This window comes from Procambarus clarkii, chromosome 12 (genome assembly GCF_040958095.1).
Source record: "Procambarus clarkii isolate CNS0578487 chromosome 12, FALCON_Pclarkii_2.0, whole genome shotgun sequence".
NCBI classification, from domain to species: domain Eukaryota; kingdom Metazoa; phylum Arthropoda; class Malacostraca; order Decapoda; family Cambaridae; genus Procambarus; species Procambarus clarkii.
In genome coordinates, this window is record NC_091161.1 from 18,312,714 (window position 1) to 18,384,802 (window position 72,089).

A 72,089-nucleotide genomic window follows, 5' to 3' on the forward strand; every position below is an offset into this window, starting at 1 on the left:
GATGGTCAAGTGGATTAAGGCGTCTTGTACATACCAGATGCGTTGCTTCTGGGAGTATGGGTTCGAGTCACTTCTGGGGTGTGAGTTTTCAGTTGCATATGTCCTGGGGACCATTCAGGCTTGTTCGCATTTGTGTTCCTCACGTGTTGCCCCAAAGAATGAGGTGATTTGGTAAAATGCTATGCCCAAGATAACTATCCGAGTGCCGGCGGTGGGGTGGTTCAAATAGCCTCGGCTATCACCTCATTATGTCCGGTCGTGATGGTCAAGTGGATTAAGGCGTCTTGTACATACCAGATGCGTTGCTTCTGGGAGTATGGGTTCGAGTCACTTCTAGGGTGTGAGTTTTCAGTTATATATATATATATATATTATGACCGAAAAAGTAAGATTAATAATTCTAACACGAATTTTCTCAATCTTTCGTACATTTCTTTTCACTGTTGGAGGTAATTCAAAAATCAATTCTCCAAAATTCATTTTTATTTCTAGTCTGACGCGACACTTGAGCGCATTTCGTAAAACTTATTACATTTTCAAAGACTTTACACATACACAACTGAATAGAACTTACATATCTCCGATTAGTTTATATCTACATTTGAGTGAGGTGGACGGGGTGAGGTGGTATTTAATAGGGTATTAATTTCATCAACACAAGACAGAACAAGAAACAATGGGTATTGAAATGGAAGTGATTGTAGAAAGCCTATTGGTCCATATTTCTTGATGCTTCTATATTGGAGTGGAGTCTTGAGGTGGGTAGAATATAGTTGTGCATTAATTGGCTGTTGATTGCTGGTGTTGACTTCTTAATGTGCAGTGCCTCGCAAACGTCAAGCCGTCTGCTATCGCTGTATCTATCGATGATTTCTGTGTTGTTTACTAGGATTTCTCTGGCGATGGTTTGGTCAAATTCATAAAAATGAATTTTGGAGAATTGATTTTTGAATTACCTCCAACAGTGAAAAGAAATGTACGAAAGATTGAGAAAATTCGTGTTAGAATTATTAATCTTACTTTTTCGGTCATATTTAATAATATATGTCTACAGGAAAGACTGCTACCAAAATATACTAATATATATATATATATATATATATATATATATATATATATATATATATATATATATATATATATATATATATATATATATATATATATATATATATATATATATTTATAGTCGTACCTAGTAGCCAGAACGCACTTCTCGGCCTACTATGATCTCCAGTCTTCTCTCTCCCACTCTGGAAGATCTCAGCTTTATCCCAAAATGGTCGGGTATTGACTGTAACTGTGCCTTGGTGCACTCCTCCAGCACCTGCTCATCTCTAGTGTCAATGAACCTCGTTACTTTATCATCCTCCATCTTGTGCTATAATTGATAACCTGTACCTGGTACCTAATACCACTGCAAAGTACCACAACTGCAACCTTTATCTTGATCGTAATCCTGGCAAGGTCGCCAATGTCGGGGTTACTCGGCGAGCAACAGTATACTCAAGGTCACTCACCGTAGCCCTGCGGGTCTTCACTCTATCCTCGCGGCGCCACTGTATGCCAGGAGAGTATCCCAGTCAATCCCAACCGGCCTCTGATCGAGAAGGAGTGGGAACACAACTTGTTCACTTAACTGTTGTATGCCCGCCCCAACATAGGGCTCTACTACTAACCACATGGTCGCCAACTGGTGTTTTCGGTGTCCAGTAACACGTCAGTGGTTTTGTTGAATTGTGGTAACAGTGGCAAGAGCACACTCAATATGACTGATATCAGGCAGGTATTTACTTCTATCGCTCTCTGCTTTCAGGTATTATATAGCCACAAGAAATATGGAGGGGATGATATAAACACCAATGTACATTGTATTTTACTTAAAACTCATTCAAAGACATCACAAGATTATATCAATAAGCAAACAGCTGTTTCAGGCGGGAGTCGCTCGTTCCCACACATATAATATGAACTCACCAAGCCGGCAACGCTCCCCCTCACGTCAGTCAAAATCAGCTGGGCGACTACCCCCTGCGCGAATGTTACTTTATCTGTTTGTGGCGTGACGCGCCAGTTTCTTTAAGTTCTCAAAGATCACTAGAAGTTCGAACACACAATATTTGCGACAATAGCAGGTAAATACTTCGCTACACTGATCTTGGGCTCAATCAAACATCTCTATATTAATAGACACAATACCTCACTATCATAGTATAACATACTGCCCTTCATTTAATGATCACGTATGCAAGTATATATCACTGGAGTTCTCAGTAATTCCTTCCGTGGGCGATAACACAATTAATCACCGCACACATGAATGATTATTCAATACACAAGCATAGACATATATATATGTGGATGAGTCATAGACATCAATAATGGTAATGACATAGTTATTGGGCACATAGCCTAACTCCAAATACTGGCATAGTTATATATATATTCTCTCACTAAATGATCATATTAAAGTCTCATTAAAGACATTATCAACACAGTAAATTCATCAATTACTCCGGGTGCCTGCACACACCAATAATAATCATAAATATCGTGAGTACTCTTTATAGTCCCACTGCACACTTGTGCCTTACTGTGACATAGGTGAGCCTTGCTCACGACATACAAAATACTCTGGCTAAATAATATAGCTGACTAAAGGGGAATTGGGTGGGAAACTAGAATCACCTACTTCCACCTATCCTCCAATGAGAGTTGAGTTGTAGCTCCTGGTCCTGGCTCCTGCCTCGTGTAGGGAACGCCCCCACACACACACTGTCGTGTCCTCCAGGAACTCAATCAACGTCCCACCGTAAGCGCGTCGTCTCCGTGCCTTTTCACTGCAGGTCCGTGCTCCTCCTCGACTTCTGGTAGGGTTGGAGTCGGTCTCCCGGCCGTCGACTTCTCCTCCCAGCTACGGCTGCCTGCCTACGTCTCGGCTGCAGTCGTTCGGATTCCCGAATAGTTTTCTTCTTCCACTGCTTCCCGGTGGCTCGGTCCAGCCACTACGCCGTCACAAACGGGTGAACTGCCTCAGACGTCGTATACGTCACTGCACAGACTTCACTTCTTCTTGCACAGTACCTGTCCTGGAGCACTTGTTGCTCAATATCCCATCGATTCCCTCTCTGGTCCAACACATGACCGAAGGAAGACCTCACAGAGTACTGGCAGACTTCGGGTGACGCGTAAAATCCACGGGAGCGGGAAACAACTGTCAAACTGACAGGACCAATCTTCGCACGTCCAACCACCTTGACATGTCGTGTCAGACTGATTCCCTCCGGAGGATTAGCTCAGCAACTACGTCATCACTGTGGAGCTATCAGCCGTCGCATACGTCTCTGCCTAGACTCCACTCTTGCACAACACCTGTTCCTGGAGCACTTGTGGCTCAATATTCTGTCAATTCCTTCTCTGGTCCAACACATGAACGAAGGAAGACCCCACAGGTGATGGCAGACCACGGGTGATGCGTAAGTCCTCCGGAGACGGGGTAAACTGTCCAACTGACAGGACCCCCCAGCGCACGTCCAACCTCATTGACGTGCTGTCTTAGACTGCTGGCGCCAGCGCGGCGCGATGACCGGACCCCCCTTCCTTCGTGACGTCATATTCACCACGGGAGGTTTTCATTGGCACCCTGTGCCACGTTGCTGTCGGTGACCAATCTGGTGTCACTGACGTCACACAGTTTTGGCGGGAAAACAGAAGAGCCAGCGCCATATTGGCTTCCTAAAGGGCCTAAACCACAGGCCAAAATACTCTTCTTTTATGAATTTCTCGGCACTTCGAGAACACTACATTCTCCTACACATATCAACCTTATGTCTGCGACGTAGAGAACGCTCGGGTAAAGTGGACATGACTCTTACTGCAGGCGTGGGAGAAATATAAGGGGGGGGGGGAACACCGTCACAATATATATATATATATGTCGTACCTAGTAGCCAGAACGCACTTCTCTGCCTACTATGCAAGGCCCGATTTGCCTAATAAGCCAAGTTTTCACGAATTAATTGTTTTTCGACTACCTAACCTACCTAACCTAACCTAACTTAACTTTTTCGGCTACCTAACCTAACCTAACCTATAAAGATAGGTTAGGTTTGGTTAGGTCGGGTTGGTTAGGTTCGGTCATATATCTACGTTAATTTTAACTCCAATAAAAAAAAATTGACCTCATACATAATGAAATGGGTGGCTTTATCATTTCATAAGAAAAAAATTAGAGAAAGTATATTAATTAAAAAAAAAACTTGGCTTATTCGGCAAACCGGGCCTTGCATAGTAGGCTGAGAAGTGCTTTCTGGCTACTAGGTACGACATATATATATATATATATATATATATATATATATATATGTCGTACCTAGTAGCCAGAACTCACTTCTCAGCCTACTATGCATGGCCCGATTTGCCTAATAAGCCAAGTTTTCATGAATTAATATATTTTCTCTAAATTTTTTCTTTTAAAATGATAAAGCTACCCATTTCATTATGTATGAGGTCAATTTTTTTTCATTGGAGCTAAAATTAACGTAGATATATGACCGAACCTAACCAACCCTACCTAACCTAACCTACCCTATCTCTATAGGTTAGGTTGGGTTATGTAGCCGAAAAACTTAGGTTAGGTTAGGTTAGGTAGGTTAGGTAGTCGAAAAACAATTAATTCATGAAAACTTGGCTTATTAGGCAAATTGGGCCTTGTATAGTAGGCTGAGAAGTGAGTTCTGGCTACTAGGTACGACATATATATATATATATATATATATGCAAACAAGCCTGAATGGTCCCCAGGACTATATACAACTGAAAACTCACACCCCAGAAGTGACTCGAACCCATACTCCTACAACTGGTATGTACAGAGACGCCTTAATCCGCTTGACCATCACGACCGGACAAAAGGAAGTGATAGCCGAGGCTATATGAACCACTTCCCCGCCGGCACTCGGATGGTAATCTTGGGCATAGCATTTTATCAAATCACCTCATTCTTTGGGGCACACGTGAGGAACACAAATGCAAACAAGCCTGAATGGTCCCCAGGACTATATACAACTGAAAACTCACACCCCAGAAGTGACTCGAACCCATACTCCTACAACTGGTATGTACAGGGACGCCTTAATCCGCTTGACCATCACGACCGGACAAAAGGAAGTGATAGCCGAGGCTATATGAACCACTTCCCCGCCGGCACTCGGATGGTAATCTTGGGCATAGCATTTTATCAAATCACCTCATTCTTTGGGGCACACGTGAGGAACACAAATGCAAACAAGCCTGAATGGTCCCCAGGACTATATACAACTGAAAACTCACACCCCAGAAGTGACTCGAACCCATACTCCTACAACTGGTATGTACAGGGACGCCTTAATCCGCTTGACCATCACGACCGGACAAAAGGAAGTGATAGCCGAGGCTATATGAACCACTTCCCCGCCGGCACTCGGATGGTAATCTTGGGCATAGCATTTTATCAAATCACCTCATTCCGGTCCGGTCGTGATGGTCAAGCGGATTAAGGCGTCCCTGTACATACCAGTTGTAGGAGTATGGGTTCGAGTCACTTCTGGGGTGTGAGTTTTCAGTTATATATATATATATATATATATATATATATATATATATATATATATATATATATATATATATATATATATATATATATATATATATTAATAATAATAATAAAATATATTCTTGAATACATATGTATTAATGACTGGCCAACGTCTTGAAATTCCTCCCTTAACCCACCTCCCCTCTCCCCCTCTTGAGTACCGACTTGTGCCAGTGTTACCATGTCTTACCAATACGAATTCTTTGTGCACCTAATTTTATATGATGATAAAATATTTAATGTACTGAATTCTTGATATGTGTTATTATGTAAGGTTGTGCATTATAATATGAGCTTGGGATATTTGAATGATGAGTCAGTTGACTCATAGAGGTTGGATATAGTATTGCGCCTCGGCTAGCTTGTCTAAAGGCGGCACTACTCTCTGATCATCTCAGGCGAGCGCATCTGTGGCGTTACAGTCCGGGGATCGTGACATTTGTGTTATTTGACTGCTAGGATGTTAGTCATGTTGCTGTAATGCATTGTCGTGGATCTTTTCTACTGTTGTGCATCATTTATACCAGGTGGTAGGCTTTCTTATGTCTTAGTGAGGCGATTTATCCTGAGGAAACTTAAATTAAGTAATGCCAAGGTGCTGTATTTAATAGTTTCCTCATACCTCATGTGCTACTGGTTGTGACACCACAACCCTTTTTTGGTATCAGCAGCATAATAGGCACTAGTGTCCCACTGTGCCAGGATAGAGCCTGGTATCAGCTAGTGGTGATTGTATGCAGTTTCCAGACCGGTTGGTGATCATGCCAAGTTGTTGAGAAGCTGGATAAAGTAATTGCGAGAGTGTTAGTAGATGGTATTATTTTTTAATGTTATGTGGATTTATATTAATGCCCAGTAAACTGGATTTTTTTTTTTTTGCAAGCCCTTCACTCCCCTAAAACATTGATTGATATTTGGCCAGGCTAAGTCTTCCAGTTATGCTGAAGATTACCCTCTCTCATAACATTAAAATGAGGGGTCTTGTCAGTGGTCATGGCGAAGTACCGTGCAGGATGGGACAAGATTCGTATATCACGATATAATTATATATATCTATATAAATAAAAATAGCAATGTTCGTTTGTGCATAACCGCTAATCTCCGAAAGTTCTTCACCAATTGCTCTGAAATTTTCACACAACGTTCCATTCGCATCCGGCCAGGTTTTTATATACATCCTATATAGATATCACGTATGTGACGGTTAAAAAATATGCTTTTTCTGAAAATCTGTGTTTTTCATGTGAGAGAAATCTTCAAAACCTCTCTTGGGATGGCTTTGTAATTTTGACACAACGTTGCATTCGAACAGGTGCATCTTTTTATATATCTACTATATACATACCTCACATGTGACAGGAAAAAAAACATGCTTAAAAAAAAGAAAGAAACGGTGCCATCTGTTGTACGTAAGAGCAACACACGCTGTAATTTCCAAAAGTTCTTCACCAATTCCTTTGAAATTTTGACACAACATTTCTTTCGAATGGGCGCGTCTTTTTATATACCTACTATATAGATAGTAGGTATACCATGATTTTACCCTGTGACTGGTAAAAACATGCGTTTGGGAAAAACAGCGCCATCTGTTGCACATAATAGCAACACGCACGCTATTCTAAATGTCACGAATTCCATTTCAGTTTTCAGATTGCATTGATAAATTTTATTTTCATAGATTTCGATATATTTTATTTTTATTGAATTATTTTGTGTGACATTGTGTTGGAATTGAGCTGTGTTGTTTGCAGTACCATTCATTTCGTAAGTATAAGTATAGATGCCACACCTCTGACAGGTAAAATTATGCTTTTCTTGAAAAACAGCACCATCTGTGGCATGTATGAGCAACACACATGTTATACTAAATATGTTTTAATTCCATTTCAGTGTTTCTAATTGCATTGATAAATTGAATTTTCATAGATTTTGATTTATTTTCATTTTGAAATAATTATTTTGTGTGAATTGTGTTTGAAATGAGCTGTGATGTTTACCATACCGTTTATTTTGTGAGTATAGTTTATTTTTTTACTTTTTCATATCTTCATTGAATTTTTTAACTTCTTCTTATATTTCAGAGATGGGAACATCAGATCACTTGATGTTCCCAATTTTCTGATGGGAACATCAGACCATTTGGGAAGGCATCGGACGAGGGAGTGGGGAATGGTGGGGATGACGAGGGGACGGAAGTGAGAGATGGTGGGGAGAACGAGGGGACAAGGGAGGGGGTTAGTGGTGGGGAAGGATGAGGGGATGGGGGAGTTTGGGATGATAGGATGGGGGAATGGAGAATAGTGGGGAGGACAAAGGGAGAGGGGAAGGGGGGAGGGAATGGTGGGAAGGAAGAGGAGATGGTGGAGTGGAGAATGGTTGGGAAGCTGAGGAGACGGGTGAGGTGGGAATGGTGGGGAGGACTGGGGGACAAGGAAGGTTGCTGAGGCCGGGTACTGCTAGTGTGTGTGTGTGTGTGTGTGTGTGTGTGTGTGTGTGTGTGTGTGTGTGTGTGTGTGTGTGTGTGTGTGTGTGTGTGTGTGTGTGCGTTTGTATGTGTGTGTGCGTTTGTGTGTGTGTGTGTGTGTGTGTGTGTGTGTGTGTGTGTGTGTGTGTGTGTGTGTGTGTGTGTGTGTGTGTGTGTGCGTGCGTTTGTGTGTGCGTGCGTTTGTGTGTGTGTGTGTGTGTGTATGTGTGTGCGTGCGTTTGCGCGTGTGTGTGTGTGTGTGTGTGTGTGTGTGTGTGTGTGTGTGTGTGTGTGTGTGTGTACTCACCTAATTGTCCTTGCGGCTGTTAAGCTTTGGCTCTTTGGTCCCGCCTCTCGACTGTCAATCAACTGGTGTACAGATTCCTGAGCCTACTGGGCTCTATCATATCTACATATGAAACTGTGTATGGAGTCAGCCTCTACCACATCACTGCCTAGTGCATTCCATTTATTAACTACTCTGACACTGAAAAAATTCTTTCTAACGTCTCTGTGGCTCATCTGGGTACTAGGTTTCCACCTGTGTCCCCTTGTTCGTGTCCCACTCGTGCTGAAGAGTTTGTCTTTGTCCACCCTGTCAATTCCCCTGAGAATTTTGTAGGTGGTTATCATGTCTCTCCTTACTCTTCTGTTTTCCAGGGATGTGAGGTTCAGCTCCTTTAGCCATTCCTCGTAGCTCAATCCTCTCAGTTCCGGGACGAGCCCGGTGGCATACCACTGAATCTTCTCTAACTTTGTCTTGTGTTTAACTAGGTATGGACTCCAGGCTGGAGCTGCATACTCCAGGATTGGTCTTACATAAGTGGTATACAGGGTTCTGAAAGATTCCTTACACAAGTTTCTGAAGGCAGTTCTTATGTTGGCCAGTCTAGCATATGCCGCTGATGATATTCTTTTGATGTGGGCCTCTGGGGACAGGTTCGGTGAAATCAACCCCCAGATCCTTCTCTCTATTTGACTCTTGCAGGATTTCCCCTCCCAGATGATACCTTGTGTTCAGCCTCCTGCTCCCTTCGCCTAATTTCATCACCTTACACTTTCCTGAGTTGAACTTTAGCAGCCATTTTCTAGACCATTCCACCAGTTTATCCAGGTCATCCTGTAGTCTCTGTCTATCTTCATCCGTCTTGATTCTTCTCATAATTTTTGCATCATCAGGAAACATCGAGAGGAATGAGTCTATACCCTCTGGAAGATCGTTCACATATATTAGAAACAGGATGGGTCCAAATACTGAGCCCTGTGGGACTCCGCTGGTGACATCTCGCCACTCTGATGTCTCCCCCCTCACCGTTACTCGCTGTTTCCTGTTGCTTAAGTACTCCCTTATCCACTGGAGCACCTTCCCTTTTACTCCTGCCTGTTGCTCCAACTTTTTTAACAGGCTTTTATGGGGTACTGTGTCAAAGGCTTTTTGGCAATCCAGGAAAATGCAGTCGGCCCACCCCTCTCTTTCCTGCCTAATTTTCGTTCCCTGGTCATAAAATTCTATTAAACCTGTGAGGCACGATTTACCATCTCTGAACCCATGTTGGTGGTGCGTTACAAAGTTATTTCCCTCCAGATGCTCTACGAGCCTTTTCCTCATGATCTTCTCCATCACCTTGCATGGTATACAAGTTAAGGAAACTGGCCTGTAATTTAGTGCCTCTTGCCTGTCACCCTTTTTGTATATTGGGACCACGTTAGCTGTCTTCCAACTTTCTGGTAAGTCTCCTGTTTCCAGTGACCTGTTATTCACCATAGAGAGTGGCACACTTAGTGCTTCTGCACCTTCCTTTAGTATCCATGGTGAGATTCTATCAGGCCCAACAGCCTTTGTCACATCCAGCTCCAGCAGACACCTTTTGACCTCATCACTGGTGAGGTCAAATTCCTCTAAGGCTGCTTGGTTTGCCGCCTCCTCATTTAGTGCAGGGGCTTCTCCTTGTTCTATTGTGAAGACCTCCTGGAATCTCTTGTTGAGTTCTTCACACACCTCCTTGTCATTCTCTGTGTATCTGTTCTCCCCTTTCCGCAGCTTCATCACTTGTTCCTTCACTGCTGTTTTCCTCCTGATGTGGCTGTGGAGCAGCTTTGGTTGGGTCTTGGCTTTACTCGCGATGTCATTTTCAAACTGTCTCTCTGCTTCCCTCCTCACTCTGATGTACTCATTTCTGGCCCTCTGGTATCTCTCCCTGCTCTCTGGTGTTCTGTTATTTCTGTAGTTTCTCCATGTTCTTTTACTCAGTTGTTTCCCTACCTTACATTCCTGGTTGAACCATGGGTTTTTCTGTTGTTTTTCGTTTTTCTCCTTTTGGACGGGGATAAACCTGTCTGCAGCTTCCTGGCACTTTTGGGTGACAAAATCCATCATGACCTGCACATTCTTGTCTCTAAGTTCTGTTTCCCATGGTATTCCCCTGAGGAAGTTCCTCATCTCGTCATATTTTCCTCTTCGGTAATTCAGTCTTTTCCCCTCCGCTCCCATCCTTGGATAGGTTATCCCTACCTCCACTAAGTACTCAAAGGTCAGTACACTATGGTCACTCATTCCTATGGGGGCTTCAACTTTGACTTCCCTTATTTCTGACTCATTCAGGGTGAATATCAAGTCGAGTCTAGCTGGTTCATCATTGCCTCTCACTCTTGTGGGTTCCTTGACATGCTGGCTCAGAAAATTCCTTGTTGCCACTTCCAAGAGTTTAGCTCGCCACGTATCTGCACCACCATGTGGGTACCCATTCTCCCAGTCTATCTTTCCATGGTTGAAATCACCTATGATTAAGAGTCTTGAGCCATTCCTGCAGGCAACTGAAGCTGCTCTCTCTATTATATTAATTGTTATATTAATGTGTGTGGAAGGAGCTGTGCTCAGCGGGGAGGCTGTACAGTTATTTATGTATACAATAGTGCGGGTGGTGGTTGTTGCGGGATGATAGAGAGGTTGTCGGTGTTGTGGTCTGTATTGTGTAGGGGAGGAATGTGGTGTGGTGTTCATGGTATGTAGTTAACCTAAGTGAGTGTCTGTTGGCCATGTGCTTCCAGTTTATATGTTTATGGGCCGTGTGTTTACTATGAGGTGGAGGATCACATTCGTGACGAGGTCGTCCCATCGGGTGTTGTAGCCCACATCAGATCTTGGGTTTGAATTCGTTGGAGCTTTTTGTTTGTGTTGGCTGACCTCTTCCATTGTGTTAACTTGACGTGATGAGGGGGCTCACATACACTTCTCTGGGACCGGTGAGGGTTGCCCCGCCCCTTTCCTGTCCTTCTTTGGGAGTTTTACGTACGAATGAACACAAACGTAGGGGGTTTTGTGAGTCAACGGCCCACACGCTGAAGGGATCGCCCGTGAGTTACTGCCCTAAGTGGATGGCTGGGTGTCCAGGCTAGGGTGAAAGGGAGAATGAGGTCTTTGCATCAGTGTAGGATAATGGACGAAGCAATAGGACTCTACTGTTTAAAAGGGGGAGCACTCCTGGGGTCGAAGAACCCCTTCCTGCACTGGCCCGCGCTTGGCCTCCCTGGCTGTCCTGGTAGGTGGTATCCCATGGTTCCAGGCCCCAGATCTTTTACAATACATGATATATGGATACTGACACGACCTCTCTTACCCAGGCTCATGGGGTGGGTGACTAGGTCCCTGAGTCGGACTGTGATGGAAGATCGGGCTCTGTAGCCCCAGCTACATTGGGCCCAGACCGGACTACTCCCCACTCGCTCCCCTCCCTCCTCAGTGGTAGGGTCGATTTCCCAGCCCCCAGTGATTACCACCTCATCCCCTGTCACGGCTCAGTCTCTTATTCTGACTACTGCGCCTTTTAACCCCTCTCTGGGGGTGCTCAACGCCGTCCCTACCACGGCCGCACTCGCACGATACCTTCCCATACTAATATGTACCAAACCTTGTTTGATTCCGCTAACATGGGCTAAATACTTTGATCTCCACCATATGGTTTCCACTCCTCCTGACGAATTTTCCCTCCATAGGCACCTTGTTGATTAAGTAGATGTCTGTTACTTTCAACCCCACCATTTCGGTACACGTGTCATCGCTGCAGCTTCTAAGGATGCAGCTACCCACTTAGCCACAATGTACTGCATTGGGGAGACCCCTGTTCGGGTAAAAAAGAAATCGCTCAGTTAAATGTCAGTGTTGGCACTGTTCTCCTCTCACACCTTGTTGCAACTTTTTCTTATATTTCAGTGATAGGAACATCAGATCACTTGATGTTCCCAATTTTCTGATGGGAACATCAGACCAATTGGGAAGGAATCGGACGAGGGAGTGGGGAATGGTGGGGATGACGAGGGAATGGAAGTGAGAGATGACTACCAAATGAGGATATGCTAAAAATGACTGCCATGAGGATATTAAACATATCCCCGAAGCCCAAGGCCATTCTCTCCTCCAGTTGGACACGTTTACACTCTTCCCCCCCCCCCCATATGGTTGTCGCGGTCAGCCCCTTCGAGTTGTCAAAGTCACCTTTGATAGTAGGACCCTTCCACCCTCTAATTCTTGCTGGTGCCAGATGCTCCATTCGCAAGTACAGTCCCTCTCCTAGACATTGCAATAGGTGCAGGAAGTGTGCGCATGGTGTCCTCAAATGCACAAGTACTGTGTATCTATGCCCCATGTGTGGGGACGATGGTCACTCAAAAGTTAGAGTGAAATTCTCCAGGCTCGCTGCCTCAATTGGGGTGAGTTCCACCCTACATTCTCCCGCTCTTGTATACACTACAAACATGAGGAAGTCGTCCTCAACTTGAAACACCTGGATCGTCAAAGGAATATTCGTGGATTTTATGCCAACTTCCATGAACTCCAATTGCTGATAACACAGTTTTCACCACATTGTGTTTGTCTCCAGGAGACGATGCTTGGTGCTCGTTCTGGTCACTTTCGTGGTTATTACTTTCTTTCTCCCCCCCCCCAAGCTCTTGCTGGGGCCCATAACTCTACTGCTCTCTTGATTCGTACTGATATTCCCTTCGTCCTTCCTACTGTTTCCATCCCCTATCCATTGTTCTGCTGCCCATGTCTGTGATTAAATGGTATACAGTCTGTTCCATTCACTTCCCCCAAATGTCCCGCTTTCTCTTCCTGATCTTGAGCACCTCCTGGACTCTTTGCCACAGCCGGTGCTCCTGTTGGGTGATTTCAACTGTCGACATACCCTTCGGGGTGATGTTCTGACAAAGGCCTCCTTCTCGAACCGTTCGTCCTCTCTCTTTCCCTCTCTCTTCTGAATTCTTTTGAGCCGACCCATGAGGACTCTGGACCTCGCACCCTTTCCTGTCTTGATGTGTGTCTGCTCGTCGTCCCATTACTTAGATCTCACGTGGCGGGTTCTTGATGACCTCCATAACGGGGACCATTTCCCCATCCGTTTCCTTTTTCTATTTCCACCTTTCCCTCTCCTTCCCTAGGTGGCAGTTTGCCAAAGCCGACTGGAACCTATTCACCCTCCGTGCTACTCTCTCTGACCTCTCCTTGCGCCCTCCTCCTTGCGCCCTCCTCCTTGCGCCCTCCTCCTTGTGCCCTCCTCCTTGCATCCTCCTCCTTTTTTATGACACCGTCTTCGACGCTGCCCTCCGCTCTATTCCTCGCTCTTTCTCCTTGGGAAGTGAAGGCGGAAGTGCGTTCCCTGGTGGAATGCAGACTTTGCTCGGGCTGTCCGCTCTAAGAGTGCGGCATGGAAGAAACATCAACGCCGGCAGACGGTTGATTCTGTTATTTTGTTTCGGAAAGCAAATGCGGTGGCCCGTATGACCTTTCGTTCAGCTATGTGCAGGAGTTGGAAAGCTTATGTTTCCACCATTACGTCCGATACTCCTCTGCCGCAGAGCTGGAAGAAGATCCGTAAGATTGTGGTAAGTTCGTTCCAGACATCTCGCCGGTTCTTCAACTCTGTACTACTCTTGTGGCGGAACCAGTGCAGATCACAACCGAACTGGGTTACCACTTTTCTACTGTTAGCTTTGGTTCTCATCTTCCTTAATCGTTACTTCTTTGTAAGCCCGTTTTTGAATCTCATCCCTTAGATTTCCGCACTTATCTCCGCCTTCCCTATTACGATCCCTTCGCTTTTTCTGAACTTCAGTCTGCCCTGGCCCTCTGTGCTTGTACGGCAGCGGGCTCGAATGACATTCATTATGAGATGCTTCGCCATCGCCCTCCTAGCACGTGTCAGTATTTACTGAGTCTGTATAACCAGGTCTGGAAGTAGTCGTCAGTCCCTGAGATTACATTTTGAAATGTAATCATGAAATTACAACGGCTCGATGCCGTTGTAATTTCTCTTTGGTAATCGGGGGTTCTCGGGACATCCCCTAAGGACGTCCGTCCTATTGCCCTCACGATCTGTCTGCAAACTCTTTGAGCATTTGGTAAATGTTCGTCTGATGTGGTTCTTGGAACACCATCACCACCTCTCTCCATTTCAATTTGGTTTTCGTAAGTGCCGCAGCACAACTGATGTCCTGGTGAACTTGGAGGTCTATATTCGTACTGCTTTTGCTGCGAAGACCTCCGATGTTGCTGTCCTCTTTGACCTGGAAAAGGCTTATGACACAACCAGGAGATATTATATTCTGTCCCAACTTCGTTCTTTTGGCCTTCGTGTAATCTCCCTCTCTTCCTCCAAAGCTACCTCTCTCGTCGTTCCTTTAATCAGGCTTGGTACCACTCTCTCTGTCTCTTATCGACAATATGAAGGTGTACCCCAAGGTACTGTTCTGAGCACTACTCTTTCTGGTTGCTCTGAATGGTCTCCTTTCCTCCATTCCTTCTGGCATCTTCTCCGCTCTTTATGTCGGCGATCTTTCTCTTTGCTGTCGTGATGGTGATTCGCCTTTCCTTCAACGGCGGCTTCAACTTGCGATTGATGCCGTGTCATCTTTGGTCACCAATCATCTCGTAAGGGGTCTCTGCAACTAAGACTTGTGCTATGACTTATACTCGAAAGCATGTCGCCCTTCGTCCTTCTTTGTCGCGTTATGGTCTTCCCCTTGTGTACAAAGATTCTGAGAAGATTTTGGGGTTAATCTTTGACACTCGTTTGTCTTGGTCGCCCCATATCCCTTACCTTCGTGTTGAAGGCTCTAAGGTCCTTAACCTACTTAAGGTTCTGTCTCATAATTCTTACGGAGAGGATAGGCATCCGCTCCTCTCTTTGCATTCCTTTCTCATACTGTAAACTCGATTTTGGTTGTCCTGCTTACTCTTCTGCTTCTCCTTCTCTTCGCCGTCTTGAACTTTTGCACCATACAGGGCTGCGCCTCAGGTCTGGTGTCTTTCGTTCGACTCCTGCCCTGAGCTTATACGTTGACACTGGCTTCCTGTCTCTCCAGGACCGCCGAGATCGATACTGTTTTTGCTACCTTGCGCGGTCTTTACAACACCCTCACATTCGCCTGTGTCGTGCTCTGATGTTTTCCCCCTCTTGTTACCCTTCACCACCTCCCTCTTTCTGTTCGGTTTTCTCGCCTGCAAAATTCTCTTTAGATTAGTATCACTAATATTTCTCCATTTTGTTCATTCCTTGCCCCTGTGGTGGGTCCCCTTCCTCAATATTGCAAATCGCTGACTCACATCACTAAAGCTTTTACCCCTTCTACAGTTCTGAAACGTCTTTTCTTTGAAAACTTTTCTTGACATTACCGCTCAGTCTCTATCTTCGCCGATGGGTCTTAAGTCTGCAGACAGTGTAGGCTACTGTTTTTCCTGACCACATCTATATGTGTCGCCTGCCTCCGGAGACTAACATCTTCACGGCAGAACGTTATGCTATTCTCTCTGCTCTTCGTCTCCTGCTTTCTCGCTGTCAATCCTCCTTTGTGGCTGTAGATGACTCGCAGTGCTTGCATGGCTCTGGAGTCATTTAATCCAGTCCATCTGGTGGTCGTCGAGATTCAACATTGACTGTTTCTTATCTCCAGTAGATTTAAATCAATTCAGTTTTGCTGGGTTCCCAACCATATTGGTGGCTCTTTAAAATGAGCGTGCGGCTGCAGCCGCAAAGGAAGCTATTCGCACTTGTTCCATCTCTCATAAATGTATTCCTTATTCCGACTTTTACCCAGTTATTCATTCCTGCATCCTTGCCCGTTGGCAGGGTTGTTGGTCTTCTGTTACTGGTAACAAACTACGTACTCGTAGTGCGTCCCTGTGGCCTTCCTCATACCACTGTAACAGACGATGGGAAACAGCTCTGGCAAGGCTGCGTATTGGCCATACGTGCTTAACTCACGTACACTTAATGGAGCGCCGCCCTGCTCCTTATTGTCCAAACTGCATTGTCCCTCTTACAGTTGTGTATATCCTTGTTGAATGTCTTGACTTCCAGGACGAGCATGTGTCTTGCTCTCAGACCGTCCCCCGCGGTCACTTATCCCTCGATAGATTTCTTGGTGAATCGGATCCTTTTGATATCGCTCGCCTGATGCGTTTCTGTTTTCATATTGGCATCCTCAGTGATATTTAGCGCCCTCTGATTATTCCATACATTTGATGGTGTTACATAGCCTTCCTGACTTGGTGCCTTCTTTGATAATTACTTACTTGTGTTGGCTGAGAGCATTAGGGACATTGGGGTGTATGTTATGTGAGGACGAATTAGGGCTTTTGCCAAGTGTAGCTTTTTTGGTGCGTTGGTGTTCGTGTCTGCATAGTCGAAGAAGGGACTTTTTGCTTTGGCGTATTTTGGCCACCCGAGTCATTCAAACATCTGCCACTACCCTGGATCTCTTATGGACTAATATAACAGCTTCCCTTACATCTGGGATAATCTATGACAGAACAACTGACCACTATCCTCATAGCAAACATGGACACAGCACCACCAGAAAGCAGGAAACTCTCATTCAGGCTACACAGTGAATCAGCTTTAGGCAATCTTTCTAATGCACTTCACAATATTAACTGGGAATCTGAATTTAATAATACACAGGATATAAACTCATTAACTAACCTCTTTCTCTCCAAAACTCTAAGCCTCTACAACACTCACTGTCCCCTCCTTACCAAGCAAGTAACTGATAACAGAAAAAATAACCCATTACTCACAAGTAGCATAATGAAATCAATCAACAAAAAACATGAATATGAAAAGAAATTTAGGATTGGCCTAGTTACAAAGGAAGTAGTTAAGAGGTACTCATCAGTGCTTACTAGTATCATAAGAAAAACTAAATTTTCATATTATGAGACTGGATTCAAAGAAGCAAAAGGCAACATGAAAAGCACATGGAAAACCATCTCTAATATCCTAGGAACTAAACAACACTCCCACAACCAGATAACACTCTATAAGGATGGCCTTACACCGTCATCTGATTTAGAAATGGCGAATGAATTTAATAGCTTCTTTTCATCGGTTGGTGCTAACCTTGCCAGTAAAATCCCACAGATTCAGACACATATCAACACATATCTCTCAGGCAGCTATCCAAACTCTCTTCTCCTCTCACCAGTCAGCCCGACAGATGTTGTGTCCATCATACACTCACTAAAAACCAAAGCTGGGAACATCAGTGAAATCCCATCCATTGTATACAAGAGCGCCTTCCACGCCCTTGCGCCACCTATAGCTCTGCTGTTCAGCAAATCCCATGAGTGTCATACCTTCCCTGATATCCTTAAAAAAGCAAGAGTAACGCCAGTTCATAAAGGAGGTAATCTGGCAGACATAAACAATTATAGACCAATATGAAACCTACCCATACTATCAAAAATATTTGAAAAAATTATCTACAAATAGCTCTATTCCTACCTCGTAAAATTTGACATTCTTAGACCCTGTCAGTTTGGCTATCGCTCCTAAAAGAGTACCAACGATGCAATTATTAGTCTCCTTGATATAATTTACTCAGCCCTTGACAAAAATGAGTTTCCAATTGGACTCTTCATTGAGCTGAGAAAGGCCTTTGATACTGTTAATCACAATTACCTCTTACGTGAACTCCATCATTATGGAATTCGAGGCCATACAGTGGACTATATCCAATCCTATCTTAGTGATAGACACCAATGTGTAGCCATCAATAATATAACCTCTCCCACTCTACCAATAACCGTTGGAGTGCCACAGGGCAGCATTTTGGGACCTCTCTTATTTCTTATTTACATCAAGATCTGCCTAATGTCTCTAACATTCTGAAACCTATTTTGTTTGCTGATGATACTATCCTCATCTACTCTAACCCCAACCCACATACACTAAATAATGTTGTTAATAATGAACTAAAAAAAGTCCACTTATGGATGTCAACCAACAAACTAACACTTAACATAGAAAAGACCTACTACATCTTATTTGGAAGCAAATCTACAAATGCAATTCAGCTTCAGATAGACAATGTAAACATTAGCAATAAAAATGATGGAAAGTTTCTTGGCCTATTCCTAGACAAGAGACTCAACTTCAGTACCCACATACAACACATAACTAAGAAAGTCTCTAAAACAGTTGGTATACTCTCCAAAATCAGATATTATGTACCTAACTCTGCTCTCATCTCTCTATATTATGCACTAATCTATCCCTATCTTAATTATGGTATCTGTGCATGGGGTTCAACTACTGCAAACCACCTCAAGTCCATCATTACCCAGCAAAAACCTGCTATCAGAATAATAACAAATTCTGCTTTCAGACAACACTCAGCCCCCTTGTTTAACTCCCTAAACATGCTAAACATAATCTCACTCCACAAATTCTCTTGTGTCAACTACATTTACAAAACCCTGTTCTTAAATGCAAATCCTGTTCTGAAACTCTCCCTGGACAGATGAACTAGGACCCATTATCACCACACCAGAAATAAATATCTCTTTGATATCCCCTGAGTCAAACTTAATTTGTGTAAACACTATGCAAATAAAGGGACCCAGTCTATGGAACTCATTCCCTATTGAATTGTAAAGTTGTCCAACATTTGCATCATTCAAAAACAATACTAATAAGTACCTAATTTCATCTTCATAGTTTTTTACCTTTTGCTTTAAAACTGCACTGTATCTATTGCTACCCAATCTCCCAATGTTTATGTACCCAATCTGAACATCTTTATCATTACGATCATTGCTGTCTTCTTATATGTGCTGTCAATCTGCTGTATGGTGTCTATTAATCTTGTTTAAATTACCAATCAAGCTGTCAATGTAATCAATCAGAGCTTTAATATACCAATGTGCTTTAATATACTTACTAATCTCTCACATCTCATTTTTTTTTCTTGCAATGTATTTGTTATCATTTTATTAATTCTGATAGAATTTACCTACTTAAAATTATCTGTTAGATTAAGGACCTGCCCGAAACGCTGCGCGTACTAGTGGCTTTACAAGAGTGTAATTACTGTACCATGCTATGTATTCTCACAAACCCAATGTACCTTCTTGTATATAAATAAATAAATAAAAAATTAATAAATAAGTTTGCGTGCAGTGTATTTCAAAGTTATTGTCACGATTTAGGCCGAGTATTGTAGTGTTTTTGGTGACGGGAATATATGTTGGGGTTGGTGATTGCGAGTAGAGTTTGTCGAGTATTGTGTTAGCACGTTTCTTGTAGATGTATTATGTGATGGTGGATTTAATGTGGTTCGACTGTATTTACCAGTCGCGCTTTTATGTAAGTGCGACTGGTGGGAGCCTTGTGGGACCCCTGAGTGATGAGAGAAGTAGTGAGAGTGGAAGCTCAGAAAGCGAATCCTCATCTGTCGGTCGTCCAAGTAATTGCAGAGTAGTTTCTTAGTGTTCAGGGCAGGTCAGAGTTGTTAGACATTTTGTTAAAGTCCCTCGTGCCATACCCTGTCGAAGGCCTTTTTTTTTTTTTTTTTTTTTAAGATATATACAAGAGTTGTTACATTCTTGTACAGCCACTAGTACGCATACCGTTTCGGGCAGGTCCCTGGAATACGATCCCCTGCCGCGAAGAATCGTTTTTTCATCCAAGTACACATTTTACTGTTGCGTTAAACAGAGGCTACAGTTAAGGAATTGCGCCCAGTAAATCCTCCCCGGCCAGGATACGAACCCATGACATAGCGCTCGTGGAACGCCAGGCGAGTGTCTTACCACTACACCACGGAGACCGTTTACGTCTCGAAACAGACAGAAGACTCAGACTCGACTCAAAACAAAGACTCGACGTCTTTGGTCACTAGTGCTGTCTTGCGGCATTCTTTCTGGTTGATTAGTATGTAGTTAAGCACTATTATAGGAGCATCGTGCGTCGACCTGTGGGACAAGAATTCGAACTGTCTTTCATTTAGTAGGTCATTGTCATCAAGATGTTGTCTTAGTCTGAGGTTTACTGGATGCTCGAAAACCTTCCCAAGCGTTTCAAGTAGGTTGATTGGTCGGTAGTTTTTGGGGTCATTATGTGGTTTTCCTGGTATTGGGATGAGAATAGCAGTTGCTTTTTAAGAGTTGAGAAAATTATCTGGAACAAGGGAGGCATTATTGAGAGCAGTCAGGCTGTTGATAAGCGTCATAGGGAGGCGTCTAATGAGTTCATGGCCTATACCCGAGGCCTCCGGGGCTCTGTTGGGGGGGGGGGGGGGTGCGTAAGTAGCATTATCTTGACCTCTCCTGGTGTCAGCGGTTCTGAAGTGCAGTTGGCTGTGTAGGTGAAAGATTGTCTGCCCGTGTTGCCGGAAAACTTGTATGACCTCTGCCGAGTCAGTGATGTTTCTGTCGTTGGGAGTAAGTGATTTGTTTGAAAGTGGTGTAGTTGTTTACCCAGATTTTTTTAATGAATTTACAAAATTCTTAAGGGTTTGTATTTGTGCTGTGTATTTGTAAATTTTGTGTATTTTATAAATAACTAGCAGTACCCGGCCACGTGTTGCTGTGGCTCTGCATCACATGTGCGTTGCTGAGCCACAGCATCCTTCCCTGTCCCCCAGTCCTCCCCACCATTCCCCTCTCACCAGTCTCCTTGGCCTCCCAAACATTCCCAACTCCCCCATCCCCTCTTCCTTCCCACCATGCCCCACTTCCCTCCCACAATGCCCCACTCCCCTGTCCCTTTGTCCTCCCAACCATTCTCCATTCCCCCATCCCCTCGTCCCCACCATCCCAAACTTCCCTGTCCCCTCGTCCTTTCCCGCCATTACCCCCTCTCTTGTCCCCTCGTCCTCCCCACCATCTCTCACTTCCGTCCTCTCGTCATCACCACCATTCCCCCTCCCTCGTCCAATGCCTTCCCAAATGGTCTCATGTTCCCATCAGAAATTGGGAACATCAAGTGATCTGATGTTCCAATAACTGAAATATAAGAAAAAGTTAAAAAATGAAATGAAAATATGAAAAAATAAAAAAAATAAAACATACCCACTAAATGAACGGTATGGTAAAACAACACAGCTCAATTCCACTGCAATTCACACAAAATAATCAAATCAAAATGTATGAAAATTCAATTTATCAATGCAATCAGAAACATTGAAATGGAATTGTAACATATTTAGTATAGCATGTGTGTTGCTCTTACGTGCAACAGATGGCGCTGTTTTCCAAGAAAAACAGTTATACCTGCCATAGGTATGGCATCTCTACTTGTACTTACGAAATGAACCGTATGGCAAACAACACAGCTCAATTCCAACACAATGTCACACAAAATAATTCAAACAAAAATAAAAAAATCGAAATCTATGAAAATAAAATTTATCAATGCAATCGGAAACATTGAAATGGAATTACTGACATATTTAGTGTAGCGTGCATGTTGCTATTATGTGCAACAGATGGCGCCGTTTCTCAAAAACGCATGTTTTTACCTGTCACCGGGGTGGAATCTATATAGTAGGTATATAAAAAGATGCGCCTATTCGAATGCAGTATTGTCAAAATTTCAAAGCAATCGGTGAAGGACTTTCGGTTACATCGTGTGTGGCTCTTACGACCAACAGATGGCGCTGTTTTTCAAAAAAAGCATGTTTTTTCCTGTCACAGGTGAGCCATGTATATAGTAGATATATAAAACAGATGCGCCTATTGGAATGTAGTGTTGTCAAAATTTCAAAAGAATCGGTAAAGAGGTTTCGAAGATTTGCCTCACATGAAAAACACGTGTAAACCAGAATTTTTCTGAAAAAGCATTTTTTTGTACCGTCACAGACGTGACATCTATATAGTATGCATATAAAAATCTGCTCTGATGCGAATGGAACATTGTGTGAAAATTTCAAAGCAACCGGTAAAGAACTTTCTGAGATTAGCGGTTATGCACAAACAAACACTTCCACTTTTATTTATATAGATAAAAACTAGGCACATCATTGCTTGGCGTGAGCATTGACCAGACTATTGAGTAAACGGTATCAGAGTATAGTGAGGTCCAAGAGTACTTGGCCATGTCTGGGCTGGTTTTGTATGAATCTGTTTTGGTAGTGTGTGATAAGTCTCCTGGCTCGTATGGAAGAGGTAAACGAGTACCTTCTCCTGTGGGTGATGAGCAGTGTTGTTGCACCCGCTGCTTGTGACTGTATTGTATAAGGTGTAGTTGGGTGTCAATGTCCTCGGGTATTTTGTCATCATGTGTGAATGTTTGGTCTGGGCAGTATTTACAATATGCAAGAGACAGTTAGCTCTGTTGTATGCAAAACGTGGGAGACCCTGTATGAAGATGTACTCACCTAGTTGTGTTTGCGGGGGTTGAGCTCTGGCTCTTTGGTCCCATCAATCAACAGGTGTACAGATTCCTGAGCCTATCGGGCTCTGTCATATCTACACTTGAAACTGTGTATGGAGTCAGCCTCCACCACATCACTTCCTAATGCATTTCATTTGTCAACCACTCTGACACTAAAAAAGTTCTTTCTAATATCTCTGTGGCTCATTTGGGCACTCAGTTTCCACCTGTGTCCCCTTGTGCGTGTTCCCCTTGTGTTAAATAGACTGTCTTTATCTACCCTATCAATCCCCTTCAGAATCTTGAATATGGTGATCATGTCCCCCCTAACTCTTCTGTCTTCCAGCGAAGTGAGGTTTAATTCCCGTAGTCTCTCCTCATAGCTCATACCTCTCAGCTCGGGTACTAGTCTGGTGGCAAACCTTTGAACCTTTTCCAGTTTAGTCTTATCCTTGACTAGATATGGACTCCATGCTGGGGCTGCATACTCCAGGATTGGCCTGACATATGTGGTATACAAAGTTCTGACACACACACTGTGTGTGTGTGTGTGTGTGTGTGTGTGTGTGTGTGTGTGTGAGAGAGAGATATGGAGGGTGACAGGAATGTAATCCGAGCCTATGAAAGGGTAGGAAGTTGTGTGGTGTAGGTGGGTGTAGGTGTGGTGTAGTTGTGAATATGAAGTCAGGTCGCCCGAGGCCGTTGTTAGCATAGGACGTGCGGATGTCTGGTCCCAGGAACGTTAGTCGTTTTACAGGTATATTTAGTGGAGATTATGTCCGTGCTGGTTTGGAGTGTTGTGGTGAAAAGTGGAGTGCTTAGCGTTGAGGTTAGCCATCATGATGACGGGGACGTTGGTGTAGTTGAAGAGTCTATTCAAGTTATATTGTGGTATGTTGGTGTTAGGACGATTGTAGGTGGTACTAATAATGATTGATTCAGGGTGTGAGTAAAATATTATGGCCTGAAGTGTCAGAATTGCCATAATGGCTCAATAATTTTGTTGTGTTTGATGAGTATGACAATTCCATCGTGTGCCTCATCCGGTGACTGGTTTGTAGTGTATCCGTAGTGACGGATTATATGAGCGTTTGTGTCGCACCTGGTGTTTAATAGTTGCACGTCTGGTTGGTCAGTCTCAATGAAATCAGCCACTACGTATCGAATGTTCGATATTGTATGTTTGAACATACACCCCCGTATGTTCTGTCATTTAATTGTTATTTTATACATCTTCGTTACAGTGTTATGTGTAAGCTCGTACAGTGCCTGTGTGGTCCAAACGAATGTCGGCTGTCGTGACGATGGGTAAGGTGTCGGTAGAGAGGGCTCTTGGGCGATGCGCAACATTGCCCAGTTTGATGTGGGCTCTGAGAGGGGCCCAAGGTTGAGCATGTGACGGACCTCGGCGCTATCTACGATCCAGATGCCTAACTATAGCAGTTGACCCTCCCATTAATCGTAGTTTCCCATCTTGTAGTCGGCTAGGCTGGAAGGTGACGACCAATCAGGGCCCGACAATGGAAATCAGTGAAGCAGAGAGAATTTTGAAGACCTGAGGGTGGGCTAGTTGAGCGTTGTGGACTTTACTCCTGGAGGGATTAGCCAGTGAAGCTAGGTGAGCGCTGTGGACTTCACTATTGGCAGGTGCTAGCCTGTGGGGCTAGGTGAGCGCTTTGAACATTGCCGGATGAGCAATGCGAGTGTGCAAAGGAAAAGGGGGGGGGGGCATTTGAAGGACTGCTCCATACCGGCAGCTAGGGTAAGAGCTAGTGGTGCCCTAAAGACCTGTCAGAGGCATAGTATCAGTCATCCGTGAAGCAGGCTAGCGTGAGGGTTAGTAACGCCGCTCAGGATGACCTCACATATAGACTTGTACATATCATGGTGAAGGGTAAAATAACGGGTTATTTTAAGTGCTTTTATTTTTATTTACCTTAAACATTACACTATATTTCTACCAAGGTTAGTCCTCTGAATTTGAGTAGGATCATAGTTTAAAAGGAACCCGGTTACGGAGGGTTCGTAACAGGGCATCTCTCAGGACTTTTTCCTGTGGTGTGTAGTAGCCTATCGTGTTCGTGGGTCCCTTAAGGAAGGTTAGCCTCGGGTTCGTGGATGAAGTTGAGCGTCTCTCTTGGTGTGGCGGTGTATTGGCTGTCTGTGGTTGTGTGTTTTCCAACAAATCCGTCGGTGGTAGTAGGGAAGGGGGTGAGAAGGACCTCATTTGTGTCTGTGTGCCTACTGGACGGGTAGATCTTGGCGTGTCCGGTGATATTGGCATAACCTAGTGAGAAACGGACTTCGACGATGTCATCTGAGAGGCAAAGCTCAAGGCATCCAATACTGTGGGGTTGCAGCTTCCTCTGTGTTGTTGGACTGTCGCTGCTGTCAATGCACGTGCCTCGGCTCTATAACCTCCCTAGAGGCTATTCTGTAGACTCCTGCTTCACTGCTAGACTGTTGCTGCTGTCAATACTAGTCGCGCGCCTTGGGACCAGACACAAATTTGTTATGCATACCAAGAGGTAACTGAAGCATTCAGCAGGCCACTTGGCGTAATGATTAATTCCTTTATAAAAATGGGAGAACTTCCTGACTGAAGGAAAATGGCTAATGTGGTATCAATATACAAGAAATGGGGAAGACAGACTATTACACAGAATCACATTAGTAACAAGTACTGCCTGCAAGTTGCTAGACTGATAGTAAGAGAGGCTGGCGTAACAGGAAAAGTTCTAAGGTTGGTCAAAGAATCTCTCAAGAAGGAAGCAAAAGGACAGATACATCAGAGTGGAGAGAGGGTACAAGTGGAGCACCACAAGGTTCCGTTCTAGGTCCCATATTGTCTCTAATTTGTCAATCACCTAACAGGAAATTGGCTCCTTCATACCAGTATTTCAGATGACGCAAAGCTGAAGAGAAGAAAGGACAGTGATAGTTTGAGGTATTTAATTAATCAGATTTGGACATACCTCAGAAATGTCCTAAAAAAATGGCTGCCTAATTTTAACCCAGCCAAATGCAAAGTTACGAAAAATGTAACAAGCGTATTAACACCAGCAATATAGGAAAAATGAAAAAAAACAATTTCTTAAAACAGGAGAGTCCTGGGAGTTAACATAACCCCATTTGTAATGCAAGAAGTCCACATTAGCAGAATAACAGCTGCATAATGTCATACTGAACACCTTGCGTGCATCCTTCCGAAAATTTGAAAAGTGGTCTATTTTAGGCCTTATATACAGCGAAGGTGAGACCTGCACTTCGATAGGCATTCACAACGTAAAACTCTTGCCTAAAAAAAGGCCATAATAAACTAGAAAAGGTTCAAAAATATGTAAAGACACTTTCTTGAGTTGAAGGGCGTAAAATACGAGGAAAGATTGTGGGAACTCGACCTTACCACACTTGAGGAAAGGAGAGATAAGGGAATATGATAACAATATACAAGATTCTAAGAGAAATTGACAAGTTAGACGAAGCAGTATTTTTCAAAACTATGAACAGGAAAACAAGGGTTTGTAGATAAAAACTAGAGACCAATGAGTCACAAGGACGTCAGAGAGATCTTTTTCAATGTTAGAGCTGTCAATTTACTGGTGAGATGTTAAGGTCGTTGAAGCTTATTCAGTTAAATGTTTTATATATAGATATGATAAAGTTGTGAAAGGAGACGGTACAATAATCTAAGAATGTTTAGATCGCGAGGGTCTAGGAGCTTTGCTAGCAGCCTTCCCTAGGTAGGAGGTGTATATGTAGTTGATATGACAAAGAAAAAATAGTTCTTTAATCGTTAAATTAAACACCCGAAAATTAGAAAGGGGGAGTCCACGAGGTAAGAGTTCGACCTACAGCCACACAGTAAATACATATATATACATACAGAACGCTGAGCACCGTAACAGGTTGCTGTACCTGGCCCCTGGCCGAAATAGTTACAGAAGGCGTTATGGAGCTTCCAAGCTACTAGGTGGGTGTGGTAGTGGGTTTAATGTCCAGTAGTGAAGTATGTGCTTTTAATACATACTCACACTTGCTCATACTTCACTTTAATATAAATAAACTCTATTAATATTGAAGTGACTTAATTTGTAATTTACTTGTATGTGAGGCGGACTCATGTCAGGTGAGGTGAATGACGTCACGGGCAGTTGACCCATCAGGCCAAGCTAGCCAAGAGGCGCGGCGGGCAGTGTGGCGCGGGCCGGCGTGGGGAGAGGTGCTGCTCGGCGCCCGCCTCATTGGTTTTACTAAATTAGTTGCCTGGACAGTCCTGTGCATGAGGTCCACCTGCACCAGGTTTACAGGCAAGTTACTCTAGATGAGTAGTAGTTTTATCACATTGTGTTCTGTTGGTAGAACAGTCTATATTGGCTGACTGTCTAAATAAGAATAGTTAAGGCTTTATTTAAAATAATTTAATTAGCTCTGGGTTATTCATTTGTAAATATAATGATATTGAGAAATATACCTGTTTATTAGTAGAGTTTTATCTGGATTAGGACTTTCGATGATTATTAAAACAAAATTCTACTTTAAAACGATTGTTATGTAATAAACTGTTCCACAACAGCTGCTAGAGTGTCAACTTTATAGTGAAATTTACTGTTTGATAAAAAATAGGTGAAAAAAGTTTAAAAAATTAGTTAAATTCAAGCAGTTATGTTTCTTGTGAACTATCGGATTTCAATCCTTGAAATATGGACCAAAGACTTTTAATCTAGCAAGCGTCACATACCCCCCCCCCCCCCGGACCATCCTATGTGAATGAAACTAGCCATCCTGAGTCAGTGTCGTCCACGCTGCAGCCAACCCCAGAAACGCCATAATTAACATTAACGTCCTGTATAACAAAGTACTATATTGTGTCCAATATAAGTAAATATTAATGTATATTTAAATTGTGTATAGGTCTGATAGTTGTTGAAGGAAACAATAGCACGTGAGTGTATTACAAACTGTCTCCCTCCCCTAATAAATAATATATAATAGGTCACAAATCAAAAACTCTTAAGTACAGTGTTAAAATGTAAACTGTTGTGGGTCGGTGCAGGAACGAGCATAGACTGAGGACAAGTTAAATGTTCTCGCCTAGTTGTACTAGCCTAGTTGTGTTTGCAGGGGTTGAGCTCTGGCTCTTTGGTCCCGCCTCTCAACCGTCAATCAACTGATGTACAGATTCCTGAGCCTACCGGGCTCTTGTCATATCTACATTTGAAACTGTGTATGGAGTCAGCCTCCACCACATCACTACCTAGTGCATTCCATTTACTAACTACTGACGCTGAAAAAGTTCTTTCTAATGTGTCTATGGCTCATTTGGGTACTCAGTCTTCACGATCATAATGGGAGCCGGTCGGCCGAGCGGACAGGACGCTGGACTTGTGATCCTGTGGTCCTGGGTTCGATCTCAGGCGCCGGCGAGAAACAATAGGCAGAGTTTCTTTCACCCTTTACCCCTGTTACCTAGCAGTAAAATAGGTACCTGGGTGTTAGTCAGATCCCTGGAAACACAAACCGAAACTGTCGCTATTTTCCGCTTGTTACAACTTGTAATAAAGTTGTTACATCTTGGCTTAACGTGTTTATGACGTATTAGAACGTTGTTACAACTTGCTATATTGGTTGGTATAACTGGTTAGGAGGTGTTACAACTTGTTCGAACGTTGTATCAACGTTGTAGTGTCGGTGTGTGTTTGGCGGGATGTTACGGGCTGCTTCCTGTGGGAACTGACCTGTGAGATTTATATTTATTTAATTTATATGAATTTATATAGAATTTATATATACGTTAATTTATATACTTCGATAGCAATTTGTATGATGATAAGTGGACTGTATTTCTGCAATAATCTCATAATCTCACAAATCGATCCTCTACACATTAGGGGGGTTTATATTATTGAATTTATATATATGCAGCCAATCAAACTACAGTATTAACTACACATTGAAGAGGTTCCTTATCTTATTGTACAGCAGGCCTTAGTCCACCAGGTATAACCAGGATGTAGACACCACATTTTCCTTGTGTGAGGTAGCTTCCAACACCCTGGTAACTGATGCACAAAGCATGCTTCCTCGTCTTGACCTGTCAAAAGGGCGCTAGCTATAAAGCCAGAATCCTAATATATGACAGCTATATCAGAGAAAACACTGTACATGGAACCATATAGACCTGGGCTAATTACGTTTAGTATGAGGCGATCTCATGCTCTAACCGCCCACCCTATCCAATGACATTAATGGCCACTAATGATAGATAAGTGGGTTTCGGTAGAACACTTAACTTGAATTTGTTGACAGCATGTTGATGATGGTACACCTTTGGTTTCCATAACACTTCGTCCAAGTAAAATTAACAGGAGCCGAATTTGTTCCCGTGCCTCTGGTCTTAAACAATAACAATGGCTGACCACTCCCCACTCCCTGACGCCTGGCTTACATTGTCCAGATGACAGTAAGTGATAGAAGGGTCACATTTACTCTATTTTAATTCTGATAATTAAGCTAATTTATGAGATGTTTTTATGATGGTAAAGTCCAAAGACTAATGTATTTAAGAATAATTCCCACCATAATAGGTGGTGAATTTATAGTAGTATGTGGTAATGATATTCCGTTTTCTATAGACGGTAATTCCACTAGAAGTTACGTTTTCTATGGGTAACTTGTTTATACAATACAGCAGCAATATTATCTGTCTGTATGATATTATTAAATAGTGTCAGATTTTCCGACACTTCCTGGGGGTGGAGGCCTGGTCGAGGACCGGGCCGCGGGGACACTAAAAAGCCCCAAAATCGTCTCCAGATAACCAAGATAGATCATTTTTAGTTGCTGGGTCCCCCCTCCCTGTTCCGCTCTTTGTTGCCGTGAGGGGGGGCTTGGTGAGCGGCTGCCGAAGTGTGATGCTCCTTGGGACAGTCCTATGTCCTTCTGTGGCCTTGTGCTCCTGCTGCTGTCCTCTCTAATTGTGCTGAACGACTTTTCCTTTTCCTTCTTCGTTTTTCTCCCCCTTATTCTCTTATCTGCTTATCGTTTCCTACCGACCTTTTGCTTGTTTTGGTTATTCCTTTGCACTTCTTCTATTTTGACGTCCGGGAGCTTGAGGAGGCATACTCTTACACCCATAGAACTGTAGTACCCAACGTCTCGAGCGAGGGGAACCTTTTATTGTCAATCCCCTTTTTGTCACTAAATCCGATCTCGACGAACTGACGGTTCTTAAGGTGGCGTTTGTGGGGCGTATACTCACGACGCACCCCTAGGGGGAGGGGGCCGGCCGGCATGATCGGCGATAACTTCTAGTTGGGTGTCCTGCCTCTAATTGTGGCTCCATGGTGGGTATGGTGCACATTAGTCGATGAAATTATCTCTTCGTATTTGTCGTTGAATGTTTCTCTTGTACTCTTTCAGGCTCGTGAGGTGGGCGACCAAGCCCCTGAGTCGGACTGTATTGGAAGACCGAGCTCTGTAACCCCCACTGTGTTGGACCCCGACCTTGCTCCTCCTCTGACCTTCCTGACTGCTTCCCTCGGCTCCCCTCCCTCCTCTGTGGTTGTGTCTAGCCTCAAGCCCCCAGTGGTGACCACTTCGTCCCTTGGCGCAGCTAAGTCTCTTGTTGTGACTACTGCACCTTTTCACCCCTCTCTCTGGGGGTTCTCAACGCTGTCTGCGCCACGGACGCACTCGCTCAATCCCTTCCCGTACTGATGCATATCAGGCCTTGTTTGATCACGCTTCATGGGCTAAATTCCTTGATCTCCTCCCTCTTGATTCTGTGCCTCCTGACGACTTCTCCCTCCCACGGCAACTTGTTGATTCTGTGGCTGCCTCTGTTACCTTCAACTCCACTCGTCTCTGTACACGTGTCGTTGCTGCTCCTTCTCGGGATGCAGCTTCCCGCTTGGCTGCCCTATCCTGCCTTGGCGTGACCCCTGTTCGGGTCTCGAAGAACGCTCGGTTGAATGCCAGTGTTGGCACTGTTCTTCTCCTGCCCCATATTGCTACCGGTGTTTTTTAATCTGCAGAACTGCCACGATGATATTCGGCATATCCTCGATGCCCAAGGCTATTCTGTCCTCCAGGTTGACACATTTACTCGTCCCCTCGTGGTCGTCGCCGTCAACCCCTTCAGGTTTTGAAGATTACCTTTGATGGTAGGACCCTTCCACCCTTTGTCATTCTTGCTGGTGCCAGGTGCTCTGTCCAGAAGTACATTCCTTCTCCTAGGCTCTGTAGCAAGTGCTGGGGGTTTACACATGGTGCCTTCCACTGCTCTGGGGCGCTCTCTCCTTTGTGTGGGGGTGAAGGTCAATCTTAAGTCGGAGTGCACTTCTCCCCCAGGCTCGCAGCGTAAACTGCAGTGAGGCCCATCCTACCTTCTCCCGTGCGTGTATCCATTACAAGTTTGAGATAAGTAAGTAATTATCAAAAGAAGGCACCAAACCGGGAAGGCTATGTAGCACCATCAAATACGCAAAATAATCAGAGGGCGCTAAATATCACCAAGGATGCCAATACGAGAACAAAAACGCATATGGCGAACGATATCAAAAGTATCCGAGTCACCAAGAATTCTATCGAGGGACAGGTGACCGCGAGGGGCGGTCGGAAAGCAAGACACACGCTCGTCCTGGATGTCAGGACATTCAAGAAGGACATGCACGACCGTAAGAGGGACAATGCAACTAGGACAATAAGGAGCAGGGCAGCGCTCCATCAAGTGACTATGGGTTAAGCGAGTATGGCCAATACGCAACCTCGCCAGAGCTCTTTCCCACCGCCAGTTACGGTGGAAGGAGGACTGCCACGAGGAAACACAACATTTAAGAGTACGTAGCTTGTTACCAGTAACAGACAACCAAGAAGCCTGCCAACGGGTAAGGACTGAGGAATGGATAACCGGGTAAAAGTCGGAATACGGAATGTCCTTACGAGAGATGGGACAAGAGCGGACAGCTTCCTTGGCGGCAGCATCCGCACGCTCATTTAAAGACACACCAATATGGCTGGGAACCCAACAAAACTCAACCGACTTAAATTTACTGTGAACGAGAAACAGCCAATGCTGGATCTCGACAACCACTGGATGAACCGGATTAAAGGACCCGAGAGCCATGAGGGCACTACGAGAGTCAACAACAACTACAAAGGAAGACTGACAACGAGAAAGCAGGAGACGAAGAGCATAGAGAATAGCATAAAGTTCCGCTGTAAAGATACTAGTCTCCGGAGACAAGCGACACATATAAGTGCGATCAGGAAAAACAACAGAGTAGCCAACACCGTCCGCAGACTTAGACCCATTGGTGAAGACAGAAACGGAGCGTGAGTGAGAAGAAAAGTGCTCGAGGAAAAGGCGTTTTAGAACCGTAGGAGGGGTAAAAGCTTTAATGATACGGGTCAAGGATGTACAAAACCGCGGAAGAGGGACCCTCCACGGGGGCAAAGAAGGAACAACACGAGGAGAAACATCAGAAATACGAACGGAAAGAGAATCCTGCAGGCGAGATAACCGGACAGAAAGAGGGAGGTGGTGAAGAGGAACAGGAACTGCAGGAGGGGTAAAAGTTAAAGCACGACGGAGGCGAGAGGAAGGATGTTGCAAGGACCGCGCAAGATAGCGAAGACAGTAGCAATCACGGCGGTCCCGGAGAGACAGGAAGCCAGTGTCAACATACAAACTAAGGACGGGAGTCGAACGAAAGGCACCAGAACTGAGGCGCAACCCAGTATGGTGCAAAGCATCAAGACGGCGAAGAGTAGAAGGAGAAGCAGACGAGTAAGCAGGGTAACCATAATCGAGCTTAGACAGGACGAGAGAGGCATGTAAAGCAAGGAGAGTGCGCCTATCTGCCCCCCAAGAAGTATGGGACAAGACCCGAAGGAGGGTAAGGGCCTTAGAGCACTCAACACGGAGGTAAGAGATATGGGGAGACCAAGACAAACGAGTGTCAAGAAATAACCCCAAAAGCTTCGCGGAATCTTTGTATTCAAGGGGATGACCATAAAGTGACAGAGGGACGAAGAACAACCCGTTTCCGCGTAAAAGTCATGGCACAAGTCTTAGAAGTAGAGAACTTGAAGCCATGATCTGTGGCCCAAGACGACACGGCATCAATTGCAAGTTGAAGCCGGCGTTGAAGGAGAGGCGAATCATCACCCTGACAACAAAGGGTAAGATCATCGACATAGAGAGCGGAGAAGACACCAGAAGGAAGAGAGGAAAGAAGACCATTGAGGGCAACCAGAAAGAGTAGTGCTCAGGGGCCAGATTCAGGAAAGCACTTACGCAAGCAGTTACGAACGTGTACATCTTTCCTCAATCTTTGACGGCTTTGGTTACATTTATTAAACAGTTTACAAGCATGAAAACTTGCCAATCAACTGTTGTTATTGTTATAAACAGCCTCCTGGTGCTTCGCAGCTCATTAACTGTTTAATAATTGTAAACAAAGCCGCCAAAGATCGAGGAAAGATGTACAGATTCGTAAGTGCTTGCGTAAGTGCTTTCGTGAATCTGGGTCCAGAACACTACCCTGGGGCACACCGTATTGCTGAAAAGAGGGAGAGAGAGCGGTACCAAGGCGCACCCGAAAGGAACGACGAGAGAGGAAGCTGCGGAGAAAGAGAGGGAGATGACCACGAAGGCCAAAAGAATGAAGTTGAGATAGGATATGATAACGCCAATTGGTGTCGTAAGCCTTTTCAAGGTCAAAAAGGACGGCAACAACGGAGGTCTTCGCAGCAAAAGCAGTACGAATATCTTGTACGCAGCACAAGTCTTAGAAGTAGAGAACTTGAAGCCATGATCTGTGGCCCAAGACGACACGGCATCAATTGCAAGTTGAAGCCGGCGTTGAAGGAGAGGCGAATCATCACCCTGACAACAAAGGGTAAGATCATCGACATAGAGAGCGGAGAAGACACCAGAAGGAAGAGAGGAAAGAAGACCATTGAGGGCAACCAGAAAGAGTAGTGCTCAGGGGCCAGATTCAGGAAAGCACTTACGCAAGCAGTTACGAACGTGTACATCTTTCCTCAATCTTTGACGGCTTTGGTTACATTTATTAAACAGTTTACAAGCATGAAAACTTGCCAATCAACTGTTGTTATTGTTATAAACAGCCTCCTGGTGCTTCGCAGCTCATTAACTGTTTAATAATTGCAAACAAAGCCGCCAAAGATTGAGGAAAGATGTACAGATTCGTAAGTGCTTGCGTAAGTGCTTTCGTGAATCTGGGTCCAGAACACTACCCTGGGGCACACCGTATTGCTGAAAAGAGGGAGAGAGAGCGGTACCAAGGCGCACCCGAAAGGAACGACGAGAGAGGAAGCTGCGGAGAAAGAGAGGGAGATGACCACGAAGGCCAAAAGAATGAAGTTGAGATAGGATATGATAACGCCAAGTGGTGTCGTAAGCCTTTTCAAGGTCAAAAAGGACGGCAACAACGGAGGTCTTCGCAGCAAAAGCAGTACGAATATAGACCTCCAAGTTCACCAGGACATCTGTCGTGCTGCGGCACTTGCGGAAACCAAATTGAGAAGGGGAGAGGAGGTGATGGTGTTCCAGGAACCACATCAGACGAACGTTAACCATACGTTCAAAGAGTTTGCAGACACAACTTGTGAGAGCAACAGGGCGAAAGTCCTTAGGGGAAGTACCCAGAGACCCCGGTTTGCGAACAGAGAGGACAACGGCATCGAACCAGTCCTCAGGGACTGACGACGACTCCCAGATCCGATTATACAGACTCAGTAAATACTGAGACGTGCTCGGAGGGAGATGGCGAAGCATCTCATAATGAATACCATCGGAGCCCGCCGCCGTAGAACCGCAGAGGGCAAGGGCAGAACGAAGTTCAGAGAGAGAGAAGGGATCATTATAGGGAAGCTGAATATGAGTGCAGAAATCTAATGGACGAGACTCAAGGACAGGTTTACGAAGAAGGAAAGATTGGGGGAAGATGAAGACCAGAGCTAACAGAAGAAAAGTGGGAACCCAGTTTGGAAGCGACCTGCAACGGGTCCGCCACAAGAGTATCATGGAGGTGAAGGACCGGTGAAACATCGGGAACGAACTTACCCGCTATCTTGCGGATACGCTTCCAGATCTGGGCCAGAGGGGTTTCGGACGTAATTGTTGAGACATAAGATGCCCAACATTCACGTTTAGCCATACGGATGGCCCTATGGGCCACCGCACTCGCTTTCCGAAAGAAAAGAAAAGAATCGGTCGTCTGCCTACGGCGGTGCCTCTTCCAGGCTGCACGCTTACAGCGGACAGCTCGAGCACAGTCCGCATTCCACCAGGGAACGCACTTCCGTGGACCCCGAGACGAAGAGCGAGGAATAGAGCAGAGGGCAGAGTTGAAGACAGTGTCATGAAAAAGGAGGAGAGCGCGAGAGAGAGGCAGAAGGGAGAGGTCAGAGAGAGCAGCACTGAGGGTAAATAGGGTCCCGTCTGCCTTAGCAAACTGCCACCTAGGGAAAGAGAGGGAAGGGCGAAAAGATAAAAAGGAAACAAGGATGGGGAAATGATCACTTCCATGGAGGTCATCAAGAACCTGCCACGTGAAATCTAAGTAAAGAGAAGAAGAGCAGAGAGAAAGATCAAGACAAGAAAGGGTGCGAGTCCGAGAGTCCAAATGAGTGGGCTCACCAGAATTCAGAAGAGACAGGGAAGAAGAGAGGAGAAACGGCTCAAGAAGGCGACCCCGGGTATTCGTCAGAACGTCACCCCAAAGAGAATGACGACAATTGAAGTCACCCAGCAGGAGCACAGGCTCCGGCAAGGAGTCTAGGAGGTGTTTCAAATCAGGAAGAGAGAGCGGGACACTCGGCGGGAGATAAATGGAACAAACTGTGTACCATTTCCCCACAAAGATACGAGCAGCAGAACAATGGAGAGGCGAAGGAAAAAGCAAAGGAACAAAGGGAACATCAGCACGAATCAAGAGAGCAGAAGAATAAGAAGCCCCAGCAATGGCTGGGGGGGGGGAGAGAAAGGAATAGCCACGAAAACGACCCGGACGAGCACCAAGCATTGGCTCCTGGAGACAGACACAAAGGGGCGAAAACCGCGAAATCAGAAGTTGGAGTTCGAGGAAATTGGCGTAATAACCTCGAACGTTCCATTGAAGAATGGACAACGACGAGAAGAGAAAGGACAAAAACAGAGAACAAGGAAGAAACAAAGGCGAAAGAGCAACAGAGCACGTTAAAGAATATCAGGGTCGGGATCAGGGTCAGCAAAGTCAGGGTTAGGGGGCATGGGTAAACTGAGCAAAGACGGAGGAAAGGAAACGGGAGAACAGATCAGAGGTGGGCGGGTGGGGTCCGGAGGAGGAGGAGGAGGAGGAGGAGGAAGAGGAGGAGACAACGGAGAGGAGCAGTCAAGGACAGCAGCAGGAAGAGGGGTAGTAGAAAGAGGGGAGCGCACCTCAGCAAGAGCAGCAACTGAAAGGGAAGCAGGGGCCAAAGAAACTTCCATAGCAGGAACAGGGGGCGCAATCACTGAAACGGGAGGGGAAGGAGCAACAGAGCTAGAAGTAGGAGCTGAGGAAGAAAGTGAAGCCTTCTTACCCGCCGGGGAAGAGGAAGGAGAGGAGCCAGGCTTTCGCTTCTAACTTAGAGACCGGCGTCCCAGCAACTACGTACCGGGCAACGGATTCCAGTGTCTCAACAGGAGAAGCCGAACGAGAGCACACACGACGGCCGTTAGGAGAGCGATGGACATCCGCCCTCACCGACAGGCAGTGGGGAGAGCCGATAGATGGAGGAAGAGGATGGGAAGGAGGATCGGAGGGGGACGAGGAAGATGACACAGGAGACACGACAGACCGGGTAGAAGGAAGGGGAACCCCAGACAGAGGACCAGGAGGAGGATCCTTCGGGAGAGAACCCAGAGGAACAAAGGAGGGGGCAGTGGGCGCATCAGGGTCCAAGGCCCGGAAACGGTTGTGAGTCTGAGGAAGGCGGGAAGGACGAGGAGAGGAAGAGCTCAACACGCGAGCATAAGAGATAGTAGCAAAAGGCGGGAGCCGGCGAACCTGGCGTCTCGCCTCAGGAAAAGATAAACGCTCCCGGTGCTTCAAGTTGAGGACGGCTGCCTCAAGCTTGTAATGGACACACACACGGGAGAAGGTAGGATGGGCCTCACCGCAGTTGAGGCAACGTGCCTGGGGAGAAGTGCACTCCGACTTAGAGTGACCTTCACTCCCACACAAGGACAGAGAGACAGTCCCAGAGCAGCGGAGGGCACCATGCCCAAACCTCCAGCACTTGTTACAAAATCGAGGAGAAGGAATATACTCCTGGACAGAGCACCAGCAAGAATGACAGAGGATGGAAGGGTCCTACCATCAAAGGTGATCTTCACAACGCGAAGAGGTTGACGGCGACGACCACGAGGGGGACGAGTAAACGAGTCAACCTGGAGGACAAAATGGCCTTGGGCATCAAGGATATGCCGAATATCATCGTGGCAATCCTGCAGATTCCGAACACCGGTTGCAACATGGGGTGGGAGGAGAATAGTGCCAACACTGGCATTCATCTGAACGTTCTTGGAGACCCGAACAGGGATCTCGCCAAGGCAAGATAAGGCAGCCAAGCGGGAAGCCGCATCCTGAGAAGGAGCAGCAACGACACGTGTACCGAGACGAGTGGGGTTGAAAGTAACAGACGCATCCACGGAATCTACAAGATGCCGATGGAGGGAGAAATCGTCAGGAGGCGCAGAATCAAGAGGGAGGAGATCAAAGTATTTGGCCCATGAAGCAGGACCAAACAAGGCCTGATACGCATCAGCACGGGAAGGAATCGAGCGAGTGCGGTTGGGGCGCGAACGGCGTTGAGAACCCCTAGAGAGAGAGGGGTCAAAAGGCGCAGTAGTCACAACGAAAGACTTAGCCACACCAGGGGACGAAGTGGTCACCACCGGGGGCTGGAGGCTCGACCCAACCACAGAGGAGGGAGGGGAGCTGGGGGAAGAAGTCAGGACGGTCAAAGGAGGAGCAAGGTCGGAGCCCAACGCAGCGGGAGCTACAGAGCCTGGTCTTCCAATACAGGCCGACTCGGGGGCTTGGTCGCCCACCCCACGAGCCTGAGAGGGTACAACGGAAACATTCAACGACATAGAGACGAAAAGTGACAAATTCATCCACGAATGTGCCCCCATACCCACCATGGAGCCACAATTAGAGGCAGGACACCCAACAGGAAGCTATCGCCGATCATGCCGGGGCCCCCTAGGGGTGCGTCGTGAGTATACGCCCCACAAACGCCACCTTAAGAACCGTCAGTCCGTCGAGATCGGGTTCAGCGACGAAAGGGGGATTGACAATAAAAGGTTCCCCTCGCTCGAGACGTTGGGTACTACAGTTCTACGGGTGCAAGAGGATGCCTCCTCAAGCACCCGGGCGTCAAAATAGAAGAAGTCCAAAGAAATAATCCAAAACAAGCAAAAGGTCGGCAGGAAACGACAAGCAGATAGAAGAGGGGGGAGAAAAACGAAACATAAGGAAAAGGAAAAGCGATCCGGCACAATTGGAGAAGACAGCAGCAGGAGTGCAAGGCCAGAAAAGGACAGAGGACTGCCCAACGGAGCATCACACTCCGGCAGCCGTCCACCAAGCCCCCTCATGACGCCAACGGGCCGGATGGGGAGGGGGAAGTTTGAGGTAGCTGTCCTCAACTTGAAGCACCGGGAGCATTTATCTTTTCCTGATGTGAGGCGCCATGTTTGCCGGCTCCTGCCTTATGCTCGCGTGTTGCGCTTTTCCTCTCCTCGTCCTTTCCACCTTCCTCAGACCCTCAACCGCTTCCGGGCCTTGGACCCTGATACAACCACTGCCCCCTCCTGTTCCCGGTTTGGTGCCTTCTTTTGATAATTACTTACTTGGTTGCCGGGTTGACGATCACTTGGACGTTGTGTTGAGAACGGGCTGTGGATGATTAAAGTCTGAGATTGCGTTTTACCATTCGGTGGTAAGTCAGCTTTTTAGATGAAATCTGACCTGAGTGATTGTCTTGCGGGATGTTTCTCAAACTTTACAAGATGTCCAATTTAGTATTTTTATGTATTTAATGTGACATTTCGGGTATGTATGAGGGTGCATCAATACAACGGCACTGCAGGTATGGTCAACCAGACCCCAAGAAATTGGTCGCTTACAATGCTACTGCAGATATGGAGGGATTAAAGTTACTTGGGAAAACTTCTCTTGAATCGCAGTTGGTCATTATGTAGTTGATACATATTCCCACGTACGTACAATAGGAGAAGGAACTAAGTTTAATAATTTTAATAGTTTACACACTATGCCTCGAAGTAGTGATCTTCTAATAGTTATAGTCTAAAGTACTCTATGCGTTAACCAGTTCAGAGTGATAAACCATTCTTCAGGCCCTTAATTTTAACACTTAGTTGTGGTTTATTATATACTTAATGTTAAGCTAACAATTTCGGTTACAATTCAATCCCATCCTCTCCGTCCATATTTGTTAGTCTGTCTTCTATCCCACCAGTCCAATCAAATATATATATATATAAATAAAAATACCCAAAAGGGTTATGCTTCAGTTGGGGTTAGGAGAGACTGGCAAGAGGAAAGTTTTAGCGTGAGGGGAAAGTACCGGGGCTAAACCTAGCAAGCTGAATATACCGTCGGACAGTTTCGGGAGGCTGAGCACTTGCAGCTACGTTGCCATCATCTGCATCGTGCACAAGGTATTGGTAGCCCTTGAATGCTTGTAGCAATTCTGCAAGTCGACAAATATTGTGATCAGGTGGCAGGACCTGTGAAGTGTTAAGGTGAACGTTTCTGGGTCTCCGGAACGGGGTAACGTTGTGTTCCTGATTTGTAAGTGCAAAGTATCTCTTGATTGGGAAGAAAATGTTATATAATTGGCGGAGCTTTCATGACCACAGATAACGGTCTTAAGAGCAGGACACTAATTACTTCCATTTTTTTCCCCAAGCTAACAAAGAAGGCTCCGAAGGAAGCAAGTTCTAGGTCGTAAGTTCGCCGATTGTTTCCTTCATCTAAGACTAGAGCTTGTTAACTTCCTTTCAGATGCTTCCTAAAGCTGTAGGAATATATAACATGGAACCATCCTCTAATGACTGGATGTTTGTTCCTGAACAATATTTTGTTGCTGGAGAGGAGCCAGTTTCTTGGCAGCTTCTCCTATGGTATATTCTGGGCAGCCTCTTACTTTAAGGACGCCCCAGAGCTCCTACAAGGCTTTCCCCATATTATTCTGGTCACTAAATATACCTTTGACGCAGATTCTCAGGGAGAAAGATAGGTCTCTTCAGAGAAACCGGGTGGCAGGATGCATATAAAAGTGAAGGTTTGAGCCTTGTAATAAACCTTTATAGGAGTCTTTCTCCGTCTATACATATATACAATATATATATACATACACAAGTACTTAGTAAGGGAAGCTCCTCCATGCGGGTCTAGATGGTAAACTTCATGTCTGGGTGAACTCTGCCAATTCATTGACGACTTGAACTGTAGTAAAGCAGCCTGTCCTCTTAAAAGCCAAATGCTCGTTTCAGGCATACCGTTCTCGGGCCAGGCTCGTAAGTGACTCGTTACACCCCCCCCCCCTCAAATCCATTTATCGAAATTTTGCAACAACTTGGAAACTAGTATCAACCAAGTTTGGAGCAACCTCCGGCCGGAGCAAGGCAAGTCACAGGGAGCAATTAAAAACTAAACTCTCGCTCTTTTAGGTACCTCCATCTCGACAAACCAGTCCAGTGCCCAAACTACAACCTAGGCCTTAAACCGGTAATCCAGCAAATGAAGGTAGACCTCAAGCGCGGTGCGGAACGACGACGCAACTGCAATCTCACAAGGGAGGAGAAGGACGCCCTATCAACGCTGAAAGAACGCACGGATATTGTGATAAAGCCGGCGGATAAGGGAGGTGCTGTCGTCACCTGGAGGAAGGACAACTACAGGAACGAGATGGAGGCACCTGGCAGACACTGCAGCCTACAAACAGATACAAAACCAGGATGAGGCACTTAGAAACGCCCAAACGAGGAGTAAAAGGATAGTCCTCAAGCTGTTCGAAAACAAAACTGGGGACGGGAATGGAGGACTCGTGCAGGCAGGGGCGAAAGATTTCTTCCTAGCCTTTGAATCCATCATTCCCCACCTCTACCTTTTACCAAAGATCCATAAAGCACTAGAAGAAACAGGAACGTGGCATGGGAGACGGGTTCTAAGCAGCTGCCAGGCCCCAACAAGGCCAGTAGACTGGATCTGCACCGCCCTCCTGAACCCTTTACTACGTCTACTACCAGAAAGAATCAAAGATATGACGGATTTCCTCAAGTAAATTGCAGAAATTAGAGGCCCCGTCCCAAGAGGGGCCCGCCTTTTTTCCATGGATGTGGTATCGCTCTACCCGAGCATACCACAGAGAAGCTGCAAATGTGGTAGCAACTTTTTTTTTTACAGATAACAAAGCAAAAATCAGAGGAACTTAGAGACGCAGGAGTATGGAGGACCCCTCGAAAAACTCTGTAGGAGGCCATCCTCCATGTGATGAGACACCCTTTTGCAATTTGAAGGATGAGCATACCGGCAAAACAAGGGTACAGCGATAAGAGCATCCAGTAGTGTGGCAATCGCTGAAATATTTGTGCATGTAGTGTTTGAGAGGAAACTATCCCACAGGAAGGACGGACCGGCGGTATATTTGTTACATAGACGACAGCTTCGGAATAATGGAGGACGGTTCCCGTGCCTAGGTTTCTTTTCATGGTCAAATACAGTTCATGAGAACCTTAAGTTTATCCTCGAACACACTGACTCCACGATAAATTTCCTAGATACAACAGTGTATATAGACCAGCTAACCAGGGATCTGCATACGAAGGCATACTATAAACCGACTAGCCTTCAAACGTATCTTAAATTAGACTCGAACCAACCACTAGCCTTGAAGAAATCGCTACCCTACTCACTTGGATTCACTCAAGCAGATTAATTAACAGCAAAGAGACGCTATATCCCCAGCTTGATGACCTATGGGATATGTTCAGGAACAGAGACTACCCAGAGACAATAATACATGCGGCCCAGGAGAAACTCGGAGAAAAAACAAGGGTGGAGCTACTCAGACCTAGAACACAAGTGGAAGACAAGAGATGTATCCTCCCAACCCTTTTCCCTGGCCTTGCAGCACAGCTTAAGATAAAACTCCAGGAAGTATGGACATGGATGAGGGAAACGTACAGTGAACATCCTTCCTGAGTAAAATTCCCACAAAACCCTTCTATGATCGCCTGGAGGCGAGGAAAGTCTATAAAGGACCACGTTGTTAGAGCAGCTGTGCAGGTAGATCTCGACCGAACTGGGGGAGAGGACCAGCCCCAGGGGTACAGTTGAAAGAAATGAAACGTAGACCCTAACCTAACCTGACACAGGTTTGGTGTGCGACCTGCGTGGAGGCGGAGTATGCAGAGGGGTTTGGAGAGGCCTACATGTACAAGCTAAATCTGAAAAAAGAACCATTTGGTCACCATAGGATCTACCGACCAGTGTTCATCGACGACACTTTCATCTACAGTGCAGTTAATAATGGACATCGGTAAATCATCAGTTAATCATGGAGTTAGTGTTCGTCACTTGAGATTATGCTGCATTTTTTTGTGATGGCGACTGCAGTTATACGTTACATATATGGAAAATATGAGCCTCTAGATCAGGAAGAAAATGGGAATAATCAAATTCCATTTCACAAAGAAACCTTTAAGGAAAGAGCACTGAATAATGAAACAAAATTCAAGTCTGCCTTTAGAACTTCAAAAGTCTGTTTTTGGAACATTTGAGAGCTAAAAATTTCTGCCCGCGCTGTCCAACTTAATAAATGAACCACCAGAGGTCGTGAAGGACGCAGACCCCATGCAGATGCTCATCATGCTTAAAGAAAAACGTTCGTCAGCTAAACTCTCACATTTAAGTCGTGAGATGACTTTTGAGATACCACCAGAGCTCAGAGAAAGGTGACTCCATCCAGCGGCTCAACTTCGTCGAGGACCAATATTTGAAAGACAAACGCTCACTCCATGACATGACTGTTGACATTCCGGACTTCATTAGTGATGAAGAATTAGGATGCATAGAGAAGTTGAAAGATGTAATGCCCCATGCTGACAAATTCATAAACTAACAAGTAAAATACGTAAGTTTTACAACAATGACGAACACCTTACACAAGAAATGGCAATGAAGCTGGTGTCACATAAATACACTACCGGTTTTCGAGGTCGCTCGTTAACTTCCATACAATTATTCGAATTCATTTCTAAATATGTTGAAAACCGTAAATTATTTAAAATTGCGTAAATGTCAAGTGGTAATGTTTTTTTTATAAATTGCTTACATTAAACAATGTTAACTATTCAATATAACCATGAAATAAAACCAATTTTAACAATGTATGACTGTCATTTTCCAAATTTACCATGTTATTTCATATCTTGCAGTGAAGTTGTGTGCTCTCGCCTCTTAATTCATGAAGTGTTTTAGCATCGTGAGTTTCAGGTAAATAGTGTATGAAGTCCCTTCTTAAAATTAAGCTTTCCTACCCAAGGATAGGTAGTCTTATTTGATATATACAGTAAAAAGGACGAAATGAAACATATAGAAGCTGAAGCAGCCATTGATCCATTGAGTCGTGGCAGTTTGCTTATATTGTTCTTATGAATAATAATATACAGTTTGAACTTATCACTGAATAATGATTACAGTCGTGGATGACTAAAATGTATATTCTTAAACCTCTGATTAGGTTAGGCTGGGGATGGCTAGTACAGCCATTTGAATAATATCTAATACAGTACATATGCAAGTAGGACGCCAACGCTGCATTGTCCATCTGGTGACGTAACACACAGTTGAACAGTAGGGTTGGTGTTGGCCTTAACACCTATTTGTTAATGGGAGCTAATACTCTATCCCTATACTAGGCAGCTTTTTGCGTCTTCGCTAAAACGAGTCTGTAGAAATGTATTTTGTTTGTTATATAATAAGTTAGGCTAGGATGATTTGTTATGGCTTATGAATTGAATAACAAAATGAGCAATTAGCGAAAAAATACGAGCCAAGGTACCCGAATATTGCCTGTGATGTCAGAGTACAGTTGAGGTATTGAGAGAGATATTAATAGGCTATTAATATCCCCACTTTATCATGACCAGTCACACCTCTATCATGTCGCCCCTATTTCTTTGCCTTTCTAGAGAATGTAATTTATGCATTGTCAATCTTTCTTCAAGGATCGTTTATTGGGCATAGGGCAAATATAGGGCACTACTGTAAATAGTAGTGGAAGTTATGACTAAAACTGTGCGTTTTGCTTTTCCCACGCACGGTTTAGCTACGGGGGGGGGGGGGCATTTTTTCCCCATGCACGGTTGTAGCTACAGGGGTGTTTTCAAATTTTTCTCCGGGCACACAGTTGTAGCCTCAGGGGTGTTTTCAATGTTTCCAACGGTTGCATCTAGCCCAGGGTATGTTTTTCAATTTTTATTCACTAGTGCCTCAGTCTCATAATATTTTCATTCATTTATCTTTCTCTATGGTCAAACATGTTATTTTCCAAAATGTGAGATAAAAAGGTACCCTACTAGGTCCTGCCATTTTGTTCAAGGGGATTAAAAGATCGGTTCCTGTCATAGCCTAATTTCGTTACCCCAGTGACCCGCCCACAGGCATCGCTAATGGTCAATGACATCATCGGCTAGCTAGTCTTCAATTTGCCTGGGGGTGGGATCTGGGTAACATAATTTGGGTATGCCGGCTCCTGGCATACCCAAATTATATTACCCCAGTGACCCATGCAAAGGCATCGCTAATGGACAAATGACGTCATCAGCAGGCCAGTCTTCATCTTCCCTGTATAAGTCAGTTTACTGAAATAGCATATTTAAACCCATTTTCCTAATGTTTCCCATTTTAAGTTCATTCTATAGACAAGATCGTATATTAAACATAAGAAATGAAATTGCACAAGGCTTTTGCTGGATCTCCTATTTATTTCCAATTATGTCAACCAAAACATCAACTAACGCTATTAGATGAAGTGCAGTAGACCTATTCCCAATTATTACCCCCTTTCCTCTCCATCTATCCATTCAATCACGCCACTGTCAATATTCAGGACCTATTAGCTCACTTTACTTATATTTAAAGTGTCCAGTCAAGGATCGTTTGAGCATAGGAATGAATGAAACCCACCATCAACCATTGCATGTAGCAAAGGGGGGAGCAACACAGAGCATGAACTAATGTGTATCTTAGAGTTCGCCCTTGTTACATGTATTTACCCAGGTCTTTTTCCTAAATCTGAAACTTACCCAATTTATACCAATTGTTTCCTGTTCTGTCTCGTGTTTATAGTATTAATAGGCTATTAATATCCCCCCTTTATTATAAAAAATTACACAATGTGTGGAACTCAAGCCAGAGGATAAAATAAGAAAAATCATTGTCCTCCACTATCCCTTGCATATGGCCCGTGACCATCTCGAAAAGCTGAACTGTGTGGTGTCAGCAGAGAGATGTCAGGTTAAAACCACAAAGCAGGAAACCCGACAAGTCCTTCTTACAGTAAGAGGACGGATCCTGGAGAAACTTGACCTTGGAATCTAGGACGTGTTCCAACACAGGCCTTACACCCCAGAGCCCCTAAGATGCTTCAGATGTCAGAGATTTGGGTATCACAAAGATGGCTGGCAACGCCCAGTGAGGTGCGGAGTCTGCAGCCAGCACCACAACACAAAAATATGCATTGATAAACACAAGGCAAACCACCCTGTCCAAGCAAAGTGCCCAAATTGCTCCGAAGCACATCACGCCTGGAACTGGAAATGCCCTAAAAGGCTCAAAAGGCTTCAAACGAACCCCACCACGCCTACAGCGGAGCCGAAGCCCCCACCAAAACTGGGGGCTCGCTCCCACCAGCTCCCCTGCCCACTAAAACTGCGTGGGGTCTACCTATTCTGGTAGAGGGGGCACACGGCTCTTCACCTTCAGTCATGGTGAAGGGTGTGAAGGCCTCCAAGACAAAGGGATAGCTGGAGGCCACAAGAAACATGTTCAAGGCAGTCGCCCTCCCATTGCATCCAGTAAGCACACTGGGGACAATAAAGATAAGAGTAACAATACCAGTGTCAAAGTGTCCACTGAGATGGGTCAAAAAGTAGCCAGGCCCCAAACCTGTACAAGAGTAATTAGTGCTCCCGCTCAACTGGACGCTCTCTGGCCAATGCTCAAAACTTTGGTCACGGAATTGGTTGAAAGTCTGTTGTCGATACACGATATCAAGCAAACCACAGAGACACGGAAGACAGTTGAGCACAAGCTCATGAACTTCGAAAATATAATATCCTTGCCTTCAAGAACGCAGGGCAGGAGACACTCCCCTAAAAAACAGTCCAGCTCGTCTGAAAGCGACCTAGATGAATAAATTTCAGGTCCACTAAGATCCTCTACACCAATCACAACTTTCATGGCGTGTTCATCAGATTTGGGGGGAGCCGGTCGGCCGAGCGGACAGCATGCTAGACTTGTGATCCTGTGGTCCTGGGTTCGATCCCAGGCGCCGGCGAGAAACAATGGGCAAAGTTTCTTTCACCCTATGCCCCTGTTACCTAGCAGTAAAATAGGTACCTTTGTGTTAGTCAGCTGTCACGGGCTGCTTCCTGGGGGTGGAGGCCTGGTCGAGGACCGGGCCGCGGAAACACTAAAGCCCCGAAATCATCTCAAGATAACCTCAAGATAACCTCCATGGATACCACGGTAATATCAGCAAATTCCAAGAACCTAGAGGTCTAAAGATCCTGCAATGGAATGCGCAAGGACTGCACACAATTGGAACACTTAAAATGCATAGCAGCAACCAAAGGCATAGATATCCTGATACTGCAGGAGAACCTGCTTCGAGCCGGATTAGAACCTAAAATCTCAGGCTATCGAGGCTTCTTCCTTCCATGGATCAACGGGCAATCCAGGGGATGTGCAATCTATGTAAAATGTGACCTGATCTCCAAGTCCATAATCAGCCCACCCGATTGTGGAGCAGGGACAGAGGTAATGGGAGTATCCATTGAGCTAAGACACGACAAACTTGAAGTGTTTAATGTGTACAGGTCTCAACATGCTGAAATGGATCTCTCTGTTATTTGGACACGCGACTTCATCAAACACAATCATTTGTGGAGATTTTAATGCCAATCATCGATTGGCACTGGGCTCGAACACAACAAATGAGGCCGACATTCACATTGCACATCTACTAGACCAGCTACCAGAAATACAAATCCTAAACAAGAGTAAACCCACCCACATCCAAAGAGGTAAATTAGACCTTACCTTCGTTTCAGCCACCCTAAGAGATGCAACAACATGGTCAGTTGAGCCCACACTCACAAGCGACCACTATGGGGTCCAAATTGATCTTAAGTTATATCTACCCACCCCACCTCCGCGTCCATCTGAAGCCTGGAACTTTGCTTTAGCAAACTGGGACCGATTTCAAAACCTCATTTCTGAGTGGCATAGAAACTATGATCTTCCCGAAGACATTAATCAGGCGGAACAAGATTTTGTCAAAGCGATTCAGAGTGCAGCCAACCACTCAATCCCACTGAAAAAACAGTCCACCGGACACCTAAAGATCATTGGTACTATTGGGAACGTGTCAAAGAACTCAACCATAGACTCAACAGAACAAGAAAGCTATACAAAAAGCAGCCAAGTGACCGCAACAGGACCTTACTTTGTGAGGTCAAGGAACATGTGCATCGAGAGACCAGACTAATAAAAGAACAAAAGTGGCTGGAATGGTGTTCACATCTGAATGAACACACCTCTCTTGGAGAGATGTGGCAGCAAATCCACCGGGCCAAAGGAAATAAAACGCCTAACTTCCACACCCCAAGGATCCTCAACAGGAAACCAAAGTACTAGAACCCAGGTTTGCAAAAAGAGCAGCCAGCAATCAACTTCCATCAGATGTATTAGAAGTGCAGACAGAATTAGAGGAAAAAAGGTGGGACAGAGTCCTTACAGCATGTGAAGAAGTCTCCGACACTAATGCCCCTTTCACACTGGATGAGCTCAATCGGGCTAAGAAAAACTCCAAGGATACATCCCCCAGAGACGACAAAATAACCCATAAAATGATTAGAAACCTTAGCCCAGAGGGAGACGTTGCATACCTAAGGTTAATTACTTTAGCCTGGACTTCTCAAACTAGACGTACAGCTTGGAATAGAGCAGATATAGTGCCGATCCCAAAACCCACAGATCCAGCTAATCTCAGGCCCATCTCCTCAAAGCTGTGCAGCCAAGACGGCTGACAGAATGGCACTCAACAGACTGGAGTGGAAAATGCCTAAACTGCACCATGATATGTATGCCTATAGAAGAGCGGTTGGCACAGTGGAATGTATTACAACTCTGTTAGCCCACTTGAATGACAGACCAGGAATGCTGATATTCCTGGACCTCGAGAAAGGCTTTGAACTGGCTAGCGCCCCAGTTATTCTCTGCTGCCTCATCGACAAAGAGGTCAGAGGCAACCTGCTCTCCTGGACCAAAAACTGTCTCATAAATAGAGGAGCAAGAGTAAAACTTCATGGCACAGTCTCTGAATACAAAATATATGAAAACGGTACACCGCAAGGAGGTATTCTCAGCCCCCTTCTCTTCAACTGTTAAATGGGAAGAATAATGAGGTTGAAACTTCCACATCACTGCAGGCTGCTAAACTACGCGGACGACTTTGTCATCATCATAAAAGGAAGGGATGCGGCGTGCCTTGCAACCAAATGTTTAGACTGCATCAGTAAAGAGGCAAAACACATTGGTATCAAACTCAACCCCTCAAAGACAAAAGCCATGCCCATAAAAATAGCGAAGCCCAACATCCAACTCACAGTACAGGGTCAACCAATTGAATGGGTGGACACCTATCAGTATCTAGGAATAATCCTGGACACACACATGAATTTTAATGATGAGGTCACTTACTTGAAAGAGCGAACTGCAGCCCGGACGGCAGTCCTCAGGTCGCTAACCTCCCTCTCTGGAGGAGCCAATCTGCAAGTCCTTCGCACATACTATGTACAGGCAGTCAGATCAGTGATCGACCATGCCGCACCTGCACTCACAAGTCTATTACACCAACAGTGGAAAAAGCTTGAAGTTGCCCAAAACAATGCTATGAGAGCCGCACTGGGAGCCCCTATGTGGACCAGGCTTGAAACTTTAAGACTGGAAACGGGTTTGCCCTCTCTTCAAGAATGAATATCACAAAGAACAGCTACAATTATCAGTAAGATAATTATTTCTCCTGATCCAATAAAACAATAGTGGGGCCTTGGTGGTTGGACTTGGCCAAAACAATGGAAACTCTTGGGCTGCAAGAGCAGGAAATGTCCTAACCAGACTACATTTAAAAAGCATGATTCTTGATAGAGGGGGTTATCAAACACACCCAAATTACACTTCTTCCGCACCGTGGGAAGAGCCTACTTTCAAAATAATAATAGAAAGTCTCCCAATGAAAAAGGCTGCCTATGATCCAACAATCCTAAGGCGCATAATAGAAAAGCAAATGTATAGCATTGCAGTAGCAGGAGCCACCCACATCTTCACAGACGGATTGGTTGTCACAGAATATAAGAGTGCTGGCGCTTCGCTTTGCACGGCCAGCGTAGAGGCATTTTGAAGACTGGGAGGACTAATATCAACCCATACTGAGCTGTTTGCCATACAGCAGGCATTCGCATTTGTGATTGCACAAAACACTCAAAATGCAATCATACACACAGCCACAAAAGCTGCACTTCATATATTAGGACAAAAACAGTGGAAAGATAACGTGGAAATAATTACCACCATTAAGAATCTTGGAGCAGTCGCTAAAGGCAAACGACTCAACATAACCTTAAACTGGATCCCATCCCATGTTAGAATCCCATTAAATGAGAAAGCTGATGAAATTGCTAAATTGGCAACTCGTCATCCAGTGATACATAAAACAATTCAACCCAGCCTAGAGAACATAAAAAACATCATGGCCAAAAATCTCTCACACCTGAACAAATCCTATCTACACTAGCGAGTAGCTGAAGGTTCGCTCTCTGCAATATGGTATCTTCAGTCAACCAAATTAGAAAGGTTAAATATCCCAAAAGGAACTCGCAGGGAAATAGCAGTTAGGTTAAAAGACTACGTCTAGGTTACAGATGCAACTGGGAGATTTGTGAACCCTGACAGAGAGAGTGCATCTTCTGCCAAACTGTCACAGAAAAGCCATTACTTCACTATCTTCTGGAATGTGAAGCAACCAACGACCTTAGAAGAGTTTTAAGAGTCCCTGAATCTCGCAGTGGCCACCCTGAAGCCATCAACACAGCAACTCTCCTGGTCAAAAAAGGTGTCCAGCAGCTGTACACCCTCACAAAGACTGTCAAGCAGTATCCTCCCCCACGATAACAGCTTGACGATTAAATGCAACCTCTGAAGCTTGAAAAGATTTACTGAACAAAAAATTGTACCACTTACGTGCTATTCATGCCCGTGCCCGTGTTTTTTTGGTGATGTTTTTTATGTACTCTAGGCCGGGTCGCCGGTCGGTCGGCCGAGCGAGAAACAATGGGCAGAGTTTTTCACCCTATGCCCCTGTTACCTAGCAGTAAAATAGGTACCTGGGTGATAGTCAGCTGTCATGGGCTGCTTCCTGGGGGCGGAGGCCTGGTCGAGGACCAGGCCGCGGGGATACTGAAGCCCCGAAATCATCTTAAGATAATCTCAAGATAGGCTGGGTTGAATTGTTTTATGAATCAATTGATGACATGCATTCAGTGCAGACGCTTTGAGCATCACCTTCACTCGACAGACATCACTCCACAGTCAGCATTTAACCGATAGAATGGACCACCAGATTAATTGTGGGGGAACCAACATTGCTGCTCCCATTCATAAAAGGAAAACTCTCTTCAGTACAAGTTCCGACAGTGATGGCGATTGCTATCCTGTGACCAAAGCCAACAGGAAGAACCATTCCATAACCACCTATCAAGAACATAGGCCTCTACCGATGAGCACTCCATCTACTCAGACTAAATCTGCACTGCCAGTCATCAAGGTGCAGCATGCTGAAGGTAAATCCTCCTACGTCACTATAGTGGACCTTGAAAAAGAATACCCCCAGCTTCAGATCAGAGCAAAGCCAAACCTCAGAGGTGAATATATTCTGAGGCCCACAGACGAGACAGCTGCAACGATTCTTAAAAATTGCGACGAACTCAAGCCAGAGGAAAAAACAAGAAAAATCATTGTCCTTCACTATCCCTTGCACATAGCCCTAGCTCATCTCGAAAAGCTGAAGTATATGATGTCAGCAGAAAGATGCCAGGTAAAAACTTTGTAAGTTGGCTCCTCCAGAGTAGGAGCTTAGCGACCTGAGGATTGCCGTCCGGGCCTTAGTTCTCTCTCTCAAGTAAGTGACCTCAGCATTAAAATTTATGTGCCCAGGATTATTCCTAGATAACATTAGTTAACACTAATTCGTGATGTTAACTTTGTCAGTTTTACGCATTCCACGTTCTATAGTATGGTGACCAAAACTGAACATCATATAATCTAAATGAGTCCAAAATGAGCTAGATACAGCTGAAGAAAAGCAGGTGTTTAATTGTTTTATTGCTTAATACATATATATAAATATATTCATACATACATACATGTAGTGGGTTTAGTAGGCATCCTTCAGTCTAAGACTATGGAGTTGCGCCCTGACAGGGCGCAAAGCCTGGGTAGGTAGATATGGAGGAGAAGCTGTTACCCATGCAGCAGGTCCCCCTCTCCACGTTGCTGAAATTATCCAATAGAAAGGCAAATGCCAATACACATGGTTCCAGCAACATACATACATACATACATACATACATACATACATACATACATACATACATACATACATACATACATACATACATACATGACTAGACAATAGCCTGTTTTTTGCCAGCATTACCCCATTTTAGCAGTTGTAATTTATACCATAATAATCTCTAAACTGTATTAAGAGCAAGATTTCAAAATCCCAACAGCTTATTCAATCCAATAGATCTTTCATTTTTGTTCTGTTGATTTATACTGATGCATAACGTTTAGGATTAAGGTATTTTGAAGGTTTAAGTACTACATAAGTGTATCATGATTTGAGCAGATACTCGTTTGTTTATAAGCATTATAAAACGTAAGTCATTTAACATATACCGGTGATGTTATTGTTATTGTTGGAAGAAAACCATGTGGAGAACACCTTTGTTTCTCTTCCTTCTTCAAACATTACAGTGGCGACGAGGATTAGAAACACCTAAGGTACGGGTACAATATGAATTTTATCATATCTGATATATATCATATCTGATATATATCATATCTGATATATATCATATCTGATATGAGAATATCTGATATGATATTCTCATGTCAGATATTGATAAAAATACAAGGCACAGCTTCGTGTCATCCTTTGCAGATGACACAAAAATCAGCATGAAAATTACCTCTGCTGAAGACATGGAAAAATTACAAGCAGATATCAACAAAGTTTTCGATTGGGCAGCAGAAAATAACATGTGTAACAGCGATAAATTCCAGGTACTCAGGAACCGCAAAAATGAGGACCTGAAACATAATACAGGGTACACAACACAATCGAATCTGCCCCTAATAGGTAAACAACATGTCAAGGATTTGGGAATAATGATGTCCGACGATTTAAAGTTTAGGGAGCATAACCAAGCAAATAATGCGTCAGCCAAAAAAATGATAGGATGGATTACGAGAACTTTAAAATCCAGGGATCCCATCACGATGGTTGTACTCTTCATGTCACTGGTTTTGTCCCGTCTCGAGTATTGTTCAGTACTCACTTTCCCCTTCAGAGCAGGAGATTGCTGAAATAGAGGGAATACATAGAACATATACGGCACGCATAGACGCGATAAAGCACCTAAATTATTGGGATCGTGTCAGAGCTCTCCAAATGTACTCACTAGAAAGGAGACGAGAGAGATACCAAATAATATACACATGGAAAATACTTTAAGGCCAAATCCCTAATCTACACAGTAAAATAACAACGTACTGGAGTGGACGATATGGAAGAAAATACAGAATAGAAACAGTGAAGAGCAGAGGTGCCGTAGGCACAATCAGAGAACACTGTATAAACATCAGAGGTCCGCGGCTGTTCAACGTCCTCCAAGCAACTATAAGAAATATTGCCGGAACAACCGTGGACATCTTCAAGAGAAAACTAAACTGTTTTCTAAAAGACATTCCGGACCAACCGGGCTGTGGTGGGTATGTGGGCCTGCGGACCGCTCCAAGCAACAGCCTGGTGGACCAAACTCCAACAAGTCAAGCCTGGTCTCGGGCCGGGTTTGGGGAGTAGAAGAACTCCAAGAACCCCATCAAGCAGGTGGTGTTGAGAGGGGGGCAAGATGGTGGCGGTGGTGTGGAGAGGCGGGCAAGATGGTGGCAGTGGTGTTGAGAGGCGGGCAAGATGGTGGCAGTGGTGTAGAGAGGCGGGCAAGATGGTGGCAGTGGTGTAGAGAGGCGGGCAAGATGGTGGCAGTGGTGTAGAGAGGCGGGCAAGATGGTGGCGGTGGTGTAGAGAGGCGGGCAAGATGGTGGCGGTGGTGTAGAGAGGCGGGCAAGATGGTGGCGGTGGTGTAGAGAGGCGGGCAAGATGGTGGCGGTGGTGTAGAGAGGCGGGCAAGATGGTGGCGGTGGTGTAGGAGAGGCGGGCAAGATGGTGGCGGTGGTGTAGAGAGGCGGGCAAGATGGTGGCGGTGGTGTAGGAGAGGCGGGCAAGATGGTGGCGGTGGTGTGGAGAGGCGGGCAAGATGGTGGCGGTGGTGTGGAAAGGCGGGCAAGATGGTGGCGGTGGTGTGGAGAGGCGGGCAAGATGGTGGCGGTGGTGTGGAGAGGCGGGCAAGATGGTGGCGGTGGTGTGGAGAGGCGGGCAAGATGGTGGCGGTGGTGTGGAGAGGCGGGCAAGTAAGTTAGTAATTATCAAAAGAAGGCACCAAACCGGGAAGGCTATGTAGCACCATCAAATGTGCGGAATAATCAGAGGGCGCTAAATATCACCAAGGATGCCAAAACGAGAACAAAAACGCATAAGGAGAACGAGATCATAAGTATCCGAGTCACCAAGAATTCTATTGAGGGAAAGGTGACCGCGAGGGGCGGTCGGAAAGCAAGACACACGCTCGTCCTGGAAGTCAGGACATTCAAGAAGGACATGCACGACTGTAAGAGGGACAATGCAATTAGGAAAATAAGGAGCAGGGCAGCGCTCCATCAAGTGACCAGGGGTTAAGCGAGTATGGCCAATACGCAATCTCGCCAGAGCTGTTTCCCATCGCCGGTTATGGTGGTAGGAGGACGGCCACGAGGAAACACATCACTTAAGAGTACGTAGTTTGTTACCAGTAACAGACGACCAAGAAGCCTGCCAACAGGTAAGGACGAAGGAATGGATAACCGGGTAAAAGTCGGAATATGGAATACTTTTACGAGAGATGGGACAAGAGCGGACAGCTTCCTTGGCGGCAGCATTTGCACGCTCATTTAAAGACACACCAATATGGCTGGGAACCCAACAAAACTCAACCGACTTAAATATACTGTGAACAAGAAACAGCCAATGTTGGATCTCGACAACTACTGGATGAACCGAATTAAAGGACCCGAGAGCCATGAGGGCACTACGAGAGTCAACAACAACTACAAAGGAAGACTGACAACGAGAAAGCAGGAGACGAAGAGCATAGAGAATAGCATAAAGCTCCGCCGTAAAGATGCTAGTCTCCGGAGGCAAGCGACACATATAAGTGCGATCAGGAAAAACAACAGAGTAGCCAACACCATCTGCAGACTTAGACCCATCGGTGAAGACAGAAACGGAGCGGGAGTGAGAAGAAAAGTGCTCAAGGAAAAGGCGTTTTAGAACCCTAGGAGGAGTAAAAGCTTTAGTGATGCGGGGTCAAGGAAGTACAAAACTGCGGAAGGGGGACTCTCCACGGGGGCAAAGAAGGAACAACACGAGGAGAAACATTAGAAATACGAACGGAAAGAGAATCCTGTAGGCGAGATAACCGGACAGAAAGAGGGCGATGGTGAAGAGGAACAGGAACCGCAGGAGGGGTAAAAGTTAAAGCACGACAGAGGCGAGAGGAAGGATGTTGTAAGGACCGCGCAAGATAGCGAAGATAGTAGCGATCACAGCAGTCCTGGAGAGATAGGAAGCCAGTGTCAACATATAAGCTAAGGACGGGAGTCGAACGAAAGGCACTAGAACTGAGGCTCAACCCAGTATGGTGCAAAGCATCAAGACGGCGAAGAGTAGAAGGAGAAGCAGACAAGTAAGCAGGGCAACCATAATCGAGCTTAGACAGGACAAGAGAGGAATGTAAAGCAAGGAGAGTGCGCCTATCCGCCCCCCAAGAAGTATGGGACAATACCCGAAGGAGGGTAAGGGCCTTAGAGCACTCAACACGGAGGTAAGAGATATGGGGAGACCAAGACAAACGAGTGTCAAGGAAAAACCCCAAAATCTTCGCGGAATCTTTGTACTCAAGGGGATGACCATAAAGTGACAAAGAGGGACGAATAACGACCCGTTTCCGAGTAAAAGTCATGGCACTAGTCTTAGAAGTAGAGAACTTGAAGCCATGATCGGTGGCCCAAGACGACACGGCATCAATTGCAAGTTGAAGCCGGCGTTGAAGGAGAGGCGAATCATCACCCTGACAGCAAAGGGTAAGATCATCGACATCGTACCCTGGGGCACACCTTCGTATTGCTGAAAAGAGGCAGAGAGAGCGGTACCAAGTCGCACCCAAAAGGAACGACGAGAGAGGAAGCTGCGGAGAAAGAGAGGGAGATGACCACGAGGGCCAAAAGAATGAAGTTGGGATAGAATATGATATCGCCAAGTGGTGTCGTAAGCCTTTTCCAGGTCAAAAAGGACAGCAACAACGGAGGTCTTCGCAGCAAAAGCAGTACGGATATAGACCTCCAAGTTCACCAGAACATCTGTCATGCTGCGGCACTTGCGGAAACCAAATTGAGAAGGGGAGAGTAGGTGATGGTGTTCCATGAACCATATCAGACGAACGTTAACCATACGTTCAAAGAGTTTGCAGACACAACTTGTGAGGGCAATAGGGCGAAAGTCTTTAGGGGAAGTACCCAGAGACCCCGGTTTCCGAACAGGGAGGACAATGGCATCGAGCCAGTCCTCAGGGACTGATGACGGCTCCCAGATCCAATTATACAGACTCAGTAAATACTGAGACGTGCACGGAGGGAGATGGCGAAGCATCTCATAATGAATACCATTGGAGCCCAGCGCCGTAGAACCGCCGAGGGCCAGGGCAGAACGAAGTTCAGAGAGAGAGAGAAGGGATCATTATAGGGAAGCCGAAGATGAGTGCAGAAATCTAAAGGACGAGACTCAAGGACAGGTTTGTAAAGAAGGAAAGATTGGGGAAGATGAAGACCAGAGCTAACAGAAGAAAAGTGGGAACCCAGTTCGAAAGCGACCTGCAACGGGTCTGCCACAAGAGTACCATGGTGGTGAAGGACCGGTGAAACATCGGGAATGAACTTACCCGCTATCTTGAGGATACGCTTATAGATCTGTGGCAGAGGAGTTTCGGACGTAATTGTGGAGACATAAGATGCCCAACATTCATGCTTAGCCATACGGATGGCCCTACGGTCCACCACACTCGCTTTCCGAAAGAAAAGAAAAGAATCGGCCCTCTGCCGACGGCGGTGCCTCTTCCAGGCTGCACGCTTACAGCGGACAGCCTGAGCACAGTCTGCATTCCACCAGGGAACGCACTTCCGTGGACCCATAGAGGAAGAGCGAGGAATAGAGCAGAGGGCAATATCGAAGACAGTGTCATGAAAAAGGCGGAGAGCACGAGGGAGAGGTCAGGGAGAGCAGCACTCAGGGTAAATACGTTCCAGTCCGCCATAGCAAACTGCCACCTAGGGAAGGAGAGGGAAGGGCGAAAAGAGAAAAAGGAAACAGGGATGGGGAAATGGTCACTACCATGGAGGTCATCAAGAACCTGCCATGTGAAATCTAAGGAAAGAGAAGAAGAGCAGAAAGAAAGATCAAGACAGGAAAGGGTGCGAGTCCGAGAGTCCAAATGAGTGGGCTCACCAGAATTCAGAAGAGACAGGTAAAAAGAGAGGATAAACGGCTTAAGAAGGCGGTCTCGGGTGTTAGAACATCACCCCAAAGAGATTGACGACAATTGAAATCACCTAGCAGGAGCACAGGCTCCGGCAAGGAGTCCGGGAGGTGTTTCAAATCAGGAAGAGAAAGCGGGACACTCGGGGGGAGATAAATGGAACAAACTGTGTACCATTTCCCCACAAAGATACAAGCAGCAGAACAATGGAGAGGCAAAGGAAAAAGTAAGGGGACGATGGGAACATCAGCGCGAATCAAGAGAGCAGAAGAATTAGGAGCCCCAGCAACGGCTGGGGAAGGGGAGGGAAAGTAATAGCCACGAAAACGACCAGGACGAGCACCAAGCATCGGCTCCTGGAGACAGACACAAAGGGGCGAAAACCGCGAAATCAGAAGTTGGAGTTCGAGGAAATTGGCGTAATAACCTCGAACGTTGCATTGAAGAATAGACATCGACGAGAAGAGAAAGGACAACAACAGAGAACAAGGAAGAAACAAAGGCGAAAGAGCAACATAGCACGTTAAAGAAGATCAGGGTCGGGATCAGGGTCAGCAAAGTCAGGGTTAGGGGGCATGGTTAAACTGAGGAAAGACGGAGGGAAGGAAGCAGGAGAACAGACCAGAGGTGGGTGGGCGGGGTCCGGAGGAGGAGGAAGAGGAGGAGACAATGGGGATGAGCAGTCAAGGACAGCAGCAGGAAGAGGGAGAGTAGAAAGAGGGGAGTGCACCTCAGCAAGGGCAGCAACCGAGAGGGAAGCAGGGGCCAAATAAACCTCCATAGCAGGAGCAGGGGGCGCAACCACTGAAATGGGAGGGGAAGGAGCAATAGAGCCAGTAGCAGGGCCGAGGCAGAAAGCGAAGCCTTCTTACCCACCGAGAAGGAGGAAGGAGAGGAGCCAGGCTTACGCTTCTGATGGAAAGAGATCGGTGTCCCAGCAACTACGTACCGGGCAATGGATTCCAGCGTCTCAACAGGAGAAGCTGAACGAGAGCACACACGACGGCCGTTAGGAGAGCGATGGACATCCGCCTGCACCGACAGGCGGCGGGGAGAGTCAATAGATGGAGGAAAAGGATGGGAAGGAGGATCGGAGGGAGACGAGGAAGAAGACACAGGAGACATGACAGACCAAGGTAGAAAGAAGGGGAACCCCAGACAGAGGACCAGGAGGGGGACCCTTTGGGACAGAACTCAAAGGAACAGAGGAGGGGGGCAGTGGGCGTATCAGGGTCCAAGGCCCGGAAACGGTTGTGAGTCTGAGGAAGGTGGGAAGGACGAGGAGAGGAAGAGCACAACACGCGAGCATAAGAGACGTTAGCATAAGGCGGGAGCCGGCGAACCTTGCGCCTCACCTTGGGAAAAGATAAATGCTCCCGGTGCTTCAAGTTGTGGATGGCCGCCTCAAGTTTGTAATGGATACAGGCACGGGAGAAGGTAGGATGGGCCTCACCACAGTTGAGGCAGCGAGCTTGGGGAGAAGTGCACTCCGACTTAGAGTGACCTTCACCCCCACACAAAGAACAGAGAGAGACAGTCCCAGAGCAGCGGAGGGCACCATGCCCAAAACTCCAGCACTTGTTACAAAGCCGAGGAGAAGGCATATACCTCTGGACAGAGCACCTGGTACCAGCAAGAATGACAGAGGATGGAAGGGTCCTACCATCAAAGGTGATCTACACAACTGGAAGGGGTTGACGGCGACGACCACGAGGGGGACGAGTAAACGAGTCTACCTTGTGATGGTGTTCTCCCCTTATATTTCGCCCACGCCAGCTGTAAGAGTCATATCCACTTTACTCGAACGTTCTCTACGTTCCGGGGAACAATTTGCCATATGTGGGAGCATGAAGTGTTGTCGCGTTGGGAAGAAAATGGCAAAAGAAGAGTGTTTTGGCCAGTGGTTTAGGCCCTTTAGGACACCAAGATGGCGCTGGACCCTACATTTTCCATCCAAGACGTTGTGACGTCACTGGCACCAGATTGGTCAAGAACAGTGACGTGGCACAGGGAGCCAATGAGAAACGCCCCTGGCAAGTATGACGTAAGGAGTGCAGGGGGGTCCGGACGGCGCGGGCCGTGGCGCCAAGGAGTTTGACACGACACGTCTAGGAGGTCGGACGTGCGATAGGGGGTCCTGTCAGTCTGACAGTTTTCGCCCCAGATCCGGTGGATTTACGCTTCATCCTGTAGTCTGCAAGCACCCTGTGAGGTCTTCCTATATTCCATGTGTTGGACCGAAGATGGAATTGACTAGAAATGAGCAGCAAGTGATCCAGTGACAGGTGTGTTGCAAGAAGTGAAGTCTGAGCAGTGACGTCCGGGACGACTGTGCAGTTTCACCAGTTTAGGTGACGACATAGCGGCTGGGCCAATCCGCTGAGAGGCAGGAGAAGAACGAAGCTAACTGGGAATCAGAACGACTGCAGCCGAGAGAAAGGACTGCTGACGTAGTTGTGAGGAGAAGTCGACGGCCAAGAGACCGACTCCAACCCTTCAAGAGGTTGTGGAGGAGCACGGGCCAGCAGAGGATAGAGCACAGTGAAGACGCGTTTTTGAGTGTTGATTGGGTTCCTGGAGGGAGCATCAGTGTGTGTGTGTGGGGGGCATTCCCTACAGCGAGTCGAGAGCTGGGACCGGGAGCGACAATTCAACTCTCAATAGAGGACAAGTCCACATCATTGAGGTGGAAGTAGATAATTCAGCTTTCCCTCCCCATTCCCCTTTAGTCAGCTATTTAGCCAGAGTATCTTCTATGTCGTGAGCAGGGCTCACCAATGTCTATGTCTTAGTATCTTATCTTGAGGTTATCTTGAGATGATTTTCGGGGCTTTAGTGTCCCCGCGGCCCGGTCCGCGGCCAGGCCTCCACCCCCAGGAAGCAGCCCGTGACAGCTGACTAACACCCAGGTACCTATTTTACTGCTAGGTAACAGGGGCATAGGGTGAAAGAAACTCTGCCCATTGTTTCTCGCCGGCGCCCAGGATCGAACCCGGGACCACAGGATCACAAGTCCAGCGTGCTGTCCGCTCGGCCGACCGGCTCCCAGGCTAGTAAGACACAGTTGTGCAGAGAGATGCTGTAGAGAGCTCTCGCGAAATATATATGTGGTGTGTAAGTGCACCTGTGATTTATCGAAGAGTTTGCTGTATTGAGGACATTTACATTCATGTGACATTAATATTATAAGTTTGTGCCAGAGAATATATATATATAAATGTACCATTTATTAGTACAAGGCTGTGTGCCCCGTATTGACTCATTATTACTAATGAGTCAATAATATATATATCTATATATATATATATATATATATATATATATATATATATATATATATATATATATATATATATATATATATATATATATATTATATATATATATATATATATATATATATATATATATATATATATATATATATATATATATATATATATATATATATATATATATATATATATATATATATATATATATATATATATATATATATATATATATATATATATATATATATATATATATATATATATATTGTGACGATAATCTCCTTCAAGAGATTGAGCCTGCTCTTCCCTCCACAAATACGTCGATACATCTATATAAAACTACTATGGAAGAAATGTCCAACAACGACAACAACACCAGCAAGGTTTGCCAGAGAGCAAAACGTATGCAGCCAGGAACACCTGCTCAGACTCAAACCGCCAAACTACCTGTCTTGCTGCCGGCTCCTCGCTGATTGGTCGCCGGTCTGGCTGCTACTGCACTCCACCCCCCCATACTACTTGATGTCTGGGGCCGCCACGACCTCAGTCCTCAGAATATTCAGTGCTGTTACACGGTTAACACTTCTTCCTGGTAGACGTAAGCTTTGGCGTACGTGTACTGAGAGAGGTGATAGCTTAAAGCCAATATTCTGCACCTCTCATTTACTTGTATATTGCACTTCTTGTTATTTTGCTCACTTGTCTTAACGTAACTTTTCATTGTGTCATTTAATTATTCTTATTATTTTGATTGATTGATTTTATTATACGAATTTGTTTGTCCATTTTATTCATGTTTTGTTTATTTAACGTAATTAAAATTCCATTGTTAAAGTTTACTTGTGTTTTGTGTGTCTTCTCCTTACCTTACCACAGACGAAGTTCCAGATTTTCTATTTTTTTTTAATACTATGTGACGAGGCCATACCCCTAGCTTTGAGCAGCCGAACACCAACGCGTTACCATCACATATTATATGGGGGCCTGTCCTAGGAGCTTCACTCAGGTACTGGTGCCAAGTGGTAATTTATGGTAAGCGTATTTAACTTTGTTAACGTAGCTTTTACTATTTTTCATATTCAATTTCATTTTTTATATGGTGCGGTGTATTGTGCATTACGAGAGTAACATATAGTGAAGGTGAGACAACTTTGGATTACGTGGTGACTGTAGGCCGCAGTCATACTCTTAATTGGTCATCTCTCCCTCCGTGTTATTACTCGTGTTTACCATCTTTGTCCCTTGGATATTTCTCATTTTTGACAGATCATCATATTGGTACCCTGGTACTGTGGTCTGCCCCGGGTCAAGTGCACCCAATCTTCTGCAATCTGACTGTAGGAGGACAAAGAGGGCCATAGTTCCTCTAGCTCGAACTTTAGTTGCTGAATTGGGACCTCAGCAGCAGTTCTCGTCACCAGTTGACACCTCGCACCCCTACACGTCAGTCAGAGATGATGATACATACAACGGTAGGGAATTAGCTTACTTTTTCAGAGCACAAAAGTTCGCTAATTCTGTAAGTATCATATTAAATTCAGTAGGAAAAACTTGCTTTATGTCCTATAGAGACTTGGCAAGGTATGCCTACATCCTTGGACTACCAATTTTACTTTTGAGGCATTTAACTGTTTCATTTGTTTTCGAAACTCTGTTTCATTTGTTAGTAGGATTTTCTTGCCCTTATCCTCTTACATGAGTACCGGGTACAAGATTTCCTGCGCCCTTGATTTAATTTAATCATTTAACATCTTTTACTTAACTTTAATTGTTAAAGATCCCACAGGATAGGTATCAGTTGCCACGTTGTCCTGTTTCTGACATTCACTATTGAATATTCGTGTACCTTTATTTGCTAATTTCACCATGTTTCGTCTCCAAGCTTTCCGTGCAAATCCAGCAGGTGAAATAGGGACTTTAAGTCGTGCCAAGAGGACTGAATTACAAACTCTTGCACATGAGTATCAACTAGAAGTTCCCTACCAAGCCAACAAAAATGACCTACACAACCTGTTGCTGGATTACTATTTAGAGCAAGGTAAGATAGACTCTGAAACTCATGAAACTTACTATATTGCAGATAAAACTGATTTGGCGACGATGAAACTCAAACTAGAGCTGGCCAAGATTGAACGTGAGCAGCAAAGGGAAGCCCGCGAACAACAAAGAGAAGCAGCTGCCATACGGAGGGAAGAAATCGCCCTCAAAGAACGTGAGTTTGCAATGCTCCGTGAGCGAGAACAAGTACAGCTTGAAACAAAACGACGCGAGTTGGAGATGCAACGTGAACATGACAAGCAACAAGCGACTCTGGCTCTAGAGTGTCGTCAACGAGAATTCGCGTTGGAAACTTCACACTTCACTCAACGCCAGCAAGCTACTGCCAATCTTCCCGTCAGTTTTAATATATCACATGCAAGTAAGTTAATGCCATCCTTTGTAGAAGCAGAAGTTGACGTGTTTTTCACCACCTTTGAAACCCTTGCTAATCAACTCAGTTGGCCTGTCGACCAATGGGCCACACTTCTCAGAGTCCATCTTACAGGTAGAGCTGCAGTCACACTCAGTACTTTGGCGTCTGAGAATGACTACCACACTCTGAAACAAGCAGTGTTGGACGCCTACCTACTTTCCACAGAAAGTTATAGAAGGAAATTCCGTGACCACCTGAAGGCAAGGTACCACTACCTTCCTTGAGTTTGCTAACACAAAACGGAGATATTTCATGAAATGGCTGGAAGCAGCACATGTCTCTACTTTTACAGAACTCGTCAACCTGATGCTAGTTGAAGAATTCTTGAGACGTGTGCCGCCTCCTGTCCGTCTCTACTTAGCAGATAAAGAAGAAACCGACTACCTGAAGTGTGCTAAGTCGGCTGACACTTACAGCCTCATCCACCGGCTGACACCCGAACCATCCTCCAGTAAGAAGTCGTGGTACAGTTACGAGAAAGTGAGCCCCGATCAAGCTGGTTCACAACTGTACTGCAAGTATTGTAGACTCTATGGACATACCATAGACAAGTGTGGTAAGTCTCAATACAAGGGAACCACTGACCAACAAAAACCCAAACCAACTCCTCCTAAGTCCGGTAAGCCTGTGATGAATGTTGGTGTTAATGTTAATGATCTTTCTCTTTTCAGTAACCACCTGTATACTGGAACTGTCTCTGCCAACGGTTCAAATCCGGAGGGACGTTTCAAATTGAAGATCTTGAGGGACACAGCGGCTCTTCAATCGATCATCTTGAAGTCGGCTGTGCCCAACATCGCCTACACCGGAGAAACTGTCTTCATCACTGACCTCACTGCTACCACTCCATACCCTCTCGCCCGAGTCCACCTGGATTGTCCCTACGTGAACGGAGAAGTCCAAGTCGCCGTCAGGGAAAAGCCTTTTCCCATGCCTGGAGTGCAACTTCTCCTAGGCAACGACTTGGCAGAAGACCTGCAACCGACCAACCTGATCGTCATGGACAAACCCCAGGTGTGTAACTCTGTGCCAAGTAACCCTATTCTAGAGTATGTTCCAGCAGAGGTTCAAGAGAGTGATGAAGTTTCTCCTCCGGTTCTCGTGACCACCCGTGCACAAGCAGCACGTCCACAGCCAGCTGACTCTACTGCTACCAGCTGTCCCTCAAGACCCTCAGAAACTACCCCCGCATCTGACCAAGTTGGAGTTCAGTAAGTTGCAGAGGGAAGATCTTACTTTAACACCATTGTTTTTCCAGGCTGAGACTCAACCCGACAGTATTCCTGGGTTCTTCCTAGAGAACGACTTGCTCTACCGCAGATATAGACCCAGTAAACTGAAGGAGGAGGACGATTGGGCCAACATCGAACAACTTGTGATTCCTACCAGCCTGCGGCCCACTATTCTACGCCTGGCCCACGGAGCACTCTCCCACTACGGCTTCAACAAGACTTACCATGGAATTCGTCAAGACTACTACTGGCCAGGTATGGTAAATAACGTCAAACAGTACGTAAAACAGTGTCATACATGTCAGATGGCAGGCAAACCGAACATCTCCATTCCCAGAGCGCCACTGATTCCCATACAGGTGCCTGCGGAACCTTTCCACAGACTCATAATAGACTGTGTTGGTCCTTTACCTCGGACCAGTTCAGGTAACGCCTACATCCTAACCATCCTGTGTCCTACCACCAGATTTCCCATAGCAGTTCCAGTGAAGAACATCACGGCTGCTACGGTTGTAAAACATCTATTGAAGATCTTCACTCAATACGGATTTCCCAGGGAGATTCAGAGCGACTGTGGTACCAACTTCACCAGTGATCTCTTCAAAAGGACACTGGAGGAGTTCAACATCAAACAGGTATTGTCCAGCCCCTATCATCCTGCTTCACAGGGTTCTCTTGAACGTAGTCATCAGACTATCAAAGCACTCTTGAAAAAGTTTTGTAGTGAAACCTCGAAGGATTGGGATAAGCAGATTGACCTTATAATGTGTATTTTCAGAAGTCTCCCCAATGAGTCCCTAGGAGTATCTCCTTATGAGATGCTCTACGGCCGTAAGTGCCGTACTCCCCTTAAGGCTTTCAAAGACTCTCTCCGAGATGCCACCTTCAGTGAGCATCAGAATGTGCCCCAGTTTCTTCAAAACCTTCAACACATTCTAGAGAGAGTCCACCGTTTTGCCCATGATAATCTATTGAAAGCCCAGGAGAAGATGAAAACTCATTACAACCAGACCAGCAAAGTACGAAAATTCAAGCCGGGAGACTTCGTCCTTGCATACTTCCCTATCCCAGGTTCACCTTTACAAAACAGGTTTTCAGGACCCTACCGCGTCAAAGAGTGCAGAAGCAACAACAACTACGTCATAGAGACTCCAGATAGGCGGCGGAAGACCCAGCTGTGCCACGTCAACCTCCTGAAACAATATAATGGTACTCCTCCCACTGTCCTGACTAACTGTTCTACCTTCACAGAACCCTACATCCACAGTGAGACCTTCCCAGCTTCTCCTCCCGAAATCCTTAATGATCTTCCCAAATACTTTCAGGATAATAATCGTGCTCCTTTGCCCTATTCTAATTCCACTCTCACCTCGTCAGATAAGCCCTTCATCCTCCATGTCGACGCCAGTGGTACCGACGTTGGTGGTGTCGTGATGCAGCAACGAGGCGAGGAGAACACACCTGTCAGCGACTACTGCTACAAGGAACTACGGAACAATTGGCAAGGAGCTACTCTTCCTCATCCTGAAGCTCCAGCACTTCACTCCACACCTGAAAAGTGCTCGGTCCACCATCAACACGGACCACACCACTCCACACCTGAAAAGTGCTCGGTCCACCATCAACACGGACCACACCACCCTACACCTCCTGCAGCACGCCCACTTCCCATCTCAACGTCTTCTACTATGGGCTTGATAACTGCAGAAATTCAACCTGGAGATACGCTATACCAAGATTCCGACAACATCTTAGCCAATGATCTCTCCAGAGTTTATGAAGTAGAAGCGACTCCATCCATTACTCCACCACATAACGACGTACTTCTTCCAGAACCGCAGGCTTCGGGGGAGAGTTGTGACGATAATCTCCTTCAAGAGATTGAGCCTGCTCTTCCCTCCACAAATACGTCGATACATCTATATAAAACTACTATGGAAGAAATGTCCAACAACGACAACAACACCAGCAAGGTTTGCCAGAGAGCAAAACGTATGCAGCCAGGAACACCTGCTCAGACTCAAACCGCCAAACTACCTGTCTTGCTGCCGGCTCCTCGCTGATTGGTCGCCGGTCTGGCTGCTACTGCACTCCACCCCCCCATACTACTTGATGTCTGGGGCCGCCACGACCTCAGTCCTCAGAATATTCAGTGCTTTCACAGTTAACACTTCTCCCTGCTAGACGTAAGCTTTGGCGTACGTGTACTAAGAGAGGTGATAGCTTAAAGCCAATATTCCCGCACCTCTCATTTACTTGTATATTGCACTTCTTGTTATTTTGCTCACTTGTCTTAACGTAACTTTTCATTGTGTCATTTAATTATTCTTATTATTTTGATTGATTGATTTTATTATACGAATTTGTTTGTCCATTTTATTCATGTTTTGTTTATTTAACGTAATTAAAATTCCATTGTTAGAGTTTACTTGTGTTTTGTGTGTCTTCTCCTTACCTTACCACAGACGAAGTTCCAGATTTTCTATTTTTTTTTAATACTATGTGACGAGGCCATACCCCTAGCTTTGAACAGCCGAACACCAACGCGTTACCGTCACAATATATATATATATATATATATATATATATATATATATATATATATATATATATATATATATATATATATATATATATATATATATATATATATATATATATGCTGGAGTATTGAATAGTATTTTCATGTGTACAATGATTTACTGTGTTTATTGCCATTGAAGTAATTTACTGTATTTGGGGCCATTATAGTGGTTTACTGTGTTTTTTCGCCAGTATAGTGAGCTACTGTGTTTATGGACAGTATTGTGATCTACTGTGTTTAATGCCAGTACAGTGAGTTACTGTATTTATTGCCATTATAGCAATCTACTGTGTTTGTGGACAGTATAGTGGTCTACTGTGTTTATTACCATTGTAGCAATTTACTGTGTTGATTGCCAGTATTGTGGTTACTGTGAATTTGAAGAAATAAGTACTTAACGCCAGGACAACAAGTACAGAGAGAGAGTATACAGTGAAGGGGCGTGGCAGCTGGGAGTATACGGCGGTGGGGGAGTGTTGCCATCGCGTAGCGTTCCTGATTTTGAAGAGAGAGTGATTTGCTGCCATGTACTTCGTTGCCTTGTTGTTGATCCAGAGCTATAATACTTTAATATTTTAAGTAAAACACAAAACCACCTTCGTGTTTGTGTTATCCCTCCATAACTTGTTGCTATTGAGATTATTGAGTCCATATAGAGAGAGAGTGATTGAGATATATACATGCCTGTTACCAGTTTTATTTAGTGTGCTCTCTGCCACTACCACCACAATTCCACAATACCACTGACGTGTTAGTGGACACGGAGAACACCAGCTGGCGACCTTTCAGTTAGTAGTAGAGCCCTTTGTTGGGGCGGGCACACGTTCAAGAGAGTAGATCGTGTTCCCACTCGTCTCCAGGCTATAAGGCCAGCCGGAGATAGACTGGGAAACTCTCCAGGTGAACAGTGGCACTTCGAGAATGGAGTGAAGACCCGCAGGGCTACAGTAAGTAACAGTTACCACTACTAGTACTTGGTGGAGACTGGTGAGAGGGAGAGACACATCGACATTGGCGATATTGCCAGGATTTAAGTCCGAGATTAGTAGAGTAGCCCCGACATTGGCGACCTTGCCAGGATTTAAGTTCGAGATTTAGAGTAACCCCGATAACCTGGAGGACAGAATGGCCTTGGGCATCAAGGATATGCCAAATGTCATCGTGGCAGTCCTGCAGATTCCGAACACCGGTTACAGCATGGGGCGGGATGAGAATAGTGCCAACACTGGCATTCAACCGAGCATTCTTTGAGACCTGAACAGGGATCTCGCCAAGGCAGGATAAGGCAGCCAAGCGGGAAGCTGCATCCTGAGAAGGAGCAGCAACGACACGTGTACCGAGACGAGTGGGGTTGAAGGTAACAGACGCATCCACGGAATCAACGAGATGCCGATGGAGGGAGAAATCGCCAGGAGGTGCAGAATCAAGAGGGAGGAGATCAAAGTATTTGGCCCACGAAGCAGGACCAAACAAGGCCTGATACGCATCAGTACAGGAAGGAAACGAGCGTGTGCGGTCGTGGCGCTGACGGCGTTGAGAACCCCCAGAGAGAGAGGGGTCAAAAGGCGCAGTAGTCACAACGAGAGACTTAGCCACACCAGGGGACGAAGTGGTCACCACTGGGGGCTCGAGGCTCGACCCAACCACAGAGGAGGGAGGAGAGCTCGGGGAAGAAGTCAGGAAGGGCAAAGAAGGAGCAAGGTCGGGGCCAATGCAGCGGGGGCTACAGAGTCCAGTCTTCCAATACAGGCTGACTCGGGGGCTTGGTCGCCCATCCCACGAGCCTGAGATGGTACAACAGAAACATTCAACGACATATAGACAAAGAGAAAGAAATTCATCCACGAATGTTCCCCCATACCCACCATGGAGCCACAATTAGAGGCAGGACACACAACAGGAAGCTATTGCCGATCATGCCGGGGCCTCCCAGGGGTGCGTCATGAGTATACGCCCCACAAACGCCACCTTAATTAAGAACCGTCAGTCCGTCGAGATCAAGCTCAGCGACGAAAGGGGGATTGACAATAAAAGGTTCCCCTCGCTCGAGACGTCGGGTACTACAGTTCTACGGGTGCAAGAGTATGCCTTCTCAAGCACCCGTGCGTCAAAATAGAAGAAGTCCAAAGGAATTACCAAAACAAGCAAAAGGTTGGCAGGAAACGGCAAGCAGATAGGAGCAGAGGGGGGAGAAAACGAAACAGAATGAAAAAGAAAAGGTGCTCAGCACAATTGGAGAGGATGGCAGCAGGAGCACAAGGCTAGAAAAGGACAGAGGACTGTCCCAAGGAGCATCACACTCCTGCAGCCGCCCACTAAGCCCCCCTCACGGTAGCAACAAGCTGAGCGGGGAGGTGGGGAGAGGCGGGCAAGATGGTGGCGGTGGTGTGGAGAGGCGGGCAAGATGGTGGTGGTGGTGTGGAGAGGCGGACAAGATGGTGGTGGTGGTGTGGAGTGGCTGGCAAGATGGTGGCAGTGGTGTGGAGAGGTGGGCAAGATGGTGGCGATGGTGTGGAGAGGGGGGCAAGATGGTGGCGGTGGTGTGGAGTGGCGGGCAAGATAGTGGCGGTGATGTGGAGAGGCGGGCAAGATGGTGGTGGTGGTGTGAGGTGAGCAAGATGGTGGCGGTGTGGAGAGGCGGGCAAGAAGTTGGTGAGCCAAGCCTGATGGTAGTAGTGAGAGGGGCAAACAAAAACACTGCATAAAACGATACCCAAGAATGATTGAGGAGCTGAAAGATGCGTTATTTCTCTCCTGGGAGATGAGGAGCGCTCCGTCATGTGATATTAAACCACTGAAGTTCAAAGTCTCGAGATATAGAGTCCAGGAAGTTTCGTCGGAAAGAAGGCCCAGGGAAACCTGGATAAAACCGTACCTATTTTAAACTCTTAAGAAACAGACAAAGTTGGAGAATTTTGGAATTTGAAAGACTAGTTAGGGATAAGCTTTTTGTTTGTCTCTGACCATTATCTGCCTTTGGATCCAGACTTTTTGAATGCATCTCTGTGTTGGAAAGTGAGAAAATCTATTAGATGCTTCGGATGAAAATCTTGAACATTATGAACTTTTAGAGAACTGTTATTTCTACCTTATAGTCTTGCCTTGATTATATTTAATATTTGTTTTCTGATACCTTCAACATCTTCATTTCTAAATTCTTGATTAAATTCAAGTTGAATAATATTTAACTACTTTCCACTACCTTTAAATGTGTTTTCATTGAAGGCATATATTGTAATAGATAAACACTATCAAGAGAATATTGTATAAAAAAATTATATATATACTTTGATGACAATCCTTATATATGGTTTTACCAATTTAACAAGTTATATATTTCAGGTTTTATATTTTAATTGCGGTATTACCCGTCCTCTCAAAAAAGTGACTTCAGAACCCCTAATGGACAAATAACAGGGTACTGTAAATTATAACGGCTAAGGAACAATACCATATAGATAGTGCTTAGAGGGGAAAAGAAAGACCAAAAGGAATAGGAAACTTGCAGCAACAGTAGGTAAGAACCTGATAGCAAACTTTATCAAAGGCTTTTGTGGTATGTTAGGTAACGAGAAAACAAGCACAGCTGCCATCACAGGCTGACGAAAAGTGAAGGAAAAGAGAACTGATGTTTAGTCGACCAGACCGGACTTGTGTGTTGGGGAGACTTCATATTTTTGTATTTTGATGTTCAGTAATTGCATAAAACTACATATTGTATCACATAACTGCTATCAGAACAGTGATAAGGATGTGGGGGGGGGGGAGGGTAGGGGGTAGGGGATTTCATGTATTTGTCTGATCTCATGCTTGTAACTCCACAAAAAGGTTTTGCTGTTTAAAGTTTATGTACATTATTAACTGACTGTTGTTCAGTTCGACAGTAATAGTTCGAGTATTCTTGTCCAGGTAGGGAATCCAAGGCCGAGTTCTTGCAGGGGGAATCCAAATCAGAGCCCTGATAGGTAATCCAAGGCAGTCCAGGTGTGGGGGGGGGCATAGTGCCTAAAGTCCTTAACTAAAGATCAAATTTATAAAAACAATTCGCGGAAGATAAAGAAACTTTCGTGCATTCCGTTTTAATTTTTGCGAGTTTTAAATGTATCTTGTGAATAATTACAAATCTGAACATATTTTAATCTTGAAAAATATGTTCCATATCATTGCGTTCCATATCATTGCTTTTATTTGAATTATGTGTTTGCCAGATTGACTGTTTGAAATAAAGGTGTGGATGACAAACTATATTCACAGCAGAGAAATAATATACTATAATTTAAGAATGTAATCATCATATGAGCTTCCATGATCAGAGAAATCATACTTATGTCATCCCCAAAATTTAAAATTAATATTTCATTCAAAAAATCCTCATCTTCTTGATGAGGATTGGCTGACCAAACTTTAAAATTCTCTTGGCCGACCAAACCTTCAAATTCTCTTGGCCGTCCAAACCGTCAGGTCCTGGGGGCCATCCAAACCAATATGGTCCCACAAGCACGCCGCCGTTCATGTGAGAATAAATCGTTATAAAACTTGGAGTTGGGCTATTTTATTCGAATCAGAACTGAATATATTGATTTGTTTAATATATAATGTGTTAGAATTTATCTCACTTACGAGGCCTAAGAAAATAGTTGTTACTCAGTCCTCACGGTGACGTCACAGATATGACAGTAACGTATAATTCATATTGTAATAACGTGATTAATTCACAAAATACCTAAATTTAAGTATTAATTCGTAGTTAGTCTTAAAGGCTAAAAAATCCTCAAGGCGGTATATTATTAGAAGTATGTTTTAAGTAGTTAATTATGTTACAAGGGAAATATTTCATAATTATAAGTGTAAAATGATCCAGTTATAAATGAATACGTATTATAAAGGGAGGAGTCACTCTTACTGTCTCGGTGATTTTACTGTGTAAACATTATTGCACCCAATTGGAAAAAATAAGAATATAGAAGGAGAAATTTCCAAAAAGTTGGAAAATAAGATTTCTGGTATATATACAATAAATTTATTAATGATATAATGCAATTTGTATAACATATGTACAAGATAAAAATGTTGTGTTTATAAAAATTCTGAATGGAGACAAATTCAGTTTTAGTAATGGTCATCGAACCAACAGTTCTCATTACTTTAAAAACAAATACATAGTATTTGTAATAATTACATATTTTTTTTATAATTACAAGCTTTGTTTTCTTAGTCGTCTAGATTTTGTTTTATCTTTATCCAAATGACTATATTTGTCCTTAGGACAAATATACAGGGTATTGGTATTATTACCAGGGTATTGGTATTTGGTATTATCCAAGCAATGCAGGATATTATTCAAGTGGCTCTTTGACATTGACATGTTTGTAGATACAATAGCCTTCTTCGGGTTATACACCTTGAAGCCTACTCTTGGGATACTGACATCAA

General features: G+C 45.1%; 1 long non-coding RNA gene across 1 annotated transcript; it reads left to right on the forward strand.

Annotated features, from left to right (window-relative positions):
* Window positions 1-26,888: 26,888 nt before the first annotated feature.
* LOC138363880 (uncharacterized) lies at window positions 26,889-41,827 on the forward strand. The gene is made up of 2 exons (XR_011228220.1): window positions 26,889-27,060; window positions 40,506-41,827. It is a non-coding gene; the product is annotated as an uncharacterized lncRNA (long non-coding RNA).
* Window positions 41,828-72,089: the final 30,262 nt, after the last annotated feature.